This window comes from Thalia democratica, chromosome 3, assembly GCF_965202585.1.
Source record: "Thalia democratica chromosome 3, ktThaDemo2.hap1.1, whole genome shotgun sequence".
NCBI classification, from domain to species: domain Eukaryota; kingdom Metazoa; phylum Chordata; class Thaliacea; order Salpida; family Salpidae; genus Thalia; species Thalia democratica.
In genome coordinates this window covers 37,673,189-37,734,136 of record NC_139167.1, presented here as the reverse complement: position 1 = coordinate 37,734,136, position 60,948 = coordinate 37,673,189, and the positions used below count along the sequence as shown (strand labels likewise).

The 60,948-nt window shown below is 26.0% G+C and overlaps 3 protein-coding genes and 1 pseudogene across 4 annotated transcripts; 3 read left to right on the top strand and 1 right to left on the bottom strand.

Moving 5' to 3' along the window:
- Positions 1-881: 881 nt before the first annotated feature.
- LOC145831477 (uncharacterized) lies at positions 882-16,972 on the bottom strand. Of its 2 annotated transcripts, none has more exons than XM_082938748.1 (5): positions 11,550-12,541; positions 10,522-10,638; positions 10,232-10,388; positions 3,234-3,400; positions 882-1,936 (listed from the first exon to the last, which is right to left on the bottom strand). In XM_082938748.1, the coding sequence occupies exons 2-5, from the start codon at positions 10,544-10,546 to the stop codon at positions 1,710-1,712; spliced, it is 576 nt and encodes a 191-aa protein (XP_082794874.1). In that variant the 5' UTR covers positions 10,547-10,638; positions 11,550-12,541; the 3' UTR covers positions 882-1,709. The 2 variants fall into 2 exon arrangements, with proteins under 2 accessions (XP_082794874.1, XP_082794873.1); XM_082938747.1 differs by lacking the exons at positions 882-1,936; positions 3,234-3,400; positions 10,232-10,388 and adding exons at positions 13,057-13,238; positions 14,783-14,930; positions 16,836-16,972 and having other exon boundaries at positions 10,561-10,587; positions 11,550-12,880.
- Positions 16,973-24,312: 7,340 nt separating this feature from the next.
- LOC145832252 (allene oxide synthase-lipoxygenase protein-like) lies at positions 24,313-36,140 on the top strand (annotated as a pseudogene).
- An 11,910-nt stretch (positions 36,141-48,050) lies between these two features.
- Positions 48,051-49,851, top strand: LOC145831970 (uncharacterized). The gene has a single exon (XM_082939327.1). It carries the CDS (start codon positions 48,059-48,061, stop codon positions 49,682-49,684), a length of 1,626 nt encoding a protein of 541 aa, XP_082795453.1. The 5' UTR covers positions 48,051-48,058; the 3' UTR covers positions 49,685-49,851.
- Positions 49,852-51,136: 1,285 nt separating this feature from the next.
- LOC145831971 (thialysine N-epsilon-acetyltransferase-like) lies at positions 51,137-59,242 on the top strand. The gene is made up of 2 exons (XM_082939328.1): positions 51,137-51,208; positions 58,660-59,242. The coding sequence occupies exon 2, from the start codon at positions 58,685-58,687 to the stop codon at positions 59,147-59,149; it is 465 nt and encodes a 154-aa protein (XP_082795454.1). The 5' UTR covers positions 51,137-51,208; positions 58,660-58,684; the 3' UTR covers positions 59,150-59,242.
- Positions 59,243-60,948: the final 1,706 nt, after the last annotated feature.

The following is a 60,948-nucleotide window of genomic DNA, read 5'->3' as shown; positions in this document are numbered from 1 at the left end:
GGATGGCAAAGTTTTATAGAAAAAAGGCTTTTCAAAATTATTTTTTTAAGTTTCACGTCGTTTAGGTGGCTAAGCGCTAACTAAATCCCTAAGAAAAGTTTTTCCTGATAATTGTTTCGTTTAAAACATCGTTTTTGGTTTGTATAAATTTCAAAATTGTAATTTTTTTTGCAAAACACTTTAAACATAAACTTTTAATCTATTTTTGGATTATTTTTACAATACACAACAAGTTATAATACTTACGATTTTTATTATCAATTAATTTATTAATAAGTTGTTTTCACTTTCTGAAAAGTTTTATTGTCCTCTGATTTTTTTTTTCTTTAAAGTTTAATTGAGATAAACTTGTTAAGTCATTATATAATAATTCTCTAAAAAACGCTTTACTTTATAAGTTTAATCTAAGCTATGTCGCATTATATAAGAAAACTAATTTAAATTATACTATACAGTTACAATGAGATATTATTGTAGGCTTCCTAATTGACTTTAGTATTTAGATTCAGTGAAAAATCGCAGTAAAAACTTATGTCAACTACTTAATTTTGAAGATTAATTCTTGTGTGTTGTAATTCACTATACTTGAAAATTAATAGTCATTATATATTATATATAAATTATAAATACATTATAAATAAATAAATTAAATTATAAATAAAAATTTACCTCCATTTTCCATATTCTGTATATATTTATGTAGCTTTTTTAATCTTAACAAAAAAAAAATTCTTACTTCTTAAAAGATATTGAATAATATTTTAACTTTGTCAAGGACTCATAATTTATAATTCATTTTATACAGAATATATTTTAAACGCTTTGGTTTTATTGTCAAGTTTTAGAAAAAACATTTTTTTTGGAAAAATCTACTGCTGTAGTTTCAACATTGTTTTTTTTTGTAAATAAGTTACAAAGGTTTAAATTGGTAAACGATATAAAAGAAATTTTACAGTTAAAGCACTTGGAATATGCTAGCCAAACGTTTACATTAATGATAGATTCAATTTGACAATAACAATGTCATTCAAACACTTACTAACATGCATAGTTCGGCAAAAAATTTCTTTTGAAAGGTATGAAAACTGTCACAAACAATTAAAAAATAAGTCACTAGAAAATAAATTTAAAATACATGCAGTACAGATTAACTTAGTTTTAATGATATAAACATTAAAAATAAAGAAATTTATTTTTATTTAACGTAATATTTTGTGGCAGCACTAAAAAAGTCGTGAGTAATATAGGGTAGCATGTCGCAATTAATTTCTAAGTCAAAGAAATAGTTAGATGTACCATTTAGTTCAAAACTTTTATAGATGCTACAGTAGGTAATTAATCAAAGCAATTAAAAAACAAAAAATTAATTATACTTTAGAGAAAAGTATAAGTAATTTAATCGAACACCATGTAGGCAAAACTAGGTAGTAAAAAGAAGAAAATAGTTATTTGCCTACAAATTAGCACCTACTATGAAGATAAATCATACATTTAAAAAAAAAAAACATTTTTTTAAACTCAAGTCAGTCGCTTGATTTTGATGTAATACAAAACTTGATGTAAATTCATGATGCTAGTGTTTAAAAGTTGAAAAATAATCAGACACGTTGTGAAATTTTTACACATAATGAGAAAGAAGATAAGACTATTTAGTGTTTCTTATCCACTGATAAACATGACAAAGGCATGCGAACTTCAAAAGTTAATTTCTACGCAGTCGGTTGAGTTGGTTTCACTTCCATTGGAGGGGGCTGTTGCTCGTAGGCTGGAGGAGGAGGTGAGCCATAAGGCGCGGGTTGGTAGCTTGGCTGGGGGTAAGCATCAGGCTGCATCAAACCAGGTTGCGGTGCGTATTGTGGCTGGACCAATGGAGCTGCTTGGGGTTGGACTGGTGCTACGTATTGGGGCTGAGCAGGCGGGTAGTGAGCTGGTGGCGCTGTGTGGTCGTTTTAAATTGAATAAAGAAAAAAAATATATTTAAGAATATTTTATTACAACAAAAAAAATCAGGTGTTGTTATGAAAAAATAATTAATATTACAACACAAAGTTTTTTTTTTTAAATCACCGAAAATGGGTGCACGACTCAACAAATTCCGACAATTAAAGGGCCACAACTAAAAAAGTAAAGTAAATTTGAAAAAAAAAAACGCATATCTAGTTCCAATCAATACCTACAAACATTTTTTAAAGATAAAGCTAAAATAAGCTTAAAAACATAGTTACTTTTAGTATTTAAAACAATTCTATTTTAATAAAAATAAAATTAGTTTTTACTATCATAATCTTATTAATTAAACCTAAATAAGATTTTTTTTCAAATTTTTATTACTCTTTGAGTTGTGGCCCTTTAAAAACTTTTTAATAATTTGACTTCTTCAAATTTGGCCTGTCATTTAACCACCGAAAATAATAAAACAGACTAAAATTGAATTACAGGGTTCCCACTGAAGTTTGAATAACAAGTTCTTTTGTAAAAAAAATTTTTTTTAGTAAATTCTATAAAATAATTTTAATACTATCCACTGTTAGGCGCTATTATGCACATTGATAGATTAACAATTCCAGTTGCTCAGTCAGTTTACAATTTTTCAGTAATTCTAGCGTTTTTTTGAGCTGTGAATTTTTTTAAACTCTTGCTTTTTATAAGAACAAAAAAAAATCCTTATAGTTGATTTTGTATAACAAATGTATTTATAATATGTTCCCATGACTCTGTTATCACCTGAGTAAAATTCTCTTAAACTTAGAGAACTACTAATTTAAGCTAGAATTATTTTTTTTCTATTACTTACTTTTGATGGCAGTTTATTATTTGATTTTATTGTATTTTATTAATAATATTCTTAATTTTTATCTTTATACACATATACTCTGACGAACTTTAGTTATACAGTTAAACACTCTTAAAAAAAGAAAAACATTTGTTGAACAAATTTAAAAAAAGTAGATTTACTTTTATGAAAAAAGTTTGTTTTTAAACTCAATTATTTAGGTTATTAATTATTTTGACATTTTTATAAAACACTACAAATTTCAAACAAATTTATTTTAGCGCACCATGTTTAAATTCTTTTTACACTCGAATGTAATTCAAAATGGTCGACCATTAGCAAAATAAAAAGTGTTTTTACGATTTTTCCAAATAGTTAAATTGCGATTTTTTCAGAGTGGTGGTAAACCTGATATAGATTACAGAAATATAAAGCTATCTGCTAAAAACTTTGCAGTAACCTGTTGGGGTAGGCTGATATGCAGTTGATCTGAAAGTAGCAGGAGGAACGCAAACGTTATTTGTAGTCGTAGTTGCCTGTCTAACATAATAAAAGCGGTACCAAATTGTTACGGCAAGACAAATACAAGGTATTATTGTGATGATAATCGCAAAAAACAATGGCGACCTGTATTGTTTAAATTGTTAGTTAATTTAGTCTATGTCTTTGTCAGGGTTGCCACTCGTTTTTTCAAAATTTCTCCAGGTTTTTAAAAGTATACATTTATGGGTATATTTTTAGTTTAATTTAAAATTAAATTCAAGGTAAAAAATATTGTAAAATAGTATAACAACATTAAAAAGATACTGTAAAGTAACTTCAAATGAAATTTTAAATATTTTTTTTTTTTTTGATGATAACAAAAAAAAATATCTATATGGTATATTTTTTGTGTCAAATCCAAATTTTTCTTCTTGATATTTAAAAATTGTTCAAAATTCCAGGTTTTTTAGCATAAGTTGTCGAATTCCAGGTTTTTCCAGGTTTCTAAGTTTTTTGGCAACCCTGTTTTATATCGTTATGGTTATTCAAAGCACTGGCCAACTTAAGCTTTACTGATTAATAATTAAAAGTTAACTTTTTTATGTCAAAATAAATGATAAAACTGTTTTTATAATGAAGAGTATTAAACAATTATTATTAAACAATATCCAAATTAAAGTTAGTAGTAAAATAAAATTAAAACAACTTTACAGTTAAAGCTTATAGTGTAAAAACTTTAAGCTTAGTTTAAGCTCAAAAACAAGCTAGAAGTGTTATTTTTTACTATTTATTTGAAACTGACTTCATAAAGTTAAACTTTAATTGAAAAAAACTGAGTAAATAGGGAACGTGTCTAAATTGCACTAAGACAAAAATGCACGAGTGCACAAAGTTGCACGAAGCCAAATTTTCACGAGGGCACAAAATTCCACGAAGAAGATTTACTCACCAAGGATCAATTTTGCACGAGTTACATTTTTGCACGTGAGTAAATAAATAAATTAAAAATTTAAAATAGAAAAAAAAAATATTTGATAAAAAAGAAAAAAAGTTACTGACCGAGGGTAAGGGTTAGGGATAACAGTGAAAGTAATAATAAAAAATAACTAATAAAAATTGTTAAAAAAATAAAAATAAATAAAAAAGCTACCGACCGGGGGTAAGGGTTAGGGGTAACAGTGATAGTAAAAAGAAAAACTTTAAAAAAAAAAGGAAAATTATTTAAAATAAAATAAATAACTTACCGACCGAGGGTAAAGGTTAGGAGTAACAGCGATAAAAAAAAGTTTTCTTTTTTAACTAATAAAAATTAAAAAAAAAATTAACCGTGCAAAATCGTCTGCTCGTGCAAAAGTATCTTCGTGCAATTTTGTGAACTCGTGCAATTTTTTTCCCTCGTGCTATTTTGTACTCTCGCGCAATTTAGACAGCTACCCGAGTAAACAATATGGTTGCAACTTAACAAGGCTTGCTAAAAAATATTCTTTTACAATTTTGCAGGAAAAAACGGTTTATTTGACCAACAGGGTAAACATTTTGAATACATAATGTTAAAAATGCTACTTAGACAGGAAAGTTAAAAATATCAAAAATTTTCTTAAGTAAAATAACAAGAAAAACTAAGTAGCAGTAATAAATTATTCTTCTTAATTTTAACCACAAAAATGCAGAAATAATATGTTGGCCTAGAGCTAAAAATGTTCAAAGAAACTATTGTTAGTATTAAAGAAGTAATTTAGCATCCGAAATAAAATTAATGCTTATAAAACATTATCGTAGTATTTATCGTTTAGTAGCTTTTAACTTACTTGTTTAATAAAGCTCAAAGCCGATAAAAAGTACAATGTTATATGAAATTTGTAAAACTTATGTAGAGTGAAAGAACAAATATTTTATTTAACTTTAGTTACGTAATATTATGTATATGAGTTATAAATTTTTTGAATATAAGCAATATTTTATTTGCTGGTTTATATTTTTTAGCATATTTGCTGTTTAGTTTAAGTTTTCAATCAAAAGTTTTCTGATTTACAGAAAAAGTATTAATTTAAAAATAAGAAGTTTAAACATAAAAATAGTAAAAAACATTAACACTAATCATAGTACCAGCGTAAAACTAAGCAGCTATCCTGATTAAAAAATAGAAACTTTAATTTATTTATAACCTCAACTTATGGCTAAGAAATAAAACGTTATCACAATTAAAAATACTCAAAATCAGGTTATACAGTAAGAATAGGCTTGAGATGGTAGAAAATTATATTAAAACAATTGTGATTACTTATTTTCTATTAATTGTAGCAACCATAAGTTTTTATATTTATACCCTACTCAAAGTTAATTATAAGGGTTATCTTATTTAATTTAGTTACTTAACCAAAAAATCTGAAAACTAAAAATAAATTTATAGACCGTAAACTAAAGCCATAGAGAGATGTAATTTTTTTTTAATTAACATTGTAAAATTATGATGTGAATACAATAATATTCTACAAATAACTTTCTTAATAGTAAATATTTAAATTTACATTTTTTATAGATTCATGTACATCACATTAAAATAGAAATTGTGTAAGTTTTTGTGCGTTTAAGTTTTATATGTGATTTAAGTTCTAAAAAAACAAACACAAAAACTGCTTTTTTACTAAAGATTAACCTACAAAATAAATGGAGTCTACAAAAATACTGATCAATTTCAAGTAGTTTTGTGAATAAGTGAATGAACTAATGTATGATTAGAATTTTAAACAAGTTGTAACTAGACAAACTAAAATGTACAAAAAGTTTTACTATAATTGTTGGTAGTATAACCATCTTTAAACAACAATGATGTGTTATTAAAGTATAACATAATTTTTTGATTGTAAAAATAATTAGCTAGCGCTAAATAAATTCATTTCTCAAGAAAAAACACCAGCACAGATTACTCCGAAATGTTGATATAAAAAAACAAAATTACTTCACACATACCAAACTAACTAAGCTCCTAATGATTAAAATATACACCAGTAAATATTAAAGTGTCAAATGAACTGTTATACTTTGTGCTTAAGTAATTAAACTTAAATTTATAATACAAAAAACCGGTGTTTTATGAACTTTAGAATATAACTTCCAATATTTTATGATTCTATTTTCAAAACAATGTTTCACTAAAAAAAAAGAGAGATCGTCAGTTTGTAATAAAATATGGATAAATATGGTAAACTTTTAAGAATACATTAGGCTGAACTTAAATTAAAACTGTCAATAAGGTACGAAAACATACAAAAAAATTACAAATAAATTCTAATTTTGTACGTTGTTGATAGTTTTAATTTAAAATAAGCCTAATACAGGATTCGTAGGCGAAACTTTTTTCATTTAGCCTGACTGAGACCAATTTAGCCTGACATTTTTTCAAAGTATGGAAAAACCCCTTTAAAAGTCATTTTAGGTATTGGGGGGTCTTGATTAGTACTATTGTAGTCTCCGACTTCAACCAGCTTTATCTCAAAAATATTTTGAGCTTTAAAAATCTGCAAAAAGCAACTCATAACTTAGTTACAACTCAAAAAATAAGACTAAATTGTGAAAAAGGTGATTGACCCCCCTATGCCCTTAACATAACAAATTCAGTGATAAGTTTTAGAATAAGTGTTTTATCTAATCTATTACTAGTGTAAGAATTATATATATATATTACTAAACACAATTGTTCAATTTAAATAAGCACTAAGTAAAAACATTATAACCAGAAGATTTATAATAAAACGACGTGCATTGTCGTGTTTTATTAAAATTTAAAATGAAACGCTTACACGAGTATTAAAATAAGTAAAAAATGTTTATTATAGTATTTTGACTAATACTTAAAATTGATACATAATTATAAATCCTAAACTTTAAATAAATACAGTGATTGTTGATGTCATATCGGATTTAAAAAGCTTACACTTAAATTTAAAAAAAAACTTTAATGTTTTGTTATTGTAAAGAAAAATGAATTGTACCTAAAACTTGTACTCCCACAAAACTTAGTACTTATATCTTAAAGCTAAGTTTATTGTTGTGAATATCTCTAATAACTTCAAACAAACAGTAAAATATATGAATAAACTGCTAAGAGTTTTAAACTAAAAAGTATTTGATATACAGCATTTAAATTAGAAGTTAAAACAGTTTAATCAACTAAGCTCTGAAAAACATAGCTGATGTAAACAATTTCAAACAAACAGCAAAGTTGTTGAACTAAACTGTAATGTTTAAACTGTATTTTTTTTAATGAATATTCATAACTTCGACGTATATAACCTACTCAAAACAAAATAAGGAAGATTCTTAAAAATATTTTAGAGATTCAACAAAAGGTTTTAAGCATTTATTTTTAAAAATACTGACTGATTTTGACTTCAATAACTAAATCTTTATTTAGAAATAAATTCACACTTAATTTGATCTTAAAAAGATTTCTCAATTTTTTTTTATCAAAATTTTTCAAGCATTTGAACTGAAAAAAACTTAGATTCTTAAATTTTTAAATAAAAAAACTGATTTAGTCTGACGTTTTTTTTACTTTTTTTAAAAACAAACTGATTTAGCCTAACTTAGCCTGGCGCGCACGAACCCTGCTAATGTATTCTTACATGTTTACAATATTTTAATAGGTTTTATTATTGAATGATGTTCTCTCTTTTATTTTTGAGTGAAACATTGTTTTGAAAACAGGATCATAAAATATTAAAAGTTATATTATTCCCTTAGCAATAAATTGAGATCCATAATTGTTTTCTTTAAATGCAAAAGCTTTATTATGACTCTAGAGTACAACAAATATATTATATTTCAAAGTATGTTACTTTTTTTTTACTAGGCACTAAGTTTGCATATACTTAAGAAGTCTGCTACTTAGTAGCTTTGAAAATGCTATGTAAGAACACATTAAAATTAATAAAAAATTATTTAAAATATAACAACTAAACTTAAAAAATATTTATATAACTTCAATATTTTAACATTAATTTGGGATGATCCAAATAGAACTATAACTATTTTGTTATAAAAACTTTTCAAGTTGATTTAAATCTAAGCAAAAACAATTAATTGTCAGTTCAGCATAGTTGTGCATAAAAACTAGAACAAAAAAAAACTTAAACAACTAATGCAAATAAAATGTTTTTGTTTGGTGAGTTTCAACTAGTGATGTACCGGACCCACAATTTCGGGTCCGGCCGGACCCGGATCCGGACTTTTTTTTCAAATTAGAATCCGGCCGGAACCGGATCCGGACTTTTTTTTCAAATTAGAATCCGGCCGGAACCGGACCCGGACTTTTTTTTCAAATTAGAGTCCGGCCGGAACCGGATCCGGACTTTTTTTTCAAATAAGAATCCGGCCGGATCCGGATATTAGACAAAAATTGCAATATCCGGCCGGACCCGGATAGTGAGTCCGGTACATCACTAGAATAAACTAGCTTGAGTCAGAATGAAGTTTTTAAAAACTGAAAAAAAAAAGAACTTTAATCTAATAATAAGTAGAACAGCTAGCCACAAGGTTTCCAAATTTAGGTGTTATTTACAGTTAAAAATCTGAAATCAAGTTCTTGAACAAAATACACTAGAAAATTACAAAATATTGAAAATTGGATCAGCTCAAACTCATTCAAAGTCTAAAAGAAAACTAGCCTGAGTTTTTATAAAAAACTAAACTAGCCTGAGGCAGTTCAAAATTTTCTAAAATTTCCAAAAATTTTCAAACTAGCAGGGTTGCCACTGTTTAAGTCAATAAAACTAGCTAGAGTGAGTATAAACAAGCCTGAGTCAGAATGAGGTTTTTAAAAACAGAAAAAAATACTTTAATTTAATAATCAGTAGAACAGCTAGCAAAGGTTGATAATTTGGTAGTAAAGTTGTGGACTGATTGTGGTGCACTTAACTTATTAGTACTACCCATTATAATTAAATCCTACCTTATTTAATTAATATCTAACAAATACTCAATTCTAACTGAGACTACTTTCTATAATCAGACACGACAGTTTTGAGTGATAAACCTTTTATATAAAACACAACAAGAAATACTAGCATATACAAAATTATTAATTACTTTGGTAACACTGTAAAAACTGGAAGCTATTTAAATCTATATTAAAAGACTTTAAACAAAAAACTAAAAATTAAATAAATATTTTAGTAAACATGAAACTGTAAAATTTTTAATAAACTATTAGACTAAAAACCTGGCTTAAATATTTAAACAATTAAACACCTGTTGAAATATTCACTTTTAAAACAAAACACTACTTACAATAAGCATTCACAAAAACGTTCAAGATATTTTGTTGCTTTAAGCTACACACCAAACTAACTAACTGCTTACATATAAATTGCCTGTCATGTTCTGATGTTTTGTTGCATCAGTATTTAGTTTGAAACATTTCGTCATATGATTCTCATTGGCTCATACATTCAACCGTATTACTCTAAATATTCTCTGAGCTCAACTTTAAACAATAAAAAATGCAAGTATTCATTCCAAAGTTTTCAATTTTACAACATACAAAAGAGTTGCATTTCATGAAATGTTTATTTCATAGTTTAAATGTTAACAAATGTAAATCAGTCACGTGTACAAAATGAGCCAATCACGGTAGGTGTTTAATTTTAACTGACGAAAATGACTCTTAACAATTTATACAGGGTTTATTTTTGAAAAAATACTTTTGAGAATGCTCTTTTTTACTAACTAGATCCGGGTCCGGCCGGATCTCTGTTAGGATCCGGCCGGAACCGGACCCGGACTTTTTTTTCAAATTATAATCCGGCCGGAACCGGACCCGGACTTTTTTTTCAAATTAGAATCCGGCCGGAACCGGATCCGGACTTTTTTTTCAAATTAAAATCCGGCCGGATCCGGATATCAAACAAAAATGGCAATATCCGGCCGGACCCGGACCCGGATAGTGAGTCCGATACATCACTAGTTTCAACTTACCCGAACCATCCAATAGATTCTTCGTCCGGGTCGTCGTAAGTTCTTGGGGGCTTGAAACAATATTTATCAAATGAATAGCTTGAGCCCGTACAAACTAAATCATCGCTGCATTGAGAAGTGTGGTTGCACGGGTGTCTGAACCTGTAGTTTTCTCCGGCTGAAACAGATGTGAACGTTTTGAAAAGTTGTCTAAATAGCTTGTCTCGATAAAATCAAAACTTTTTCAATGTAAGGCATGCCGAGTTAGTTATAGCAACATCCTCTTTAAGTTTTATTAAGTAAATGCTTACTTTTAAATGTTGCATTGAATGCCATTTCCCTGTACAGCAACTTGGCTTTTTCGGATCAGGAATTCACTATAATTTTAATGAGTGCACTATAAGTTTCTTGATATAAAAGAGAGAACTCTATAAATTTAACTTGTTTCAGCATCTTATACAAAATAGGTAAATTATTTTAGTTATGCTATCACTGCTAACCTCAATTCTAAAAGCAAATTAAGGTAAACTCGATCGATTTTATAAATTAAGATTTAATAAAATCTATTTATTTAATGCAAAAACAAATAAATAAAACACTCTCTCAAGTTTTTTGTGATAGTTTATACGTATTACACTACTTTTCGTCAGAACTTAACAGTAGAACAATTCTAAAACTATGAATAAGTTTTTAAACAAAAACACAAAAAGTTAAAACTAACAAAGTAATAAGCACAATAAATAATCAGTGTAAAGTAATAAATAATTAAACTCAAATACTACTAACGGATAAAAAATAGATAATTTAACTAAATAAAGACACTTTATAATCAAATTCCTTCTGTTTACACAGTTCTGGTTTCTCCAAAAATATAGAGATAGCCAAAAATATAGAGATAGTGTAATACGTATAAACTATCACAAAAAACTTGAGAGAGTGTTTTATTTATTTGTTTTTTCATTAAATATGAATTAGCTGATAATGTTTGAAGTATTAAAAAAATCTATTTATATTACGTGTTTCTTAGTTAATATAACAAAAACAACAAAATTAAAAAAAAAAGCTATAGTTTTCAATGACAACCTTACAAAAGTTTTCATTCCGTTTCGACCCATTAATTTTATCTTTAATATCATTATTGACTAACTTTTCAATTATTTCAGCTAAGTAAAAACATGTTTACTTTATAACTTGGTGTGCACAACTTTTTATTTTTAGACATCTACTGTGCACAGTTTTAAAAAAACTTTAGGAACAGCTTCAAGCGCATTTCGTTTATATGATCAAAATATTACAATAAAAAGTGAGAGCTATAGTTTAGAAATGAATTAAAACCTACCTACAGACAAGTTCAGTTGCAAATTGTGCAAGAATGTACTGGCAACTGGGTTTTCCTATTATTTCGTACACGATTAGGTCGTTTAATTATGAAAATTTATTGAATTAAAACAGTCTAATTTTAACTTTTACTAGGCGTATCCTATTAAAATAATTTTGTATTTATTAAATTTTTTTTTCTACAACACAATACTTTCTCAACTTAACACTTTATACACGTTTTAGAGTTCAACTAAATCTACTCAACGTTGTAATCAAGACAACTTTTTTGTTATACAATTGTACAGATGAAGCTTTATTTAACAATAACTAAATTAAAACGATGAAAAACATGCATGGTTAATCAAAAAAGGCTTTTAATAATTTTAAAAACATTTTACAAACATTTAAAGTAAGACATGGTAACATAAATCTTTAAAAGCAGTATATACAGAGTACGAATAAACTAAATTCAAACTACATAAAATTAAAAGGCAAGACAGTTTATTTTGTGTAACTTAAAATTTTGCGGCAGCATTAAACAAACAGTTGTTTGTAGTAAACAATTGTTGTCGCAATTTATTTTAGAGATAAAAAATACTTGAAAAAACAGATAAAATTGTTTATAAATTCTAAAAAAAATGCACTATTTTAAAATACTATTCATTAATAGAATGATCAAAGCAGGTAAAAATGAACAAAGTTCATGTATTTCAAACTAGTTCAAATAATAAAAAAGATAATTGTCAAGCACAATTTGTATGTAAAAAACATAAGTAATCACCTACAAATCAGTAGTATAATAAAATATTATGCATGTTTGCAATAAAATTTTAAAAATTCAAGTCAGCTACATGATCGAGTCAACTTCAAATAACTTCCATGATAATCTGGTTCAAAAGTTCATCAGTTTCTTTGTTATTTGTACATATAGTGAGTAAGATTGAAATTATTATTTTCAACACACTAACAAACGCGGCATAGGCATGCAAACTTCAAAAATTAAGTCTTAAATATTAGGTTGAGTTGGTTTTGGCTGGTAAGGTTGATGGCCTTCAGTGGCTGCAGGTGGTGGGGGACAATTGAAATCAGAATTTGTTGGTTTGACTTCCATTGGAGGGGGCTGTTGCACGTAAGCAGGTTGTACCGGAGGAGGTTGAGTGCCATAAGGTGCGGGTTGGTAACTTGGCTGGGGGTAAGCAGCAGGCTGCATTAAACCAGGTTGCGGTGCGTATTGTGGTTGGACCAATGGGACTACTTGGGGTTGGACTGGTGCTGCGTATTGGGGCTGAGCAGGCGGGTAGTAAGCAGGTGTTGGGACTGGTGCTGCTTGGTAACCAGGAGCTGGTGGTACTGTGTAGTTTATTATTTTAACTTATAACAATTTGATTTAAACACTAAATTTTTATGATCTTGAAAAAAATTCAAGTATTATCAGTAATATCAATTCTTACCAAGTTGTTTTTAAATTTTAACTAAAAATAAATAAGCTAAACATACAAACTATGCTTTACGTATCTCTAACTAACCAGTAGAAACTGTAGAGTAAGCTGCTGGAGCAGGTTTAGCTGAGGTTGATTCAAGAGGAACAGCAATAGGAACATTATTTGTAGACCTATTTGCTTGTTTAGAGACGCAGTAGCAAATACCTCCACAAATACAACCAATACAACATAGTACACCAATGATAGTCCCAACAACACTTCCTGTTCTGTATTTAATTATCAATAAGTTGAGTTCATGTTTTAAAAATTATTAAATTATTAATTAACCATTACAAGTAGCTTTATTAATTATTGTTTATTAATTGATTCTAAATGTTATTCATCATAGAGTTTAGGATTATTTTTATTTAATTTTAACTTAAATTTAAACAGCTTTATTTAAACATTTTATATTGTTTGTAGCAGTGGCAATGCAATGACATCATAGGTAGTGCAGAGGAACATAAACTACCTTAAACACATCTTTTGTACTTAAATGTTTAAAGTAAATTTTACAGTTTTATTTGCAGTTTTAAAGCACAACATACTATGACATTAAAACAAGTTTAATTGCTCAAAACCCTTCATGTCTACAGTATCTATCAAAAAGAAAGAAAAGTATTTGCTATGGACAGTATTAAACTAAATGCAAGAGCAAAACTCTAGTAGATAAGTATTGATATAAGACACCCTACAGGCCTTATAAATGCTTATATAAAGTTAAATCATTGTTTTCTTTAAATATTTATAACTAACAATTAAGACTACTGCAATTTGTTGTACTGGACGAGTAAAAAAAAAATATGTTTGAAAAAAAAATATTATTTTTAAATCTTTTAGACAGATACAATGTTCTATTAGATTGTACATTATCTAATAAAAATAAAACTAAAACACTATATTGCTAAAAAATGTCATTGTAATAACATATTTCAAAAAGTAAAACTTAGTGTTTTCAAGGTTTTTTCAAACTCAATGGTTTTTCATGCTTTTTTGCCTAAATTTTCAACTAGGAAAAGTTTTAGAAAGTATTTTGGATACCATGATACAGACAAAATTGGTTAAGCATAAAAAAGAATTAAACCTAGTGTTTTTATGATTACTTCAATTTTATCAAATATTTTTTTTTTACTTTAAATTTTTTTTAACATAGTTAGTATTAAATGCTAGCTTACTATATTAACAAAACTAGAGCTTTTTACAGATTTATATTTATAAAAAAATTATTATAACTGAAATTATTAGTTACAACAGAAATATTTTTTCATAGTTAAACAAAATTAGCTTTTTTACACTTAACTAGTTTAGCTTATCTACAAAAAAGAACCAAAAAATATTTTATTTTAAAAAAATAATTAAAGATTTGTTTAAATATGTAAATAAAGATTTAAAACAATCTAATGCAGTATATTCTTTGTCAAAGTTTTCAATTCAAAGAGACTATAATAACATAACTAATTAAATTTTAGCATTTGTTTAACAATAAACAAAACTCTTAAATAGATACAATATTGTTATTGTATATAACTTATATTTTTTAATATTTTTTTCTTATTGTTCAATATTTAAGATTTTATTAATGATTTTCTTTGAAGTTACAATTATGTACACTTTTAGAGGAAAACTCAAATAGTATAAATTAACCAAACTATGCAAGCTAATCCAAAAAAACAAAAATAAAACATTTTTATTGTAGTCTGCATGAACCTAGATTAAAATAAAAATTAATCAATTTATAAAAGTTTGCACTTATTCATCAAAGCAAACTTACTCCAATGCCTGTATGGCAACTTCATTTGGGTCTGGGAAACCTTCAAAAGCAAACGAACAAACAAGAGACACCAAGTCAGAGCTACAAATTAAGTCATCTTGACACTGAAAAGTTTGATTACATGGATGTCTGTATCCAAACTTCTCTCCTATAAAATATATCAACCTTTAGAAAAACCTATACAAAATCATTTAAAACAACTAGTATAAAATTTATTTCAGCTGATAAGGTTTTAAAGAACATTGTATTGATTAATTTTTATATAAGATTTGTTTTTTACTTTTTTTTAAGTATTCTTTTAGGCTTAGTTGTACATTAATATTTTCTATTCAAGTTTAATTTTTATATCATTAAAATCAAACTATCTATTTAAAAGAAAGTGATAAAAGCACTAAACAAATCAAAAACAAGATATTTATTACTCATTACGTTTTTTAGGTTATTAACTAGGATGATGTCCTACTAATATCGAACTAGAATTATATTCATGTTCATTTAATTTAAACTCTAAATGTAAACCATGATTTTAGATTAGAATTTGATTTTAAGAAAATAAATACATAAATAAGGTGCGTCTGCCTTAAGTACAAACTAATTTTTTAAGTACACACTTATTTATTGTATTTAAATGTTCTCTTTACAAAACACACACTTGGGTAAGGTAGACAATAAAAGTTTGTTTACTACGAGGTTCAAAATAACGCATGTACATTTACCTTTTATATTTAGTGGTGGTTTTATAAATTTTACTAAATACTAAATAACTATAACTATTAACAGATCAAGCATTTTAGATCAAAGATAGTAACTTCTGGTGACCTTTCAACTACGTCCGACATTTTATATACATGCAAAACTTTATCTGACTTAGATAAAAAAAATTCACTTTTAAGGCTTGTATTTATATTAAAATAAAGTTATAACAAAAAAAAAATCCTTACTTTGATAACTTAATCTACATATGTCTTACTATTTACATAAAAAGTACTTAACTAACACTAAAGTAAATAAACTAAAACAACAAAGAAACAAACTTTCTTACTATACTGTTTTATTAACAATTAAAAAAGATCACCAGAAGTTAAAGTATTCTATCTTTGATCTAAAATGCTTGTCTTGATTTTGATCTGTAAATAGTTATAACTATTTAGTATTTAATAAATTCCCTAAAAACACCACTAAATATAAAAGTGCATGCATTATTTTGAACCTAGTGGTAAACAAACTTTTATTGTCTATTTTACACAAGTGCGCTTTTTGTAAAGAGAACCTTTAAATACAATATATAAATGTGTGATTGAAAATCCAGTGCGTACCTTTTAATGCACTTTATTTATGTATTAATTTTTTAGAATCACATTCTAATCTAAAATTATGGTTTAGATTTAGATTCTTTTTTTTTGTAGAAAAACATCATAACTCATTCTCCCCTCTGCAACAATAAACGTTTTTTGAAGGTCAAGCAAGTGAGTTTTTAGCTCATCACCTGTCATTCCACCTACAAGTTAAATGAGTATGAATGTAATTCCAGTTTGATATTGATGCAACATCATCCTAGTCAATTACTGTCTTTAATTACTAAAACAATTACATTAGCTTAAGACAAAAAGATAAATATGAACACTAACAAATATTTTCAACATACTGTTGTGGTAGAAAACCTTTCAATCATCTAGCTGCACACCATTTGTTTTTAAACACTGTTTTAAACTAATTTTGTAATGAAAATAAATTTTAAGACTAAATTTAGATACACATTTTTTTCTTTTTTAATAAATAATCAAGTAGAAAAATATTTTTTTTTTTATTGTAAGCACCCTTTTTTAAACCTAATACTGTCAATGTTGAAATGAAAACCATAGTCTATTATTATCTACCAGTGTTTACAAAGTTAGTTGTGTATAGCTCAATGACCAATGGGTCTTTCTTCCAGTCCTATGGTTTATTTGTGAGTGTTCACATTTATCTTTCAATCAAGACTTAAGATTACTTAAAATAAGGTTAGTTAGTTGTTACTAGTTTTAATATCAAGTTTATTTAAATAAACACTTACCTGCAAATGAGACATTTAGATCCATATTCCCTGTGAGGGTATCATTGGGCCACATGGTTTTTATATTTGTAATTTTTTATAACCATATAGGAGTGTCTATCAGTTTTTGTTGTGATATTAAGAATTCTAAATATTTCACAAAAGCTTTAATGAAATACAACATTGCTGAGTAAAGAATTTTAAGTGTACACATGCTGCGCTATTAACCAATTAAACTTATAAAATTTTTAAAGCACTAGCATTAAACAAACAAAACAAGAATTTAAAATCAACTCGATATTTTAAGCGAACATAACACAAAATGCGACATATATATTTAGAATATTTTTGTTTTTCTTGTAAAACAATTCAGACCTATGACTTAATAAAAAATCTTGAAGATTTAGTAATCAAAGAGTAAAGATTCTTATGGACCAAGAGCTTTAAACAAAAATAAAAACCTCCGTCTAAAACTGAAGTTATGCCGTTTAAAACATGCTCAGTAAATAAGTTTTTTTGCTGTAATCAAATTTAAAAAACATTCAAACTAAAAAGTCGAGCAAAAAAGATCAAGAAAATACTTTATTGTAAAAACCTTTGCTTTCTTTTTTTTTAATGTTTATGCACTAAAAATCATTTATTGAAAAATTAATAAGTAAAAATTGTAACATTTATACAGTAATAATTAAAATGAGAGATAATTCAGATAACTATATTACATTTAATAAAACATACAACTATATTAAAACATAAACTAGCTGAAAAAATAATAAGGTAGTGTTTTTAGGTTATTGTTTAAATACAAGATATATCTGAATGGAATTATATTTTATCAATAATCTAAACGACTTTTTATTTCTACAAACAATGTTGCTTTTCATGTTACTACTTTAAGATCAACTAAATATCAACCTATCTAATTAGGTTACTATAATATTTCTAGACATTGTTTTAAGTATATAAACTAAACTTAGGACTTCTATCACACTAAGAAATTGCAATTTAACCAATTGAAATAAACTATAAAACCATAGGTACTATTTTGCTTAGTCGTTGACCATTTTCAATTACATTTGATTTTTAAAGAATTTAAACATTAGGTTATAAAACATATTTGTATTAAGGTAGTTGTTTAAAAAAAGTCAACTTAAGTAATTTGAAAGAAAAGGTGTGCAAAACATGTTTGTTGAGAAACAAACTATATTAAACAAAAGAAACTTTTTATTAAAAAACTATTCTGCAAAACTAATTTACTTGTTAAGAATCTTTTATTGTGCATTTGCAGCTCGTCGGGATGTATGTGTGTATAAAAAAGTAAACTTTAAATATTCAAATAAAAAAAAGATAAAAATCAACCAACAAACTTCTTTCAATAGTAAATCAAAAAATACATAAAACTTTAACTTACGCCAGTAGTTCTCTTAAGATTAGAGAATTCTACTCAGTAGTTGATTAAGGAAAAAGTGTTGATTTACGACTTACGTACACATATTATTAATACAGTTATTTTAAAATGGACCTAACTACAGTATATATGAGTTCGTAAAAAATATTTGGTTGATATGCAGTTTTACAGTTAATTACAATAACCTTTCCTACTTTAAAAAACATAAAATTTATTTACAATACACAAACTGACTGAACAACTTAAAATATAAATCTATAAAATAAACATTAGTGCTGACAGGAACAGGACCTTATAGTCGTCTGTAAAACTTGTTTATAAAAATTACACATGAACTTTCTTTTTAAATTTTAGTGGTTATTTTAAGGATTCGTTTTACAACCTTGTTTTGTTTATTTGTTATTTTATCAGTTTAATTAAGTTGAATTGCTTATTGAACGACATAAAATAAAAGCTCAAAAAGTTAAGTCCAAAGTTTTGGTGTACGAAAAAACATTTTGGTTATCGAGTCATACACCATGTTAAATGTCTTGTCCAGGAAACTCCAGGACAGTCTTGTCTCGTCCAAGTTGAACGTAAGAGAACTACTGAGATAAGCTACAGATTTTTTTAGTTTACTTTTGATAGCAGTTTATTAGTTAATTTTAGTATACTTTTCTCTTAAAATTTTTGAATTTACTTTTGTATACACACATATATTCTGCGAGCTGTAGTTATCAAAACGTTTTTATTTAGTAAGAACATATTCTGAATTAGCTTTAGAAGAAAAAAAATACTTTTTTTAAGTTTGGTTTTTAACTAGACAAGTCTTTTACACAATTTTCTTAAAACTTTTAAAGTTTAATACTCCATTCTAAACAGCAAAAATGTTTAAACTTACCCTAGATATTCCGAGGTTTGAATTAAGCAAAAAATTAATAAATAACCAAGAAAAAAGTTTTAAGTCAAGTTTACGGTAAGTTTGCAACTAAGACTAGAAATTTTATGTATTTTATGGAAATTACAAACTGAAACTACGACTGCGGCTTTCAAATATTTTAATTTTCGAAGTTTGGCCCACGACCACCAAATGTTTACTGACCCTTAACCTAACATATTTTTTAGGGAAACTTCAGATAAGTTACTAGTTTTTTGTTTATACTGTTCAGTTATTTATTATTTAGCTGCTGAATAGTACTTTCAATAGAATATCAAACTCTGTTTTAAATTTTTAATCATTTGCTAGAAAGTTTACTTACAACATGTTTTAATAATAATAATTAAAAAAAATTATTGCTTTTTAGTCTTTAAAAAGTTGAAACTACTGAAATATCTTTTAAGACCATCTTTAGACTTTTTTGGCTTATTAAAAAAATTTTTTTTCGGCTTATTTAAAAAATACTAGCAGTTATTTTTTTGATGAACTAGGTATTTACTTACTCCGTGAATAAAATTCTTATTGTTTAAATATAACCTTTTTATTATTTAAACGTTTAGCTAGCATGTTTTAAGATTCTCAAAAGTAAAAAAAAAATTTGTATTCGTACAAACTTAAATATATGGGATAGAAGGTATTTTCAAAAAAAAAATACATTGAAACTTTGACAGAAAATTTATTCAAAGAAAATTTTACTAGTATAACATATACAATTTAAAACATTTAATTACTTAAAAACTCGTTACATGGTATTATTTACAAGTTATGAGTATTTAAAGCAACTTAGAATTTATCCAAAAACTTGTTTTTAATATAAAGTAACAAGTTTTACTTTAAGTTTGATTAGTTAAAATACTAAAGATTATAGCACATTTATAGATCATTTTACAACTGTTTAAAAGTTTTTGAATTATATTTTGCTGATTAGATTTCTTATGTTATTAGTAAGCACAAATTAATAAGAAGTACTTATTACGCAGCAAAACCAAGGATTGTCTTCACGTAAAAACCACTGTTAACACCAGGTGGTAAATATCCTATATCCAACTTAAATATAGTTATGTTAATTTACCAATTCAGCTGCTCTTGTAAAGTAAGTCTTATCAGCTTGACAACAAAAAAATTAAGGAAAAGGATAAAAGAGCATGTCTCAAAGAATGTAGAGAACTTTTGCTATTCAGAAAAGAAGGATGATATACCAGTTAAAGTTCTAAACGCTTTAAAACGTTTGTCTATTGCAGAACATTTGGTAAATAACTCAACATGTACAAAAAACTATAATCTAAATAGATTTAAAATAATTAAAACTTGTAGTAATATTTTTGATTTAATTAAACTAGAAGCTATTTGTATTTTATTAAAAAAACCTGTTTTATGTAAGCAAAAAGATTTTGATTATACTGTTTTTTTGTAATTCTTTATAAGGCGTGTTATTGTCATTATGTTAATTTTTGGTTTTACTGTAGGTTAATTATGTTGTAAGTAAACTTTTTATTACTCTCTCTAGATTACTTTATGATAACTTGATTAAAGTTTGTAACTGTATAAGTTTTTATATAGCTTGTAAAATGTTATCTCTTGTTAGCTTTGTACTCTACTGATGAGAACAGCTAAAAATAAATTATATCAATTTAAATATTAAAGGCCATTAGAAAACCTATGATAACTTATTGTTCTCATATTTTATACACAAACAAAAATGATGGTGTAGCGAGGTTACATATTAATTTTACAGTTTTAGAAAGATTTGAAATAAGTTGAGAGTATTTAATAAAATTAACAGCTATTTATAGCTTTTTAAATAACTTTTTCTAAAATAAATAAATGTTTTAATTGTATACAATTAGAAAGTTTATATTTTTCACACACCAGATCCCTAGCGCAAACTTTTTGAGCGCTTTTTTTATTGTTCAATAAACAATGTATATAAAGTTGAATCACTTATCTTGAAAGTTCAGAAGGTTTACTTATTAATTTCGTTTAGCACATCGTCAGAATAAAGTTGTTAAAAGCTGATAAAGTAAGGACGAAACCGGTCTCAGTCTACCGAAGCTTGTGGTCTGATGATCGAATTGGCATGATCAACCCTTTTTAAGCTGATAAAAGTAAGTATAAATTTTAGTTTAGTATCACTTTTTTAAATGTCTAGCTGAAAATAATTATGTCATAAAAAGTGAATTGTAAAAGTTTGTGCTAAGGTTTAAAATAGGACTAAGTTGTACTTACAGCTTTAGAGTTATTTTTTAGATAGAATTAGTAAAAGGAGAAAATTAAAGACTGTAGAAATTTTACTTGAATCTGAATTAAAGCATTACTAAAAGCGACAATATTTAGAATACTAAAAACACGCTAATTAAATAGTTTTAAGTTATAGAAATCTCGTTGTTTCGAAATTTTCGGCTTGCGAGTCTTAAAAAACAATGATTATAGAACTGAGAGATTGTAAGCGTTTCTCGCTCTAGATAGAACTTTGAATTTACTTTCCAGGTAGTTCAAATCACAACTATAATTATTGAGAAGGTGTTCATGGGTGGTAAATTGTTCATCTTTAGGCTTTATGTTTTTTATCATAACTATTGTCAAAATTTAGTATAGATTTACTTTTTGTAGTGCTTTATAAACGTTTTTATGTTTTTATAATAGTAAAAACTATAGTGCAACTAAACGAAAGGTTTTTTCGTTCACCAGGTCCTAGGACCAAATATTTATAGCGTATTTTTATTTGTTCAATAAAATCTAGTAAAATTTTATCTTTTGTAAAATAAGTATTTTAAGTTACTCGTTAGTAAGGTAAGCCCGCTTGTTTAAGATCACAATAGCGGTTTCTCGCGACTATTCCTGCCTGATGAGTCATAATACGGACGAAACCGGTCGTAGGATTGTCTCGGATGCTGTTGTTGTTGTTGATCTTGCGGTAAAGTTCATTGTTTATTACTTTTCTAATCAACTAACCACAACCTAACCTCTTTTGATTTTTAATATATCTGTTTTTAATCAAGCAATTAGAACATAAAATTCTAGATGAAGAATAATTTAAAGAAGTTTACTTCTGTAACTTCTAATGTTTTACTTGAATAAAACGTAACAAATAAAAGCAGTTTTCAATGAAGTTTTATTATGTTTAAATTTTTTCATTATAACACAACTATCAAGAATATGAAAACTGCGGGCAATTGACTAATTTTTTGAGCTGGAATTGCTTTGAATAGCTGTTATATATATATTTTTTTTTTTTACTAAGTGTTGAGTCTTTTTTATTATAATATTTAAATATACACAAATATAACTTGTTAATTATTTAGATGCTGAAACGGCTATTCTTGGCAAAAAATAATTTGAGTTTTTAAACTTATATATATTTAAATAGCTGTTTATAAAATAGAGTACTATTTACTAAATCAATTTTCACTGAGCCCACTTAAAGGGCTTTTAAATATTTTTTTCAAAATTAATGTTGTCTATATTGTCAATTAATGTTATTAAATTTGATTAATTTCGAATTTAAGCAGCTGAAAATTATATTTAAAAGCGTTAATAAAACAGTTGAACTGTTTTTTTTTATTTTAGATTTTTATTATTCAACTTTTTCTTTAATGTTTATGCAAAAGTTTTTTTATAACATTTAAAAAATAATTAAGGTTTTTCTTTCATCTAGACTCCGTAGGAAATTCAAAGTAACTTGTACAAAAAAAATCAGCTTTGGCAAGTTTAAACTTTTTTAACTTATGAAAAATTCAAGCTGATTTTTATAATATTATGAAACCTCTAGCTTTTTTAAATTTTTATAAAAAATTTAAGGTAGTTTTTTTTTGTATTTTATATTTTTAAAAAATTTATATTCAACTTAAAAAAATCCAAAACATGTAAATTAGTTTGTTGTGATTGTGACTAATGTTTAATCAATTTTAATAGATTAAAAGCTTAATAATTCAGAATATTTAGGGTTCCTAAAAGCCTTTGTAGACTTTTAAAAGTTGCTGCTAAAAGTACAGGCAAATTATCAAACACATTTCTTTTAATTTAAAACACATTTAGAAAATCATATCAAACACACTGATCAAAATATATAGTAGAGAACGCTTTTCTAATAAATAATGTTTTCGTTACAAAATAAGTTTGACCAGTTTTTTTATTGTTTTAGAATCTACTATACGCCTTTTAATCCTTCTAGCTATCCGAAATATTTAAATATGACTACTTATTTATATTTTCTTTATTTTAGATAAGTATCTAATAAAAGTATTTAATAACGAACTTATTTTTAATAAATAATCAACGTTATAAAAAGTTATCATAAGTTCAAAATGTGTAAACCAATGACTAAACTGTGACTAACTTTTAATAATCAAAACAAATGTCTATTTTGTTTTTTATTTACAATGTACTACTTAAGACAATGTATAGATTCAAAAGCTTCAATTAGTATTTGTTAATTGAAAATTTAACTTTATAAACAGATATAAGTTACCGTTTCTCGGACTAAAGAGTCATGAAGATGTCTAAACAAAACAGGATTTATTAGTTTTTGTTAAGTTATGTATATAAATTGTATTCATACTTTTTTTAAATCGAACAAAGTATAAAGTAATATATAAATTGAAAAGTTTCAAAAAAAGCTTCATTCAAAAATTAAGTACTAACCGTTCAAAACAAAAAGTTATGCAAATAAAAATGAAAAGATTAGCATTTTTGTTTTGCTTAACAATAACACACAACCATGACTCATTGTATTGCATTTTATGGTCTTGTAGGCGTTTTGGTCAGCAGCTAAAAAAAATAAAATTTAAACTTTATTGTTAGCATCGAAAATCTACAAGTTAATATGTTTTTATTTTGCTATCTATTTGAAATTAATAGTTTTCACCAAACAGTTTTGTTTTAATTATTACAGATGAAGGCTAATTTATTTAAAAAGTTTAGTAATGTTATTTTATCAAAAGTAAGAAGTAATAGACATTTTTAATGAAATCGCTCTATAAAAGCAGTTTTTGGTGTTTTTATATTTAACGTTAAAAGATTTATTATATTATTTCCTTTCGTTATGAGATAAATTTAGATACAGTTAGCTGGTCAAAATTCAGTTGTTTAAAATTTTGTATTTTTTAGTAAATATTGTAAAAATTAAGTTATTTATAGACTTATAGATACTCAAAAAATACCTGTATACACTTAAAGAAATGGATTTAGTTGAATACACTATTCAAGCAAAAGTAAGTACTGTTTTTGTTTTGTGTATTGTTAATCTTTGAAAAACTAGCTGTTCTTTTTTGCTAGTAGGTTTTTTCCCTGAAGTTGTACATTTAAAAAGAACACACCAGTAAACATTTGTATAATTCTCCCACCAAAGCTTTATAACTTGAATTTATATTTATTTAGTAGCTATTTTAAATAAATCAGTAAACATAAGTACTTACATATACTTTTAGCTTAAAAAATATTAGGCTATCAACTTAATGTCAAACATTCAACAATGTCAGTCTTGTTAAACGAATGAAAAGTGTTAGTAAATGAAATGAAAAAAGTTTAAAACACAAACAGTAAAAAACGTTTTTTTTTTTCAATAAGAAAATGATAGCTGTTGATCCTTAATTAAAACCTTTTTTTCAAAAGATACAGTTATTAAAGGAAATGATAATAAAAATAACATTGCTATAATAAAGTTTTTTCTTTAAACAAAGTATTTTCGTTCATAAAACGCAGACGTCTGACGGGAACAACAAAGGGTCGACGGACGCTTCAATTTTTATAAAACTGGTCGGAAATGAGGGGCTCGTGGCAAGTGAGTGGGTGGAACTGGACAATCGGTGGAGGGACGATTTTGAAAAAGGACGGACCGACACTTTTGAAATAAAAGCCAAAGACGTCCAAACACCCATGTGCATCGGATTACGTATGTTAAACGTTTATTGTAAATACTAAGTCTTTTTATTATACATATAACTTTTAGAATGAAAAACTTATATATATTGTTTAACAAACTAAAGTATTGTGCTTTCAAGGAATGGATAAGAAAAAATTTGATGACGGTTGGTACTGCGAACATATAAGTGTTAAACATAAAAGTTCAGAAAAACAAACTGAGTTTAAAGTTTTCGATTGGCTTTTATCTGAACTTTGGATCGTTGCCGATGAAGGTGAAACATTCTAATTAATTTTTTTTTTAATAAAACTACCCATTTTTTTTATATACTTTAAACCTTTAAAAGTTACTTAAACAGCTTTGCCATAACCCATCTCATTCAAGTTTTATCAACCTATAGTAAAACAAAACTTGAAGAGTGTATCATTTTTTCAAAGAATCTCTTCCGCAAAAAGAGTCCTGCCGGTTCATCGAGGACGTGAGGAAGCGCGAGGTGGAGAGGAACAGGCATTTGTACCAGTGGTACCCCCGTCCCGTGCCCGGCTGCAGGGGCTGGGGCATGCCGAGGTTTTTCAACGCCGAGCTGAAAACAAAAGTGCCTCCGTTGTTCTATCAGTCTGACGCGCAGGTGAAGAACTACGAAGGCACGAAGGCGGGCGTCATAAGAACGGTGAAAATGGAAGTTTTCAAAGGTATTTTGTGCAGTAAGGTTCTTTTCGTTTTAGTTTTCTGGTTATGGTTTATAAGTGCTTAACTACAAATATTTAAAAAAATATTTTTGTATTTATGCAGTTTGTATCGTTTTAAACATTTTGTCATTTATGAAGTTATTAATGGTTTTAGTATTTTTTTAAAATTTTTCCAATAACACTAGTTTTAATATACTTGATACTAATATTTATAAAAAAAACTGAATAACTTATAAAATTAAAGGTGATTAAAAGTTACTTGTAAGTATATTTTAGTGTTTCATAACCCAAATATGATTACATAACATAAAACATTACAATAATCAAGGATATATCGGTTTTGGAACTAATTTTGATGATTTTGATGACTACTGGAATCCTCTAAAAGACTTAGATCTTCCTTTAGATAAACCGAAACATTTTAGCAAGTTAGTTTTTCTGAATAAATATTTCAGTATACTAAGCTTTACGTTATAAGTATCCGTAATTTTTAGTTGGCAAAGCGATGAAGAATTCGGAAGGCAAACTATTTATGGTTGTAATCCATTAAGTTTGCAACAAATAAAAAAGCTTCCCTCAGGATTAAACATAACCGGGGAAGAAATGGAAGGTTTGTTAGACGAAGACATGACACTGGATAAAGCGTTCGCGGTGAGCTTAAATTGGTATTTTCAAAGTAGCATAAACAACTTTGATATTCAAACATATCAACTTTGTTTTCTGAAATGAAAATTAAAACTTACATAAAATATTCTAACAAGCTTGAAATTTATATATTTAGAGTAAACTAACATAAAACTTTTATTTCAAATTAAATTAAGTTTTATTATTAACACAACATCAATAAAATAAGCATTTGATTAAAGTTTTGTAACTCGGCCACTATACCTTTTTTAACCAGCTTACTTGTGGTAAAAAAAAAAGTTTTTGTTACTTAAATTTTATAAAGCAGTGCAAAATAATAAGTTAAGTATAGATCATACTTTCTGTTTTTATAAAATTTTTCTAGATTAGTATTTGCTTTTTACGTTTTTTATTGTAAACTTTTTCACTTATAACTAAGTTTTATATTTAAACTTTAGTTTACTTAAGTATTTTTTTTCTACTTTTTAATTGTCTGGTTATTGTTTCTTGGTTGACTTAAGGTTTACATAAATAAAGTTTACAGACCTGTTAATTGTCATAAACTTAAGCCTTACGAAAAAGATGTACTAAAAGTTCAATCAAAAAACAATGATTAAACATAATTTACATAAAGTGATAATAAATTTTTTCTAGTGAATATTTAAATAAAAGAATGTAGTTAATATTCAGGTAACCACCATTGTTAAAAACATCAGTCAAACTGCTTATTCAATTCTCAATAATTCATACAACAGTCTAGTATAAATATATTTTGAAATAAAGTAGTTTGTAATTTTGCTTATTTAAAAAACTAAAGTTTTTCAAATGGTTTTGTTTCCAAGCTTCTACGCAGTTGCTATAGGTTGTGCATCACAAAAAGTTTAGCATTTTATACGCGGAAAAATTTTGTTCTCAAACGTAATCATTTTATTTCGAAAACTCAAGCTCAGACGAATGTACATGGTCGACTACCGGGAAGTGTTCAAAGGACTGCCGGAAAACACGAGGCCTCTTTCAGGCGAAAAGCTCTACTCATCGAAGCCCGTGACTATTTTCTACGTGAACAACTCCAAAGATCTGGTTCCCGTCGTGATCCAGCTGGAGGAAGACGAAAAAGTGTTCACTCCGAACGACACGAAGGAAGACTGGATGCTGGCGAAGATGTACGCGAAGACAGCCGATGTGACAATACACGAAGTTGGTTTATATATAAAAAGAAAACTTGTTTAAAAAAATTAAAGCGAAAAAAACATTACAATCAGGCAAAATGTTTAATAAAGTAAATACATATTTAGTCTCTTCAAATTTTTTTTCTTTTTTCCACAGTGGTACTTTCACTTTATGCAAACCCACACGGTGATGGAGCCGGTAGCGGTGTCGATGTTCTGGAACCTGTCGAGCCGACATCCCGTCCACAAGCTGCTCCGAAATCACCTGATCACCTTGCCGTACATAAACACGGACGGCCGCGAGGACCTGTCCGCCCCGGACAGCTTTCTCAATGAGCTTTTCACGTACAGTTAGTCGTTTGTGCAAAAAAAAAATTGCTTGAAAACTTTTAAATTTCTTTTCTTTCTGAGCTTTGTTTATTAATTATAAATGAAAAAAAAACTGGTGATGTACTGTGAAACGAAAAATAAGAACATCATATTGGTTTTTTATCTCAAGAAGCTATATGAAAATAAATGTAACAACTAAATATTCAGTGTATGCAAAAGTGTAAGCGAAAACCTAAACAAAAGTTTGTTTTTAACAAACACTCAGCTGCAAAACCATATGATTGGTCATTGCAGTTGATCATTGTAAACTTGCTCATTTAGAAGGGTAACGTACGGCCGCAACAAACATTAGCTTGAATAAAATTAGTTCGAAAGAAAAAAAAACAGTATCTACTACCATGTTTTTTTAAAATAAGCTCTTTATTTTAAATTATGGCTAAATTATCTTAATGCTTAAGAATTGGCCTACAAAAAACTTATTCTAAAATTTGTGTCGCCAAACTAAAAAGATCTTAAGACACTAAAACTAATTTGGATGCTTAAGAAAAATTCTTCGGTTTTTCAATAACCTAAGAAGCTATTTCTACTGCTATTTTATTATTTTATCTATGCAAAGTTTTTGATTTATTGAAAACAGTAAACCTTTATATTAGGAATGCCATCAATTATAAGTTTTAAAAGTGTAACAATTTCAAAAAGTACATAAGCGTTTGTGTTTTTAAACTTAAAACGTCATATTCGAGTAATTGTGTGGCGATACATCTACAGCCAGTATACTTTATATGGAGATTTTTTTTAAAGAATATTCAATAAATTGCAAAAAGCATTTAAATTTAGATAAGTTATACTAATATCAGTTGCTTTGATTTTAAGAAAACGAATAAAGAGATCTCAACTACTAGAGCAGGGGTTCCCAACAAGGGGTGCTCGCACCCCTTGGGGGTGCGAGGCAGCATTCCAGGGGGTGCGAGATGGCTTTTAATTTTTGTATGATAAACAAGGAGCTTTTCACTCAGATAAAGTTTGTAAAGTTAAAAAGTACATTTTGTTATAAAAAGAAGTTGGCGCTAATTTTCTGATTAAATTAATTTTATTAATACGTCATAGAGCAAGAGCGCTTTTCTAGAAGTAAATTCATTTTACTAATTTCATTTAATAGCTGTTAGTTTAGAATTAACATTTCAGTAAAGCTTTCTTAGAGTTTTACACCTGTGAATTTTAATAATCTATTCTTTAAATATTTAGTTTTTTTAATTGGCCATTAGATGTTTAAAACAATTTATGAGCTAACATCTATTTTAATAGAAATAAGTAGATAAAAATTAGTATCTTCAGCAGGTTTTTTATTAACTGTTAAGAACAGGTTGTATTAAGTTTATTACATTTATAATGTAATATTTTATTAAGCTTAGTTGTGCAGAGAGTGGTGCTTAAAGATTTTACATCAATTACTGTATATTATACCATTTAAGAAAACTTGTTTTTAGCTTTAGTGAAACCAATTTTTATAGATCAGCAAAAGTATTCAATGCATCATCTTTATTTCTATTCATTCCTTTTTTGAGATTAAACCGTTTACCTTTTTCAATCTAATTCTTTCTATTTATGTTGTAAGCATACAAACTTTTTTTTGTATTTGCTTTTATTCATATCTTTTTACAATTAAAGACTAAATATCTTTTAACTTTTAAAAATCATAAGGCAAACCTTTATTATTTTGAAACCTGCTGCTAATAGTTTCTTACCATGTGGCGTATAACGTAGCTAAATCAAAAAAGCTTTATACAATTGCTGAAGAGTTGATAAAGCCATGTGTGTTACAAATGACAGAAGATGTTCTGGGAAAAGAAGCTTCGAAAAAGCTTGAGTTAGTGCCCAAAATAGCTTGAGAATTATGCATGAACCCTTTTCCAAAATGCAGTTTGAGAGCAATATTGGTGTTGTTCAATGGAACTGTCTCCAAAACTTAGTGAAAAAGCACTAAGTACTCTCATTCCATTCGCAAAGACTTACTTGTGCGAGTCTGGATTTAGTATTTTTTTGTCAATAAAAACTAAATCAAGAAACCGCTTGAACGCACAGGTAGACATGCAAAATGTAATCAGCAACAAAATACCACATTTACAGAAAATTTTGTGCAACAAACGGGAACAAAAAAGTCAATAACTTTAGAGTAGATTTAAAGTTAAGTTCTTAATTTTTTCAAAATAATATTGCATGATTAGAATTTTAAGAATTTTTTAAATACCTTGAGAATATAACGACATGTAATTTAGGGTTTTTTTATTAAAAATATAAGTCTAGTTTAGTTTTTTGTTAATGTTAATTGAAAAAAATTTTTGATTTTTATAAACATAGATTTTTTTTCGTTTAATTAAAAAGTAATTATTTTTTTTAGTTAGTTTTAAAAGGAGCAGGTAGAATTACAAGTGATGAGCTCCAAACTCACTTGCTTGACCTTCAGAAAATGTTTATCGTTGCAGAGGGAAGAGTGAGTTCTGATGTTTTCTATCTTAAAAAATTAGATAAAACTTGTTCGAATATAGTCTGTTATGTTATTAAATTTACAAGTATTTTATTTTTTTTAACATAGTACACTCATATAAAAATTAAAATACAAATTATTAATTAAAGAAATCAATAACTTTATAAACAAATTATTAATGAATAATTATAGCATATAGTGTTAGGGGTGCGAGATCAAATTAAGAGACTTTAGGGGTGCGGGGCATCAATAAGGTTGGGAACCACTGTACTAGAGGAAAAATAATATATTTATTCTTTCAAAATTTAATATGCAGACTAAGTTTCGGTCAAAGACCTCCTCAGTGCTTAAACGAAAAATCTTAAAAGATATGTAATAGTCATAGAAAATAGTGTTTAAACAATTACATAAAAACAAGAAAAAAAAAGCAAGCCTACATATAGGTTCTTGTTATTGTTATTTTTATTATTATATTGATTTCGAAACTAAACTTAAATTTCAACTTTGCCATAAATTCAACTTTAAAATTTAAATTTGTTTTGTTTTGTTTTTAAGTAATTTTCTTTTAATTCTTTAAATACTATTTTCCATGAATGTTACATATCTTTTTAGATTTTTTTATTTAAGCACTGACGAGGTTTTTGGGCGAAACTTAGTTTGCCAAATAAAGTCTTGTAAATAATAAATATAAGTTATACTAAGTAAAAAAAATCTTATTTAAATAAACAAATTATCAGGTTAACAAATGGAAAAACTTTATAGCAAAAACAAACCTTTGGTTTAAAAGTTTTACAATCACACAAAGCAATGTTTGAAAGTTCTTATACTTTTTAAATATAACGAGTTTTTGCTTGAAAGCAAAAATATTTTCACAAAATTTAAATGTTGCAGAGTTTCTTTGTTAGATTTTTAGTATTATGATTTTTATTAGAAATGATGAGTTCGATTAAAAAAGAAACCTGTTTACTATTTGAGTATTATTAGTGTATGCACTTTTAACAAAATTTGAGAGTAGTTTTTCATTCCAAATATTTTAAATCAAATTGATGGTTTTATATTTTATTGTTATTAAAACTTTTGCATTTCCGTATATTGTCTGCAAGATTTATAAATAATTCGCAAATCGGTCCAGGACACAAGTCAATTGTTTTTACTAGTGATTTTTTTCCCTGCATCAGTATTTTTTTCCCTGAACGTGTTTAGTTCTACTAGTTTTAAACTTCAACGATGAAGGACTGTTGTCCGAAATTAATTTGAACAAAATGTTGCAATAACCTGGGAGATTTTTAAACCGTCGTTTATTTATTTTTTGTAACGTATATTGTCTGGTTATCAAATAATACTGAAAATGTTGAGTTATGTTGGTAAAAAGACGAGTAACATTAATTAGTTATTATTAATTTCCACCACATTTTTATTAACAAAATAAATAAAAAACTTTAAATAATAAACAATTTTTTAGATATAAATGATACTTTAATGAGATCTTTCAAACTGTTTCAATATGATGACCTTGTCATTCCGAAAAAGTTAAAGTCTTTAGGTGGGTTAATTATTCACTTTTCTATTTTTAAGTTTTATAAGCTTAATATGACAACAGTGTTACAATGATGAAAAAATAGTATTCATTAAGTACACAGTTAGTAATAAAAACACCATTTTTTTTACGGTCGAAATTATTTTCAAACTTTCTAAGGTTTGAACAATCCAAATGAGTTGCCGAACTACTTTTATAGAGATGATGCTCTTCAGTTATGGTACGCCATTGAAACATTTGTGAAATCAATCTTATCAGTTTTTTACAAAAACAACCAGGTTATAACACCGTTTAATAATTTGATTTTGGTTCTGCTCGCTTACATTAGAAATTATATGCTTAATGTGAGTAGAGAGTCGGAAAATGTGGCCCGCATTTCAAATCTTCTTATTAGTTTTAGTCAAACAGAAACTAATAGCAACAGACGTGCTTTTAAGCTAAACACAACTAATGCAGAAGAAGCATGTTTAATTTTTTTATAAATAAAAGTTTACAAATGTGCTCTTTATTTTTTTTGTTGTGAGTAAACTAATTTGATTATTTATGCTTTTTATTTTTGCACAATTACCCTTTTACGTATTATTTTTTAGAAAGGTTTTCAAAGTTTTAGTATAGTTAGTGAAGAGTTTTTTTTTTCAATAAATCTGTTCCTCGATAAAAGCTACCAACCCCTGCTTTTTAGTGAAGTGTAAAAACACTATTATATTTATAGCATGTTTTATAAAATAAATTTCAATATAACTGAATTGGCTAAAGCTCAAAGAGAAAGCTTTAAAGTTGTGTGCAAATTTTACTGCGTAAAAACTTTAGAGTATTATGCTAAATCACTTTATATTACTATGCTAATTATAAAATCTATATACAAGGATAGTTATTTTAATATAATTTAATATCTAGAAAAAGGTTAAAAAAAATAGTAATAATAGTTAACTGTAAGTCTGTCCTAAAAAAATTAACATTCATTTAAACCTCTACGTTTTTTAGTTTTTATTATCAAATAAATTAAAACAAAGTAAAGCAAAAAAAAAGACACTTATCTTAAGTTCGTAGTAGCGAAATAAAATCAACAGTTTAAAAACGTATTGTGAATGAAGAATATCAGGATATCTCAGTTAAAACAATTATTGAAAATATTGTAAAACCATAAAATATTTGTTTGTATTCCAATTCAAAACCAGTAGGCGTGATGACTAGATTGTTTTAAAAAGTTTCGAAAAAAGTTTTCCTTTTTTTAAATTTAAATTATTTTAAACAAAGTAAACGTCTAAAAAAAGCTAACAAAGTATAGTTATTTTATCGTTATAAATATTTAAAAATCCAAAACACATAGTAATTAAACAACTATACTTATTGTTGTCAATATATTAGAAAACTAATAAGAAGGAAAGATTGTTAACATTGTAACTTTAAGTAATAAGTCATATAAGTACGTGTCTGTGTCATAGCTGGTTATGTATTTTACAAAAATTATTCTGAAATAAAGGATAAGTTATTTCTAAGGTGTTGAGTAACGAATTCGATTCAATAAACTTTTACAAAAGTGTTTTTTTTTGATTGACAATTTTAAAAATTACAATTTCAAAGATAGTAAAACTATAAACTAAAGCAAATAAACCATGTTGACTTATACAAAAAGTTTAACCGTTAAAAAACCTATCTTAACATGCTTTCGATATTTCTACAGAATTATTTATTTATTCAAGCGACATAAAACTTTTAAACTATGTTAAAAAAAAACTGCTACCGAGCTTGATATTTGATTATGTCTTTTATCTAAAAAACCTTTTTCTACATAATAATAGTCATAGACATTTTGACAACTTCATGTCATTGAAACCAGTTATTTTTCTGCAAAAATAATTTTTTACTTTTAAATACTTAGTTTGAGTTAATTGATTAAAGCCAATGGTTCAAGTTAAGTTAAACTAAGTTTTTAAATATTTTTCAGCTCTCATTAAGCGAAAATTTTATGGGTAGAAGGAACAAGTGATGTATAGAGATTAATACAACAATCGAAACAAACTTATCTTTTATTTACATAAACTAAAAACACAAAGATACATTATAACTACATCACACTATATTAAAGCTCAGTTAAACATAAATGATAATAAAGTACTAATACGTATTTTAGAACTTAATCAAGAAAGCATCTTAAATTTAACGTGTTTGTAATGCATTATATTTAAGCACACCAATTACTGCCGAATGCTCATAACTTTCAAAATGTTGTGTATTTTATATCAAAAGCAAAGAAAACTTTATTTTTCTTACGTATTCATTGAAAAGAAATTAACTCCTTTGAAAAAACAATGTTGTTTTGAGAAAACTTATCAGATGCTTTTATTGTTACAAAAAAATCCATATTTATTCACACGCTTTAAAATATTATAATGAAATGTTAATTTCGTTACATCAGTATAAATTTAATTTTTCAATGCAATCAAAAACAATTATGGTATGTAGTTTAAGCTTTTTAAATGGTAAAAACTGTAAAGTTTTCCTTTGCATTAGTTTCACTGTATCAGAAAAAAAAGCGTAAAAATACTTTTATAAAGTAATTTAGACTTTTAAAAGCATTAAATTATTGTTGCAAAAACGACAAACTATAAATAGGATGCACTTTTTATATTTAAAACATTTATGCTCTTTATTTAATTCTAGGACGTGATTGAAGATAAGGAGCTGCAAAGTTGGACGTCAGATGTCGCTGTTCAGGGAATCGGCTGGCAAGACGGTGACCAAAAGGGATTTCCCCTAAATATCAACTCCGTAGACGAACTGGTTGGTTTTGTGAATGCTTAAACACCCGATTAGAAAAAAGTAGATTTTAAAACTTAGGTCATGATAACTTCGGGTCGTGCGTAATTTCAAGTCATTTGTTTTATGAATAAGTTAAAAAAAAAATTGCACTACAAAAAAAATTCAATAAGTACTTTTTTCTTTTTAGTAAACAGCAGTTTGTTACAAATTTGTCAAAGATTAATAATTATCATGCGTTCAATAAAGTTTTGTGAAAAACGTTTAGAAGTAAGCCTGATTTTTATACCAAGCGCAAATCTTCGCTACTTAATACTGTTAAAAATAAGCAGCTTGAATCAAGTATATACTAACAAAATCTATACTTGTAGATCCCAACACGACTAACTGTTTCCGACTGGTTTATTTAGCAAGTTCCTTACGTAACAAAAAATTGTATATGTATATGCATTAGGTCGAGTACGTCACAACAATAATATTCACTTGTTCCGTTCAACACGCGGCAGTTAACTTCAGTCAGTTTGAAAGTTAAAAGTTCACTCCCAACTCACCAGTTGCCATGAGGCTGCCTTCCCACCGTCGTGGAGAAGTAGTTTGTTTAGTACTTTAAATTAGTTTTTGGTTTAAATCTGGATTTTTAGACATTCAGTGCTTTCTACTAGAGTATGTTAGTGCAATTGTAATTATAAGAACAAGCGAAAGCTAGTTATTTTGTTTAGTGTATATTGTTATGTCGGATTAACCTAACTTGAGTTGATAATAACGAAGTTTTTAAAACAAGGTTGTACTTTTGGTTGTACTAAATTGAAATAAATTAACTACTAAACTGTTGTTACTAACAAACAGCTTGGTTTAAAAAAAAAAAGTTATAAGAGCTGCTTATATAAGTATGTTCAATTGATAACGTAGTTTTTCACATAACCGGCTTTAATAAAAATAAAATTATTAAAATTCTTTAGACTTATACATAATTATTCAACATAAAAAAAAAAGTATTTAAAACTATGATATGTTCTTAATAGTTTAAAACTGATTGAATTACTATTTCCTAACAAGCATAAAATTGTTTGCTTATACTTAATAGGGTTCAAAAGAAAGAATTCTGAAAAGCTTACCAGATTCATTTATGAATTTCTTACAGTTGGCAACCTCTTACATACTTTCACAATATGCAATTGATACAGTTAGATTCAAATTTTTGGTGTTTTTTTTTGTTTTTTGCAGTTATATAGATCAAAAGTTTTTACGAGGTAAAACTTTTTAAAGATTTTATAAAAATTAACCAACGTAGAATCAAACTAGGTTTTTTTTAAACTTCTTAAAAATGCTTATTAAAGATTTAGAACTATTTTTAGCCAATCAAATTCACAGGTGTTTTTGGGCGACTACAAACACGAATATTTTTCAAACGAAGCTGTATTATTGGCTAAAAAGAATTTTAAGCAAGAACTTAACAAAATTGAAGAAACAATTATGAAAAGAAACGAAAGCCTTGAATTCCCATTCACATTTTTGCTGCCAAGCAAAATACCAGCATGCACTGATGTATAAAAAGTAAAGTGGAAAATGAATATAAACCGTCAACTTTTTCTAGTTTTACCAATTTTTATTTGTTTATTGTGAAAAATTAAACGACCCGTAAAGCAAATATTCTATTATTTTGTTGCAAATGAAAATGTATTTTTTAAATTTGCTACTGCTGTTTAAAATTTTGTTTTACTTTAAGCCAAACAAAACGATAAATGTATTTATCAAGTATATTAATTTTTATTAAATTTTATTTTTTAGTACAAGCCAAAATTTTACTTTGAAGTTATAAAATTCTATTGTTTTTACTTACTCGTTGAATAGTTATTTGCCTTAACTAAAAAAGAATGCTCAATTTACTGGGATGTAAAGAGCTTATATAAATAGATTTATGCAAATTTTATATTTTATTCGCGACCGGTTTCGGTGGCAAGAGATTGCGACCTTTTCAAGCAAAAATAAAATATGAAACTGCATGTAACAATGTTAGTTAATTATACTGTTGTTTAAAAACTTATTCATGCGTGAAGAATATAAACAAAAACAAAAATGTTGCATATTCGAAAATTCAAGCATATCAGAGTATATTTAGGTAAAATTGGTACTAGTTGTTAAAAAAAAGATTGAATTAATATTAATATAATGAGTCAAATAAAAAAACTGAATCCAGAGCTTTTCTTAAAAAAATAATAATAATAAAATATTTATACCTTTTCTTAAAAAAAATAATAATAAAATGTTTATACCTTGAAACTTATCTAAATGAAATTAAATATTGTCTAGAATTGTGGTTTTAAGCCAAGAGTCAACAAAACATTAATAAAACTCAAAGTCGCTGAAGGTTTCAAAATCTAATTTGTGCTAAGTTAACATAACAGTCAAAATTTTGACTGTTATGTTAACTTAGCACAAATTAGATTTTGAAACCTTCAGCGACTTTGAGTTTTATTAATGTTTTGTTGACTCTTGGCTTAAAACCACAATTCTAGACAATATTTAATTTCATTTAGATAAGTTTCAAGGTATAAACATTTTATTATTATTTTTTTTAAGAAAAGGTATAAATATTTTATTATTATTATTTTTTTAAGAAAAGCTCTGGATTCAGTTTTTTTATTTGACTCATTATATTAATATTAATTCAATCTTTTTTTTAACAACTAGTACCAATTTTACCTAAATATACTCTGATATGCTTGAATTTTCGAATATGCAACATTTTTGTTTTTGTTTATATTCTTCACGCATGAATAAGTTTTTAAACAACAGTATAATTAACTAACATTGTTACATGCAGTTTCATATTTTATTTTTGCTTGAAAAGGTCGCAATCTCTTGCCACCGAAACCGGTCGCGAATAAAATATAAAATTTGCATAAATCTATTTATACTTACTCGTTGAATAAATTTTTTGAAAAAAATTTACAAGTTTAAAAAAAGTTTAGTCCTGAATCATTTAGTGTTATTTTAAACAGAATTAAATTTCGCATCAAATCAAAATAAAACAAAGTATTTGTTTTTTTAATATTTACCTAAGTAATTTTGTAATAGTAGTTAGCTATGTTTTAAGTTTAAATTTTTTTATAAATTTGCAAAGTTTTATATATAATTTTTTTTTTAATTTTACAAATATATTTTTACAGTATATCTGAAGTTAACTATAACAATTAAGACCAGTATTTTTCAACTTATTTTACTGTGCTAAAAAACTATGATTATAAGTAATGATTATTCTGCAGAAACGTGTAATGTATCTTAAACTAACTCATAAGATAACTTGTAATATTTCTGATAAGTTTTGTCGTAACAATTAAAAAAGGTTAAAGTATAAAAAACTTCAAGATTTTGAAAAGTATATAGTTTAATGTGCCACTCTAAGATTTTTCTTCAGTATTTGATTTACTTGACACTGGTTTTAAAATTTTTGAGAAAAAATACTCAAGACCAATTGCTTGCAATGAACTAGATTCTGAATTTATTTATGCTTGAAATTATCAGTCAGAAAGAATAGGTCACAAGTAGTGTTCTTCCAGGTCTAAACGCTGTGTACTGCCAGACATGGCTATAACTTGCTGAAGTCTGAATCTAACAAAAGTTTTTTATTTAAAAAAGCGACTTGTGTCCGGTCCGGGCTTGATCTTGATTCAATAAAGTGGTCCAACCTGGTTCCGATTGGACATGAGCTTTGATTTAAGTTTTAGATTCGACAAAGCTTAATTAAAAAGTAAGCACAATCGAGTTCATCCTGTCACGCAGATATATCAGGCACACGATGTAATTCAACTTTAAAACAACCGATATTAAGCTTATTTATAACAAAAATTCAACATACATACTTTTAATTTAAGTATGAGTTAGCAATGGTAATTATCTAACGAAAATTTTAAAACAGTGTGGCTTTTAAATAGTATAGTTTTATTTTCCAACATTCTTATTTTTCAAATAAAGTGGCCTGCAAAAGCTTTTTATCGCAAGTCTATTGTTTATAAAAAACTACTGCCTTCTAGTTTACAATAAAACATATAGTTATAAAATAAAAGTTATTTTCTAACCCAGAAACTTGTCCGCTTCTTTGAATTATTTCCAGTTTACACAAAAAAAATGCAGCTACTTAAATTTAAGTTATCATATTTAGGTAATTTTATTAAACCTGTCAGAATACTTAACTTTAAACGTTTCTTATTTACGAAATTTTATCAAAAAATACTCTGTAGCAGGGGAGTGTCTAGGCATTTTGTCGCAAAGTAGTAGAATATTTTTCATAGTAATTTTAATATAATGCTTTTTTAAAGTTTTTAAATTGTACTGAAACATTAAAGCATTTATTTATTTTGATGTAATTAAGAACTTTTTGATTTATTAAATAATTACAAATAGCTTATATTAAGTTATATATATGTTTGTTTTAATTTTTCTTGAAATTTCGCTTTATAAGCAGCGTCTATTTCTAATTGATTTTTTGAACGAGGAAAAATCGTTTAAAAAATTGGTCTAAGAGCTTGTTGTACGAAAACGTTTTTTGGTTACCGAGTCATAAACCACGGATACAGCTTGTTGTCTTGTATAGGACAAAAATAAATCAACTCAATGAACTCATTAGTATAAATAGTAATATAGATTTTTTTTTAATTAATTTAGTTTAGAATACAGTGTTAGTAGACATTAACTTTTACTTAAAACTTTAATATAGATTAAAACAGATTATGAGTTTGAAAAAAGTATTAACAGACATATAATTAGTTAGTGTGTGTTGAATTTGCTAATATTTTTTGTATTAATTGTGGGTTGACAATTTAAAATAGATATATTTATTTCTGAACGTTAAAAATATAAAAATTAAAAACTAAATAACTAATATTTGTTAAGTTTGTCGATAGTGTTTGAATATATTTACTATCGATTAAAAAAAAACAAGTTATGAGTTTTAAACATTAACTAGATAGTTTTAAGTAATTATATTTTACCAGGACCTCATTAATCTCATCGATTAAATCAGTTTAATTAAAAACATTTTATAAATTAACTCGTAAATCATCAACATTGTTTTTTTTAATTTTAAGACATATTTTTAACTGAGGATATCATTAACATATTGATTATTTTAGTGAAACATTACTTTTAAAGGAATTGTTGAATTATTAAATTTGTGATCAAATTTATTTAAGTGTTCTTGAATTGTTATGTGTGTAATTAAAATTTATTAAATAAGAACATGCCCACTAAGAGAGTTTCAAAATTTTATGACGTCACAAGTAAAAAGATTTAAACCACAATTTATTAATTTTTAAGCGATATTTTGTTTTTATTGAATACTTGATTTATTTCTTTTTTTGGCATCGTTTACGACTAGTATTAGAAAATTAATTAAAAGTTTTCAACTCCTTAGTTACAGCCGAAAAAAACTTGTTTATATTTTATCAATTAATTTTAACTACTTAATACAAAGTTAATTTATGTGACGCCAATTTTAATCAAAAAATGAGAGAATGTTCGTTAACTATCTAAAAAAAATTGATTTGTTTATTTAAGAATATATAATTTGTAATTTATACAACATATTGTATCTCAAAGATTATCCAAAATAGCATTTTGATAAAGCAGAATTTAATTATTTTCATCGAATAAAATTTAATTTTATAGATAGAATATTTTTAATACTTTATTAACTTCTTTATACAATTTGAAACCAAACAAGCTTATAATTTATAATTGTCAAACAGAATCTAACTTAACAACTACACATAACAATTAATGAACCACATAAGTTTTTGTTACTGAGTATAAGAAACACAAAGTTAGAATTCATCTTAATCAAGTGTTAAAATCAATTTCAATTTTTAAATTATTCAAAAAAATTGCAAAACTTATAAATAAATAAAAATGCTAGAAATGCTAAAAAGTTTGAAATCGTCGGTCTATTTAGGAATGGATTAGCTTTTTGGCCAATAATTCATGCTTTTTGTTGTGGATAATTTAAAAAATGACAGTCTTTAAAAAAAAAATAATAGTATCAGCTATTAGGCCTGTATTGGAATTATTTTTTTAATCTGCTGTAGTACTAAATAAAGTTTGTTTAATATATTGAATTTATTGAAATGTTAAACAGTAATGGAAAATAAATCTAAGTATCAGTCTAATTTGAATATTTGCTGAATAAACAAGATTTTTAAAGCTTTTTTTTTTTTTTAATTCCCTTATTTCTTAATTAATTACCTTACTTAAACAAATTAAAAATTAAGCAATAAAATAAAAAATCAATTAAAAATTAAAAATTACAACAAATAAAGATTTTATTTCTGATGACTCAGCAATTATGAATGACTATTATGTTCACGATCACGACTGACTTTTAAGTTTCATAGCCAACAGGGACGTAGCTAGCTCAGAAAGTTACGAATCTGCAAAAATCAAAACATCTGAAATGACGCGTGATAATGTCTTAGCGGGAACATAGAAATTTAAACTACCTATAATGTTATTGAATTTAGTATCAAAATATGCAGTTATGCTAATACTTAAAAAATGGACTGTTTAAGTATGGGTGATAACTGTATACAAGGCAATTTAGTTTGCTCCACACTCCCTATGACTTTTATTTTACTTTTTGTGTTGCCACTTGTGTAAACCCATAAAATTTTCATTGAAACTAAGTATAAGAAAATCACAATTTAACTCAAAAGTATTTATATCGTTGTTTTCAAAATCAAATATTTAACGTAGTCAATAGAAACAAGATTAAATTATGCAATTTTTTGAAGTATAAGCTACAGCTTTCATTAGAATCAATTTTGCAATGAAGCTTTTTTGACAAATTAAAGCTTTAACGCACTAAATGTATACAATTTAGATGTGTTAAATTCATTTAATTTTTACGATACTAAATATGCTAAAGAGTACATATATGTCAAAATTATCTCTCAGGAGTGCATAATTAAGTATAAACTAATATTAAAAGCTAAGAAAGCAGAATCTTTTCAAGCTCAAATAAAAGCAAGTTTTTTCGCACATATGTATATTTTTCTGCAAATTTGCAGAAACGTACCAAGCCACGTGCCTGACCAACAGTAATACTACGGCAGAGTGGTAATAACGTTTTGTAGTAACCATTTTCCCTAACCCACTTTAATTAAAAAATTTAAGCTAACATATTTTATTTAACCCAGTTTAATTAAAAGTAAAACTTAAAAAACAGTCAATTTTTTTATCTAAGTTTGAAATAAACAAAAACCAAATTTTGGACAGTCATATTTTAGCAGTATTACTGCAGCTAACTTAACTTAAATTCTTAAACGTATCAAGTGTGGTGCTTTCCGAAAACAAAAATATTAAACAAACATTGTAAAACACTTATGGCAAGTTAGCTGCTTGACCAAGTCAACAAAAAACTCAAACTGATTCAAATTTATTTACAAACGTTAATTTAAAATATGTAAGAAAATATTTAATATTTTATTAGTAAGATTAAAAAAAAACATTAGTGTGGCCTGATGATATAGGAGTCCATGGTATCAAAATTATGGATAATTTTGATATGATTAACATTGAAAGATCAAAATCCAATGGTTTACAAAACACATATTATTATTGCTATTTAATTGTCAATACAATGGACCTAGACATCAAAGCCTATGCCACTTAAGCTGAAAGACACACAAGGAAGAGATGAAAAAAAAACACAATAAGTCCATATTGTTTGAAACAGAAATAAGAAGATAGTTTTGTTAATGTCAAATTTATTGGTTAACATAAAAAGCAAACTTTTTAAAACATAAACTTGTACTTATTAATTTATATACACTTTGATGTAGAATGTTGTTTTAAACCTTGTCTTTTCACCTCCTTAAAATAAATTTCTTTATTAAAGCTTTAAATGATCCTTTAGATCTAACAATAGTAAAAAAATACATAATTTATATTTTAGCATAAACTTCTAGCCTCTCACCAAAATAAAACCTCACCTGCAAATTTCAGCAAAAACATATTGGGACACTCAAGTCAAAAATTTAAGTGATTTTGTTGCAAAGTTCAGCAGCTTCTACTTCAAAATGTGATCACTTTTATCCTAGTCAGTTAGAATTTACTAGAATGCTTTGACAAGGCATAATTAATATAGTTGAAAACGTACAATTTAAGAATTTGAGCAGCTTTTTTCTGGTGCATAACTTATTTTAAAAATATAACAGAATACATTTCATTTTCTTTAAATTTATTTTAGTACTTTTGTAGTAAGGCTCATCAGAAACAGTTTCTTACTGAATTGGAATGAATACAAGTTGAAATAAAATCATACTGAAGTTTAAAGTTTTTAGATTTAAAATGACGTAATAATCAAATGTTAAAAATTAAATAAGTGCTTTTGATATACATTTGAATACTAATAAAACTCGTTAGATTTAAAATAATCTAAATAAACAAGTGATAAAGTTATTAGGATTACATGTATTAGTATTACATGATTAATACGTCATTTTATATCTTAAGACTTTAAACTTCAGTATTATTTTATTTCAATTTGTATTCATTCCAATTCAGTAAGAAACTATTTCTGATGAGCCTTACTACAAAAGTACTAAAATAAATTTAAAGAAAATAAAATGTATTCTGTTATATTTTTTAAATTTAAGAATTAAGGTACAAACAATTGTGAAAAAAAAACATCAAACATTTAAATGCAACATCAAAATTAAAAAAACATAAAGCCTCAAACACATTAAACAATAGGCTGGTCAGATAAATGTTTATTGAAGACATTGACAAAAGGACTCATCATTTATAGAGGAAAGGCGCTGCTAATAAAATCAAACTATAGATTAAACTAAATCTTAAAACAAATCAATGGTTGATAAGGAAACAACAATATAAATTATTTATTAATTTTATTAATAAAAGTTTTATTTAAAAAATTGTTTTAAACCTTTGATCGAAATTTTTTTACTTTTTTGAAAGAACTAATTCATTTTGAAGTTTGTTCCACATTTCAACTGAACAATAAAAAAAGAATTATTGAAATGATGTTTGCATGTAAATTTTTAGTTATTTCCTTTTATTAAGTAGTTATTTTTATAAGGTTCTAAAATTGATTGTAAATTAGTTAAAATTCACTGTTAACTAAATTAAAAAAAATAATGAGGTCAAATTCACATCTTTTTTTTATTCTAAAGATTCAAAATTAAGTTTTGTAAGCATATCAGGGTAAGAAATATAAGAAATATTGCAGCTGTTCAAATTTATCTGGTACATTTTCATTGAACAGATTTAAATGGTCAATATATTTTTAAGTATGGAGATCAGATTGGTGTTTTATTTTCTAACTTAGGAGGAATGTATACAAGAAGCAACTTTTTAAGGATGTTTGTACGTGTAGACTTAAAGTTCTTTAAAATTTGAAAAGATGTAGTTAATGCAATTCGGTAGAGGTAATTAACTCATATGGTGGTTCCATTTTAAATTTTCAGCAATAAAAATTTCAAGATCTTGAAACTTTTTAGCTGAAGATGATTTTATGTAGTTTATTTTAAAGTCAAAGTAGAGATAGTAGTATTTTTTTGAATACTTAGAACTTGATATTTACTAGGGTTTAAGTGTAATTTTATTTTTTTTTTAGCCTATTGTAAGTTTTTTCTATACAATTTTATAAAGACGTGCTCAAATGGATAATTTTTTTTTGTGTCAGCTGCAAAGAGGTCAATGTTGCTGTTAACATGAACTTTTGAAGCTATATAATTTATATATAAGATAAATAATAGTGGGCCAATAACTCCTTCTTGAGGGACTCAGCTAAAAATAGGTAAATACTCTGAAAATGTGTTATAAATTACTACTTTTTGGGTTCTATTGTTCAGAATCTATTTAAACCAATTAACTAGACTGTTATGAATTTAGTATTGTGTTTATGTTTTGATTAATTTTAAAATGAGAGATAGAGTCGAAAGCTTTTTGGATTATGTATAAATTACTTTAGTGGACTTAATGCTCAAAAAAGAGACTAACTATAAGTGTAAGCAATTCTAAATATCAGAAACATGTTTGCTTAGGGAGAAAACCAAGTTATTTAGGTAAAATAAGGTTATTTGATTCATAAGAAGCTTTAAAGTTGCTGTTGAAAAAGGGCATCAAAAAATTAAAATGTATTGATATAAAAATTAAAAGTCTTATGGATAAGAATATGTGGTACCCTTGGTTTCCTTTGTCAATATTGACAGTAGTTTATTAAAAAAAAAGATCGCTTCCTATTTTAAGATAAATATATTTGATTAAAAATTTGGTTTTAGTAAATTTTATAAATTTTCAAGTTCAAAATTTACTCTAAAATTTCTAGTTTCTCCCAAAAATTTCAGTACTATAGAAAAATACTACAAACGTGTGTGCACTACCTACAAAAATACTGAAATTTTATTTTCAGGGTTGCCACACACTCAGGACACTCAGAATAACTCAGGATTTTTTGAAACTTATGATTATCTTAGAGTGAATTAAGATGTTATATATATTTTTCAAACTCAGGATGACTCAGGACAGTTTTGTTTTTTATAGAAAAATCAAAAAGTTTTAAGATTTCTGAAAATCCCAAGTCAGTTTTTTTCTAGATTTTGACTGAGATTTAATTGGTTAGTTTCAATATACTGTTATTTTATAACTGATGTTGTTAGAATAACTGATTTTTTATTGATTTTAAAAAGCTAAAGAAATATATTTTTGAGGATTTGAAATAACTCCGGACAGTTTTTTTGACTCAAAGATTGGCTATCCTGTATTATTTTTACCATTTATCTTTGGTATAATTAAGCATTTTTCAAAAAACATCATAAGTTAATTAAAAAATTAGAATTATTGTAATAAAAAACATAAAAAACAAGAAAAAATCTTAAACTATTGCTTTTAAAAAACCTTAAACAAGTTTTTATCTTAAACTTAAAAAATTCTGATATTTTTGTAGCTTCTCTACTAGTCATGCTCTAGCTTGATAAAAATCAAATAAAGTTTTATAAGGCTTTTTGAAATTTATGAATTGCAATATTCTGTGAAATTTTGTAAATTTTGAAATTTTGTAAACCACATATTATTTAAAACTCATATTTCAAATGTAAATATTATTTTCATTTATGTGTGTATTTTTATTTTCCAATTCATCGCCCTGTATACTTTTGTTTTCAGCTTTTTTTAGCGTCTGATGAACTGCTCTGCAGGGAAACGGCGTAACGCAATAAAAGTTTAACAATAAGTTTATATAATTCTGTGAAATTGCCTTAAATCACCCATAAAGTTTTGAAGAAAAAAAAATTTAAAGCAAAAAAGAGAAGTTAAATGTGTTTCTTAAATACTCATGTTATTTTCCAATACAGCAGGGTTGCCAAAAAACTTGAAAACCTGGAATTTGACAATTTAGACTAAAAAACCTATAATTTTGAACAAAAATCACTAAAAAACCTGGAAAAACCTAAAACTTGAACCAATTTTACATGTTAAGTAGAAAAATTATGATTTGACACAAAAAATCTACCATATCAGTCCTGGACAAGACGTTAACAGGTATCCTTGGTGTGCAACTTGATAACCAAAAGATTCTTTGTGCACCAGGTCCTAGAACCAATTATTTTGAGCGGTTTTTTTTTTGTTGTTCAATTAACTATAGTAATATAGGTAATTTTTTTTCTCATCATCAAAATTTTATCAAAAAACACATTTGAAGTAACTTTATAGTATCTTTTCAATGTTTTTATACTATTTACACAATTTTTTACCTTAAACTTAACTTTAAACTAAAAAAAGACCCAAAAGTGTGTACTTTTAAAAACCGGGAAGAAATTTTGAAAACCTGGAGAAAATTTTCCAAAACATTTGCAACCCTTACAAACTATACCATATCAGATTAAACAGGTAAAACAGAAGTTGTATAAAAGTACTTCAGGTATTTTTGTCTAGCTGTTGCAAGCTTTAACTTTGATATATATATTAAAATTAGTTTAAGGTAAGAAAACTGAAGATATTTACTACATTTAATCTTGCAAACTTATCAAATACTTGAAGCAGAAAAATAAACAGTTCTGAAAAGAAGAAACCCAGTTTTCAAAAATATATAATCCTTAACTAATTTTCTAGTTACCAAAAACTGACCTACAACTTGCTAGCCCACTGTGTGAAATCTAAGTTATGGTTAAATTGAAACACTGAATTAAAAAAGCATATTTATCTCCATTAATTACAAAAAATACTAAAATTCAAAACTAGTTTTGATTGCCTACTTTACATACAAAATATACAGAACCAACTTACAGAAATCAATACAGTATCTATAAAGCATAGTTTAGAAACTGGCAAAAAGAACTTAACTAAAATGCATTTGAGGCTTAGAGAAACCATCAAAAAATTATTTTCTACAAAATACGTACATCAATTTACTTGGAAAACTTGAAAATTTTGGAAAAATATGAAATTTCAAAATGTACGCAAAAAACATGGAATTTGATATTCTTGAAAAAAAAACCTTGCATTTTGAACAAAAAAAAACCTGTAATTTTTAACAACTTCTAAATATAAAATAAACAATTCTGTATGGGATAAGAGTTTTTTTTGTTTTTCATACTTATACTTATTATAAAAAACATTTAATGTATCATTACAGTATATTTTCAGTAACTTTGTACTATTGGAAGCATTTTCCTACTTAAGTTTAATTTTCTACTAGAAAGGGGCAAGAAAGCTTGTATTAAAAAAAAAATTAAATGTAATTTGAAACCTGGAAAAAAAATAAAAAACCATTGGCTGACCTGTATTTAAATAAAAGTAACAGTCTTTTCTGGTTGGAAGTGGCTGAAGTTCACTTATTTAAAGTTATAAAAAACTTAAATTTTGATAAAGCCAGTGGTGAAGGGACATTTCACTTAAATTTCTTAAAAAGTATTTTACCATTGACCCCTAGTGAAATTAATAATTTTTAAAGTCCAGTATTAAGTTTTCTTAATTTTAAGAAAAGTTAAATTATACAAATATTTAATACAATAAATAAAATATTTCAAAAAATTGTAGTCTTGCTTAAATCTTGTCAAATTAATTAAAATCAGTTGATAAAGTTATATACAGCTATTTTTTGTTTGTTTTTATACTATGTTTAATTTATAATATGTTTTATTTAAGACAAGGCACTATTTAAATAAGGCAACTAAATGAGGTATTTTTTAAAAATCAGATATCTTTTAATTGCATAAAGTTTAAGCAATACTTAGTTTTATTTAGTTTTTAATATAAACAAATCTAAAGTATATTTATTTTACATTTATGTTTGTACGGTTTTGTAAGGTAATTGTTCTATTTAAGTGTTTTATTTATATGTATTCATTTGTAAAATTTCATCTTTTATCCTTCATCTCCATGCTTTGTTATTTAAAAACACACAAATATTTAAAAAAAATGTTATAAACAGATGGTAAAATAAAATGGATGTCATGTTAAAAGCACAAAATCCAGTTCAATCATCAACAACAAGCATATTAAAGTCAATGCCATACAACACTGATACTAACCAAAAAGAAAGTCAGTATCTTGGTAGGGGAACATTATCAATATACAGTGACAGTAACAGAACAAATGAGGATGAAGTTCTTGTAGACGATGAGCTGGAGCTTCATATGGCATGCAAAAGGGGTGATTTCGAATGTGTCCAAGCTCTTATCAGAACCAACATTGATGTAAATTGCAGAAATACGAGTGACAGGACACCTCTCCATTGGGCAAGCTCAAAAGGACACATTGCAATTTGCAAGCTTCTACTTGATGAAGGAGCAACTATTGATCTTAGTGATAAGTTTGGAATGGATGCCCTGCTATGGGCGTCCTGGTTTGGACAAAAGAGTTGTGTCCAGCTTATGTTAAAAGTAGGAGTTAAAGCAAAGACCAGAAACAAGCAGGGGTACTCTTTACTACATTGTGCAACTCACAATGATCACGTTAATGTAATTGAGATTGTTAATGAAGAATTGCAAGGTTATGATCTTAATGTTGCTGACAATGAGGGTTCTACTTGTGTTCATGTTGCATGTAAAAGAAAACATTATAAAGCTCTTAGTTGGCTCTTGCAACATGGGTTTGACTCAACTATTAAAGACAATGAAGAAAATACTGCAGTTCACATTTGTGCAAGGAATGGTTTTTATAAAGGAGTTGAACTACTCAAGAAGTATGGTTGTAGTATAGAGCAAAAAAATAAAGCACAACTTTTTCCTATTCATATAGCAGTGAAACATGAGCAACCTAAAACTTGTGAGGCACTGGTTTTGAGTGGATCTGATGTTAACAAGGAAGACTATCAAGAAAACAGCCCAATACATTTGTGTGTGACAAACAAAAATGAAAACACAGTTAAAATGTTGATAAAGCATCAAGCTGATTTGGACGTTTGCAACAAGCACAACCAAACAGCACTTCATCTGGCCGTGCAAAGAAAGAACCAGAAAATTGCTGAAGTTCTAATTGAAAATAGGGCAGACACTAGTATACAAGACTCTTGGGGGGAGACTGCAATGCATCTAGCTGCAGAGAACGGTCTAACAAACATGACTGAGCTTATACTCCGGGCTCAACCCAATTTAAGTATTAGAGACAATAAGGGCAAAACTGCTCTTGATGTAGCTGCAAGAGGCGATTTTGTCACAATTGTAGACATGATAATCAAGGCAGAGAGATTGCTTGGAATTAACAACAATGAAACAGATTTCAGCCAAGTCACTTTTCTTCCTGATAGAAGTTCAGATACTGAGCACTTCAGATCTCTGTTGTTCCATGTAGCTACGAAGGAGCTGAAGAAGATAGAGTGGAAAAAGCTGGCCCATCAGTGGGCGTTTACAGATCGACAGCTGGCTGCAATAGAAGAACAGTACACCAATAGCAAGAGCTACAAAGAGCATGGGCACAGGATGCTTCTGATATGGCTCCATGGGTGCAGAAACACGAAAACAAGTGCGTTGAAAAGCATGTACGCTGGCCTTTGTTCCATTGGCAGGCAGGATGTTGCTGAAAGTTTCAGAAGAAAAGCTAACAACAAAGATGAAAAGTCCTCTTGTGCTATTTTTTAGCAACACTAGTGATATTTACTATATTTGACACAAGTTAAAATTATTTTTGATATTCAGTAGGTGAAAAGGAATAAAAGTTTTCATTATTTAAAAGTTAATGTCATTATGCTATATTCAAGTTTTTAGACATTAGTATTTAATATTTGTATTGTTCAAAGGAAAAATATATAAGCCCTTAATTGTTATTTTTTTTTAACAAGTTTTAAAATTTGTCTACAGTTGTTAAAACAAAACGAAAATTCTTAATCTCATATTTAAAACAAATTAGTTTTTGTTTTTTTATGAATTTTTATAGAGTTTTTTAAATAAGTTATGCACCAGAAAAAAAAAATTGCTTAAAGCTATATACATTGTAAGATTTTTTTACACTTTAGAATTATTTTTATTTAACAATAACTAAGTAATATATATATTAGCCACTTAAAGTTAACTTTTAACATATAATTTTAAACACATTAATTACCACACTTTGTATGTATTGTTTTATGAAGATACCTTAAAACAAAAATGATTACACAGTGTAATTTTTATTTAACTGTTCTGACTAGCATCTGACTAACAAACATTTCTTTACAATAATCATTACTTAAAATATGCACATTGTTTCTTGCTGTAATTGAACAAACTTAGTTCTACATTATACACACATATTTAATCACTATTTTTTGTACTTGAAATTTTCTGAATCAAAGAGATTTAAAATGTAAGTACTACTCTTTAAAATATTCGTACAAGTGCAAACAAAGTTTTGTTCTGAATTTATTAGTAAAACTTTACTGCAGTATTTTCTAAATTTTATATGCAATCTAGTTTTTTGAGCTTACTTTTTTTTTGAAATTTTTTTTTCATGCTTGGTTCGAAACGTTGCTTTCATAATTAAATTTCTATTTTATTGCACATGAATTAATCTGTATACATATATAAAGTTGAAGTTAACTTGATCAAGAAATCATTTACAGGCCGAAAACGTCTTTATAAATTTGATTCAAACTTTATATACAATCTTTTTAAAGTAATATTTTATCTAGATTGTTTTTATTTTACTTTGGATGCCTTAAAATTTATGTATACGATTTTTCTTAAAAAAAATTAAAAGCAAACTAAATTAAAAACTTTTGATGTTCAGTTTTTAAGTAGCTCAAAGTTTTATTATCAACCATAAACTATTTCAAACACAATTAACTACTGACTCTTTTGCTTTAAAGTTGTAACAAAATCAAATCATGTATTGCTTTTTTATGTAATCATTCTACTTTAAGTACTAGTTTTTAGTGTATATCCTCATTTTTATACTTATGTTGCGGTACTGTTTCTTTTATGTTTAAGTTAGCTGTACACAAATAAAATATTGTGGTTGTTTTAAAAGTTATCTTTTTTTCAGGAAAATTAATCATATAAAAAACTCTGAAGGTTTATATCTATACCTTGTGAAGGTAAATTTCTGAGCGAACATTGAACTACAAATGGCCGACAAGGTTTTAAATTTTATGAAGGAAAAATTTGTTGTGTAATATGTTTTACAAGGTTAGTTTGCTGTATATTGGAAGATGTAAAACTATAAGGGTAATCCGGGAAGTTGAATTTTTTTCGATGACTTTTATATTATTACTTTAAATATACGTGCAATCGAAGCGTTTAATAACTGAACGTTTTACTTATTAGTACACTACACTTATAAAACTAATGTAAAAAGTGTGTAAGTCTAAGTTACTTATCTACAAATAAAAAGACTAATTATCACACCTATTTTTTTGCATATTAATCTGCAGGTAAACTTTAACTTTATTTATGCTCAAAAACCAAAGTAGTAAGCATTAAATTACTAAAGTAGCAAACTTTAATATTTATTTCATATTACAAATAAAAATAAACAAAAAAAAAAATCAGTGTTTTATTCTGGGTAGTTTCTTATAAACCCCACTAAGAATTTAACACAAGTTAAATTTATACTACACAGCTTATATCCGTTTGATATAATAAATATTCCTTAGAAAAAAACGGTTAGCAAAAATTTTAGTTATGTGTACTCTCCTGTTGTTAAACCAGAGAGTCGTAGTCTTCTTTTCTAAAAAAGATGAAAATCAGGTTAGTTAAGATTGGTTGTAGTTTGAACTTTATGTGAACCTTCAACATTATCTAATGATATCTACCAAGATTTATAAATAATTTGCAAATCGGTCCAGGACACAAGTCAATTGTTTTTACTGGTGATTTTTTCCCTGCATCAGTAGTTACAAATAATGATATCTATAGATTTCGTTTTGCCTGAAGTGTGTTTTTAAGTAGAGACTAAGTTTTAAATAGACTTTGCTGCCAGTTTTTCTAAACTTTTTTATACCTCACATTATTTAAATTTTGTTTTTTTTTTCTTTCTTTCCACATACAAAATTCTAAGTAAGTTTTGTTAACTGGGGTAAAATATCTAAATTAATCAATATTTTAAAGTTTTAAAAAACTATGACTTAATGAATAGTTCAGGAAGTTTACTCACCAACCCAAAAATTAATTTAAGTTTTATTTACTTTTCTAAAATTCAGTAGGTTTATACAAAATTTATTTTTAAACTAAGAATACACTTAGTAGTCAAAGAAAAGTGTTTTTTTTTACTGGATGCAATTAGTTTATTCTGTAAAGTTTAACTTATTCATATTAAAATTTTCAAAACATATTAAAACATGATTTTAAGTGAGTTTAGAATAAATTCTAAATTAAATTAATTTTTAAACAGTCATTTAAAAAAATAATAAGTTTAGTATTATAAGCAGCGTAATTTTATAAGTTTAAGTTTAGTTAGTTTTAAAACAAGAAAAGTTTTAAACTTGAGAAAAATTAGTACTAATTAAAATATAATTTTTCATGTATTTAAAAAAAAATTAGGCACATTTTATAAGATACCTAGCACAAACAAGGTCAATAAATTATCAAGTCTAAAACAATGTTAATTCACATACTACTTGAAATAAATTTTATTCCACAGTATTATTAAGTTCGTGTTTTAATTCATGCGATAATTTATATTTTAATAAATTTAGGACCGCCCAGTAATGAAAGTACAGTGCTTATTCACTTATCCGGACTTTACTTATCCGGACGCTCACTTATCCGGACAGTTTTGGTCAGAAAAAAATTAAAAAAATTTCAATAGTAAATACAAAAATTCATTCAAAAAGTTTCAAAATTTTTTAAATTCCATAAGTTTTCTGCTGAAAAACTATAAAACAAACGTATATTATTTCTAATTTTAGTAAAACTTCCAATTAAAACTAGTTTGTTAGGAGTGATATGTTTCCGTTAAATTGACTTTAAACTTGTCAAAGTTTCCCGTTTTTTTTTCTGTCTGTTTTTTTAATTAAAAAAAAAGTCTTTCATTTTATTAAAAGAGATAGGTTTACATTATTTTTTTGTTTTTAAAGATAAATTAAATTTATATTTTCTCTCAAACAAAAATTAATATTTTTAAAAATTAATAGTTATGGCAGCCGGAATTACAAATGATGAATTTTACTTGCTAAACCCATAAAAAATGTATATAGTTGCAGAGGGTTAGTAAGTCTAATGTTTTTCTACCAAAGAAAAAAATAAATTTTTAACCTTAAGTTTAGCTTTTATTATTTATCATTTTGTTATATATTACTTACAATTACTATGTATTTGTTTTTACCATAGCACTTTTATTATGCATTGCATTATATGCAGCAGTTATATTAATATATGAAAAAAGTTATTTTTTGTAGTTATCCGGACACGTTTACAGAAAAATCTTGCCCAACAAGTCCAGATAATTGAATAAGCACTGTACTTATAAAATTCATTATACTTTTTCTCGCATAAAGAAGTGTCATATGTTTCTTGCGGTTATAGCTTTATAATGTTAAGAATGATTAAATTTTTGTTAATAAAATAGACAAAACAAGTTATACTTGTACAAATCAAACAACATAATTATTTCAAATTTTTGATTTTCATTTTAGATAAAAATGTTTCAAAAAAAACTCTGCTGTTTATATATATATAGCTTGGTAAGTACTTATACATCCTAATATTCTCTAGTGTAAGTACTTTTGTATTTTTATGATTTTATAAAACTATTACTAAATATAAGTAAAGTTATAAAATTCAGTTTATTAAAAAAAAAAATTGTTGTCCACAATTTCATATGTGTACTGATATAAAAATTAGTCTAACGTTTTTGTTCAATTATTTTTAGATTTTATTTTGATTTTAAAGTTAAACTATTTTACTTAACGTAAAGAACTGTAGTTGATTTAGTTTTATTCGATTGAAAAAGTATACAAAGTATTCCTTTTTATAAATGCAAGGCTCATAAAAAATGTTGTGTTATAATTATTTTTATTAAATTTAAAAATCAAATATTTTTTAATTGTCTTTATTATAATTTTTATAGTTTGAAGTTTTTGCATAGTTTTTAAAAAGTAATTGATTTATTAAAACTTTTATTTAAACCTAAAATAAAAAGAATAATTTGTTTAAAAAAAAAAGGATTTAAAAAGAAAGTTAATTTATGTTGAGAAACCAAATATACCATAAGTAATTTCAGTTTTAAAAAAACTCAGCCCTATCAATATTAGACTTATTATGTTTGCATTTTGTCTACTATTTGATTTTTGTTAGGTAAAAGTCAAAAAAGATAAACATCTACATTTAAAACTTATTTCTATTTATTAATGTATTAAACTGGATAATTGTATTAAAAATATTGAAATTATATTTTTTAAATTATAGAAGGCTGGAAACTTGTATAATAAATTTTATTTAGAAGTAGGTGAAAGATTATTTCAAATTATTTTTTTTCTTTTTAAAACTACTAAGTAATAATAATATATTAATAAGATAATTTAGAAGCTTTTACAGTATTAAGTACTTATTCATCAGTAAAGTTTATAATATAATGTATGAAAAAAAAAAAGCAAAAAAAAAAAGAATTGTCACCGAGTAACCTAAAACTGTCATTCATAATTTTGTCAATCAATATGCTTTTGAAGTTTCTTTTGTTTTTGGTTCAACTTTTTTCTGCTCAAAAAATAATTTTATGCTACCTTTTTTATATCGAAAGGAAGCATAAAAGTTTCACTTCTTCTAATAAGATCATGAAATTCTATCTTTGCCATCTTAATAATAAAAACTTTCATTAAGACGCTCACGATTATAAAAACAAGTTTTTCGAACTAAAAATTTGACTGCTAGAAGTTCTAAGAATAATCAAATGTTTAAAAATAAGATGTATATATTTATTGTAAATGCATGTAGTTTTTTTTTTGTAAAACTAATGTAATAAGTAAACTTGTATTTGTCTGTTATGTATTTAAGTAATTATTGGTTCGTTTATAATTTTACACAAACAACTTTTTATTTAGTTTATCGAAAAACATTTGATTTTTTAAATTATGATGTAAATAAAATGATATTTTTAGTTTATTTTGTTCAGTTGTTATATTTTTCATACTTTTTTCTGTCAGTAATTAAAGGTCGTCGGTTTGCTTAATTTATCTTTTAATAAAAAATGACTCAAGTTAAATATTGATTATGATTAGTTAAAAAGAGAATTTATATTATTTGTATAACTTATAGTCATAACAACTGAAACATAGCTTATAACTTTGAACAGTTTTAAATATATATTTTTTGAAATAATTTACTTTTAGTCTTTTTATTTATATATTTAAATTAAGTATACGTAGCTTAAACTGCCTTTTATTTACAGCTTTTTGATGTACTATTTTTGGTATGCTTAAAATGCATTTAATAATTTTTAAAACTTTGAAATATGCGTTTATCAGTTGTTTGTATAAGAAAGTATACAATACCAGCTAAGCCAGCTTACACATTTGAAGTATGTAACTTCAAAAAAAGATATCTTCATAAATTTCAACCCAAAACATAGCAAATAAGTTGGGAAACATAATTTAATTGAACACTTTACCCAACTGCCACAACTTCTTTTTAAAGCTAAGTAAAAAAGCAGTTTTATTTTAACGACCGTAATTTACACTAGTGAATATTTCATGGCAAACTTATAAGTTTACTTTGAATAAGTAAAAGCGTGGCTGGGTGAATAATTTAGTTTGTCTACTGTTAAAATTTTTGCACGGCTTTGAAGAGTTTTAAGCTTGTTTATCAGATCACTGGAAAATTTCTTATCCTGTAATCTAAGCTGTTTAGTGTCTGTAGATTGTTGTTAAGCTTTACTTTTTGCGGATTAAAACATTTTGAACTGTATATTAAATTTTTAGTTTGAATATAAAATATGAACATGGATTTTATTATGAGATAAAATTTTTAGAACATTATAAAACTCTATATGTTTTATGGCTTTCTTTGAAAATGATGTACTATAAATTGAAAAGTCATATGAAAATTTATTTAAACCATGGTTAAATAAATGTTTAATTTAATCAATATGATAATAATAAATAGTATAACATTAAATAAAAAATTATTGTTTTGGTAAAACAACGTTTATAAATTAAATTTTTGAAATTTTAAATCTTGATAATTTCGTTGAAAAAGCTGTAGTATATTTAACTTCATAAATAAAAACAAATAAACAAGTAATGTATGTTTTTCATAATATAAGCGTAAGATTTTTATTTTATTTTTTAAACTAATAGTATTTCTAAACAAATATGGAAAAAATTATTTTTTATTACAGGTGTTGGTTTTATATAGATAAAGATTTTTTTTAAATTTTAGTGTTTATGGTTTTTGAAATTTTGAAACATATTATTATGATTATAAAGTTGTACAAATTATAAATAAAAGCTTTCATTAACTACTTTGTTTTGTAGACTTTGATTCGAAAAATTTCCATACAGGTTGTTTTTTGTTATTGTTTTTTCATCAATATGTTTTCAAAATGTGTTTGTTAAAATAGATTTATTAATAATTTTTGGAGGGTGCACTTAAAAGATTACGTAAGTATTTACAATTCGTACATTTATAAAATTTCAAAAAGTAAAAGAGATTTTGTAGAATGTGTTTCTTGAAATTTTTAATCTTAAGTGTAGTTGTTAGTTGTGCTTTTTATAAAAAGAACTATTATTTTCAGTGTTGAAATAAAGTTTTAGTAATAGTGTAGTAGTTATTATGAGAAGAAACCGTTTTTAACTTCAATGGTGGTAAAACCTAAAATATAAATAACCTGAGCGGTTTTTTGTTTTATAATGAATTTTGCAAAACTAATTTATAAACATCTTATTTGACATCTAGTGTAAATTTTTTAATTTAGTTTTAAAAATCAATGAGCTTTTCTCAAGGTAAAAACAATGCAAGAAAGTATTTTTCACTTCAATTTAATTATTTTTAATTTTTCAAATAGAGTTATTTTTATTTATGTAAATAATTTTCGCTTTTTAAACATATTTTATTTTAACTTTTTAGTTAAGTTTTCGCTAGAATATTACAAAAAACTAGTTTATCTACTTTTGTTAAAACTAGATCACAGGTAAAAAATAAATGTTACTTCTATAGAATAAAACTTTTCAAGTAAGTTTTAAGGCATAGTCTTTTTAAAATGTTTTTTAATTTATAGTTACTTAATGTGCTTAATTAAGATTGCTCTATTATTGTTGTCGTTATTTTGAAAACCTTAAAAGATTCTCTAATATTTAACTACTACGAGAATTTTAAATGAAAGCAAGAGTTGTTGAAAATAAGTTACTTGTTTTTCATTAAAAATTATTGTATTTACAATAGTAGATTTTCATAAAAGTGGTTTTAAATTTAGTTTAGACAAAAAATGTAAAAAATGACCGAAAAAATAAACTGATTGATAACTAAATAACGTTTCTTGATATTTTCTAACCTCAATTATAAACACTATAATTAGCTTTAAATTTTTCAAATTCTTTAAAAAATAATCTTGAATAGTTATTTTTGACTACATTATAATTAAAAAAAACAAGTATATGTGTGCAAAAAAACTAAATCCCTTAATTCAACTATTGTAAGCCAGACATTTATACATTAATCTTAGTAAGAATTTTTTTTAGATATGTTACTTAAGTGGAGATATTTAAAGCTATTTTTTAATATTTCCAAAATAGTTTTCCAAACTTATAAAAATATATTGTAGGTATACAGGAAAAAAGTCTTAAAATAAAATTTTGCAATTATATTTAGTTTTATTTTGTTATAATCACTTTGTTATTACTTAAAAAAAATATACAAGGAAGTATTAAAAAAACGAATTCATGAAAATAATTTATACCACATGAAATTTCAATTATAGTTTCTCTAAAAATATGTCTTCTTTATACTACACATAATAAACAATGAATTTTACTTTATTGTTAATTATCGATGACATATAACATCTCAACTTTGTTGATGATGGCCAAAATAAGTACTAGCTTCTTTATATTACAAATGGCTGTGTTGATTATTTTATAGAAATAATTCTTAGTTTGTGTTGATAAGTTACTGTATTAGTTTTATATGTCTATGAAAGTTTTAGAGTATTACTAAAAACAAGTGTAGACTAAACTTTTACTAAACTAGCTATTTTTCAAGACTTGTTCAAACGAAGTAAAACGAAATGTGTGTTTAATTTCAGCTTTTACAATTATATTAAAGTAAATTCTAGCTTTTAATATTTTAGTGTTTTCTAAAAATGTAAAATGATAAGTTTTTTTGAGTACTTCTTTCTTTTTTATTTCTTTTAAGGCAATGATAAACTTATAAGCTAAGTGTTCATAAAACATTATAAGATGTAACATTTTAAAATATAATATTGTTTATGCATACTTAGCTTACTTAAAATATACTCTTCTATATACCTTTATAAGGTTGTTTTAAGTGTGTATCTATGTAAGATGATATGTAAGCTCAAAGTCCTCTGAAAATATCACATACATTATTTTTTTCTGTATAAATAAAAAAACTTTTAAATTGTTTAATGCTATTATAATTAACAAACTAGTATTTTATTCTATTTAAACAATACAACTTTTTATTAGAACGATAAAAATATACACGTAAACAATGATCTACAAAACTCGAATAGCCGAAGAAGAGGACATTGGCGAAATACTGGAGCTCATGAAGAGACTGGCAGCTGACAACAAAATCCCCTCTGAACGACTTGCGGTCGACGAAAACAAATTGAAATCCAACATGCAGGGCTCGGTTGTGTTCTGCCACTTGCTGGAGCTAGACAGCCGAACAGTTGGCTACACTTTGTCCTACTTCAGGTACTCGACGTGGCGGGGAAGGGAAATTTACGTGGAAGACATTTTCGTCGATGAAAATCATCGGAGCGTGGAAAATTACGAGCTGCTGCTGAAGTGCGTTGGTCGGTACGGCCGCGTGATTGGCTGCAACACTTTGATGACCGCTTGTAGAAGTGGTGACGGGAAAATGATATATTTTTTTGAGTTGGGCGCTCAAGATCTAACCAGGGATGAAGAGTTTCATTATTTCAGAATTGATGATAAAATTAAGTATTAGTAATTTTTTTATTAAATTACAAAATTACCATGTGTAGTTATATAACGAAGCTGGTAGTTAAAAATATATCTAATTTTATATAATAAGAGTTGGTTTTAAGTTTAAATTTGCATCACTTTTTCTTTGATAACTGTGTATAAACTATATAAGTAGTTAATAACACTTTTCTGTATTTTATGTTCGTTTTGTTAATTATGCAAACTACTTAAAGCTGTGATTAGTTTTAGTTTATCATATAGTTGTGCAATCTGTTTTTTTTTCTTGTCTAATCATTTAATTCGTTTACTATCTAAGAGGTAATTAAGAGTTTGATGTAAGCTCTTAGAATATTAATTTTTAGTTAAAAGTTTTCTGATTTGTAAAAAAAAACAAATTAAGATAATTTATCGATCACTCAGTAAATATTATTATACTTTTGCTTGCATTCGAACTAGTTGGTATTTTTGTTATTTTTATTTAAGCTAAACCTATGCATTTATATCTTTTTTATTCACGCCTTTTAGTAATTCATTCTAGTAAATTTATAAAATTTAAAAAACTTTTATTGAATACCTTTAAGTCTGGTATTGTTTAATTAATTAATTATGGTATTACATGATTACCATTATGCTCTTTATTTATTATTTTAGGCTAGGTTTAAAAATGGTATATTTCATATAAATTAATAATATAAGCTAACTTTAAAATTTAAAGGGTTAAAATAAGTTTTTGACATAAAAATTAAAATATGAATTATTTTTAACTTTTTTTGTCATGATTCACTTGTGTAAAAATTTTCAACGTAAAATTTCCATGACAAAAAATGAACAATTAGCAACTTAAATAGCGAGTACAGCTAGTAAACTAATTGATGTTTACCTTGTAAAAGAACATTATTTACCTTAATTAATATTAAACTAATAACTCATACATCTTATTGTTGGTAGTTAAAAATAGATAATACCTTCAAACTTATGAAGTCTCAATTTTTATTTTTATTATTTGAAACCTTTAATTGATTATTTTAACTGTTTCCTAATGCGACATACGTTTAACATAAGAATTAAAAAACTACTGACTTTGATAGCAACTACAATATAAATTTTAATATTTATAACTTTTAGACTGTTTATAATTAAATTGACAAACATTTGTTAAAGTCCCATGTCTTTAGTTATTCAAAAAAAAGGTACAAATTGGTAATTAAAACTTATATAAACGATTTTTATCTATAAACTTCTTCAAAATTTTATTTAGTGTACATACAGGGGCTCTTAATTGCTTAAGTTAAAAAATATTTTTTGTTGTAGTTTAGTTTTCTTACAAAAAAAAAAAACATAAGTATAACCGAGTCAAAAGACATTAAAAGTATATAAGTTTATATATATATATTTATTTAATTATATAAAAACTATAAACTACGTTTTACTGATATAAATGTTATTAGTTTATTACAATAGTAACTTTAAACATGAATCAAGATGTACATGAAGTTAAGCAAAAAACTTAGGATTGTTTCGTTACGAAATAAATCATTAAAAAGTATAAGAGACACTAAGTTTGCATAAACATTCAAAACTATTTAAAATAAAAGCTGGAAAAATATTTACAATTACTAAAAAAATCATTTCGTTTATTTAAAGCGAGGTGTGAAAAAAATAAGTTAATGGTGAGCCGGAGTATTTCAATTTAAGATACTAATTTTATAGATAGACTTTTTTAATAAGATGTCTACTTACAAGTTATAAATCTCTCTTAAATTTTACTTAAGACTCTGTTTGTTCTTCGTTTCCTATACTAAGATATTTAAAGTTTTGTCA

What these genes read in the sequence shown, in the direction of transcription:
- LOC145831477 (XM_082938747.1), bottom strand. Translation starts at nt 16,890, where the DNA reads ATGTGGCCCAATGATACCCTCACAGGGAATATGGATCTAAATGTCTCA. An exon ending in TCTAAATGTCTCATTTGCAG is followed by an intron (nt 14,931 to 16,835) that starts GTAAGTGTTTAT and finishes TATATTTTATAG; the next exon opens with GAGAGAAGTTTGGATACAGA. An exon ending in GTTGCCATACAGGCATTGGA is followed by an intron (nt 13,239 to 14,782) that starts GTAAGTTTGCTT and finishes AATTAAATACAG; the next exon opens with AACAGGAAGTGTTGTTGGGA.
- LOC145831971 (XM_082939328.1), top strand. Translation starts at nt 58,685, where the DNA reads ATGATCTACAAAACTCGAATAGCCGAAGAAGAGGACATTGGCGAAATA.
- LOC145831970 (XM_082939327.1), top strand. Translation starts at nt 48,059, where the DNA reads ATGTTAAAAGCACAAAATCCAGTTCAATCATCAACAACAAGCATATTA.